At 51.8% G+C, this 71,575-nt stretch overlaps 2 protein-coding genes and 1 pseudogene across 3 annotated transcripts in view; 1 reads left to right on the top strand and 2 right to left on the bottom strand.

Annotated features, from left to right (window-relative positions):
* LOC119113062 (neurogenic locus notch homolog protein 1-like) overlaps positions 1-13,674 on the top strand; it is a 14,588-nt gene extending 914 nt beyond the window's left edge. Inside the window, 13 exon segments of the mRNA XM_037237385.1 lie at positions 1-17; positions 2,724-2,931; positions 6,297-6,481; positions 7,054-7,119; positions 7,780-7,851; positions 9,316-9,477; positions 9,956-10,053; positions 10,055-10,130; positions 10,605-10,771; positions 11,098-11,407; positions 11,795-11,940; positions 12,678-12,874; positions 13,215-13,674. The exon segment at positions 1-17 is cut by the window's left edge and continues 77 nt beyond it. Coding sequence (XP_037093280.1) covers positions 1-17; positions 2,724-2,931; positions 6,297-6,481; positions 7,054-7,119; positions 7,780-7,851; positions 9,316-9,477; positions 9,956-10,053; positions 10,055-10,130; positions 10,605-10,771; positions 11,098-11,407; positions 11,795-11,940; positions 12,678-12,874; positions 13,215-13,290 — 1,780 coding nt within the window. The 3' untranslated portion in view covers positions 13,291-13,674.
* Polr3I (RNA polymerase III subunit I) lies at positions 13,635-17,316 on the bottom strand. 2 transcript variants are annotated; one of them, XM_037236891.1, is made up of 5 exons: positions 17,292-17,316; positions 16,557-16,629; positions 16,164-16,290; positions 15,044-15,196; positions 13,635-14,281 (listed from the first exon to the last, which is right to left on the bottom strand). In XM_037236891.1, exons 2-5 carry the CDS (start codon positions 16,562-16,564, stop codon positions 14,177-14,179), a joined length of 393 nt encoding a protein of 130 aa, XP_037092786.1. In that variant the 5' UTR covers positions 16,565-16,629; positions 17,292-17,316; the 3' UTR covers positions 13,635-14,176. The 2 variants fall into 2 exon arrangements, with proteins under 2 accessions (XP_037092786.1, XP_037092787.1); XM_037236892.1 differs by lacking the exon at positions 17,292-17,316 and adding an exon at positions 17,246-17,279.
* An 8,259-nt stretch (positions 17,317-25,575) lies between these two features.
* Positions 25,576-59,279, bottom strand: LOC119112652 (uncharacterized; annotated as a pseudogene).
* Positions 59,280-71,575: the final 12,296 nt, after the last annotated feature.

The raw sequence follows: 71,575 nt of genomic DNA, 5'->3' as shown, positions 1-71,575 counted from the left end.
CATCAACTACTCCGGTGGTGAGCGGACTCGCAGCGCTGATTGGCGTCAGGCGCCGCACGCCGCTGACCTGGGGTTTCACTGCATGCATGGTGGAGGGGACTTAGCACGTGACGAAATCGGGGATGTTCTGAGCAGCATGCACAGCAGAAGGTGGCGGGGTATGGGTGATCTGGATGCCCTCCGACTTCAATAATGTAAAAAGTTGAACGTTAGCATGTTGATAGACATGCAACGCAGTGGTCAAAGCTCAAAACGCAACGGTCAAACGGTCGAAGCTCAACGTAAGCTCAAAACAAAGATGTCCGATGGTGGGATGCCCGTATTTGTGTCATCTTCGTCTTATCACCCTCAGTTTAAGGATTGTCAAGAATGCTTGCAACGAATAACATGTTTCAAACAAAATGCAGACTTAATTGGAACGGGACACGCTGATACTGGCGTGACTCCGGACGTGAAAAACGCTGGGTTAAACGACGTTTTTCAAAAGTGTTCGATGTGCTGTGGTCACACTGAACATTGACAGTTAAATGCGACTTCATGGAATTTGGCAACGGGGCATATTAAATAAGCGTCGTGCCATAAGACGTGTGGTCGGTAGCGCTTACCATACAATGGTGTGTAAGGATGTGACTTTCTTAAATCGGTTAAGGTGATAGTGGGGTGGAAGCTGCGCCGATAAGGTTGACCTAACCTGCCCTAAAATCTTTTTTTTTCTCCCTGGACTTTGTCCACTTTACCTTCGGTCCCCGATGCCAAATATTAAAAAATGTGAATGCTTTGGCCTGATGTAAAAAGTGTTTGGAATGAGTTGCGCAGGAATGAGTTGCTGTTTCAAGCCGATGCAAAACAAAGTCGAGTCAAAAGGTTTCGACGACCAGCAGAAAGCATGTTTTCATTGATCGTGTCGAATCGTTTTATTAACGTGTTTTTCTGTGACTTACACTCCGTTCTAGCAATTTCAAAAACTTTCTAAGTCACATCGGCTTGAGAGAGTAAGTTATCCAGGCTTCGGAAGCTTTTTAAAATGGTTACAATTGGGTGTAATTCACAGAAAAAAACATCTTAGTAAAACAATCCTACCTCACCAAGGCAAAGCGTGCGTTTTAGTGGTCGTCGAAACTTTTCTGCTAGGCTTTTTTGGGCAGCTCATGGCACGGCATCGTGCAATGGGTGGTAAGACCTTAGAGCCCGAATGATTGAAATACTCGTGATGTTCGCGCAATGTTCTTGAAAGGTGTAGTTATCTGAGCTTACACTGAGTACTTCATAAGAGTCAGTATCCATCAAAAACTTAAAATCAAGCTTCTACTTTAAGAAGCTGTCTCATATTGCGGTCTGTTTTATATCCGCTCCGCGCATTATTTCATAAAGCATGCCAATATTTGCAGGCTGCTGTAACGTTAGAAGGAGTTGAATCGCCCGAACATAATAGCCCTTTTCTTTTTGCGCTAGTGGTATCTCACGGGAAACTGCCCGGGATCTAATTTGATGCCAACTATGAAAGTGCGGGAAGTAGAATGAACAGGAGCGATACGCATGAAAGGCTGACTGGCCTAGAAAATAGACCACAATTTTACTACCAACGCATTTTTGTAGCATCATCATTTGTTCATATTAGATACTTCCTTTTTGTGGTGATCTATGGCTTGGTCCCATGGGACCAAATCCGTAGCGGCAAAATAGGGAATACGTACATGATGACCAAAAAACCGCTTTCCTGGCATCACACTAGTCGAGTGTTTTAGGCTTAGCGCCATACGCAGACGAACACAAAAAGGGAGACATCAAAGCTGTTGTTTCTCCCAACGCCGGTAGATCCACAGGTATCTTCACTATTTGGGCTTAATGCCGAGGTATACGACACGGTTCACACCAGAACTGGACCCGTCTTTTGGACCTGGACCTCATGGGACGAGGCCTTACAGCGACACTTATTCGGGCTTACGCTCTGTTACAATTCTATGTCACTGTGCACAAACAACAGTAAAGCCCATCAGCAACACTCACGCCAGCTGCAGACAAGCTAAGCCAACATAGCCTAGCCATGCATGGCTTAACGAGCCGCTAGGAAAAGCTGAGTCCTAATCTGACTTGTGTGTGCAACGGACATATGCACATGCACAATTAGCCCGCGAGCTTTTAAACGAGGTGCCGGGCTGTATGCCTAACTAGTGCCATGAGAACCGCACGTCGTGAACTTGTGTCAAAGAGTGCTTGAATGGTTGTCTCTACCGCAAAACGGAACTACCTAAATAAGCGGATTGCGTAGCGTTCGGCAGACGTATAAATAACTACACCCTGTTCATTGCCTCACTGCCTGCACATAGTAAGAGACTGCATTGCATTCTTCAGTCTTCGCATGACGCATAATAGCGGCAGCCCGTTTCGTGACGCAAAATCGAGAGTGCTGGTTGTAAGACTTCCGACGATGAAAACCTCATGGTAGAATTATACGTACATTAGATGGAAACTGCATGCAAAAATGCTCGTGAAATAAATTAGCCCGGCAGTCTATGGTAAAAGAACTAGGTTGTGCCAAATCTGCACACAACCAGTTCGAAAGTCAACGCCATAACGCCTGCCGGCCGCATTTTTATCGGTCGAATTTTGCCTCCCGAAACTGGCTGCCGCGCCGTGCCGTGCCGTGCCGTGCCGTGCCGTGCCGCGCCGTGCGCCCGCAGCCCGCTGAATAACCGGCGTGCGTGACCGCGCTGTCCGCACAGTGCCAAGTCAGCTGGGCCTGTTGCTTCAAGGCGGACACTCCCTGAGCCAGCGGGCGGCGTTCGGCACATCGGACCCGTGCAACCCGACGCCGTGCGGCCCGAACACACGCTGCAGCATCAACAGCCGCGGCGTTGGCGTCTGTCGCTGCCTGGACGGCTTCTTCCCCAAGCCGAACACCCTCGTCGGCTGCGGGCCGCAGTGTGTCAGGTGAGCCGACACCGAACACGGTCAGCCAGGCGTCCTGTGTCAGCCGAGCTCCGGGCGTCGTGTGTGTCAGTTGGGCTGACACATAACGTGAGTCCGTCCGGAATGTTGGATATCACGCGAGTCAGGTAGGCCGCCACGGACACGGGCCTGGTCGATTGTGCTGGACGTCCCATGTGTCAGGTAAGTTCGGTGTGTCGTTCGTACGTGTCAGGTGAGCTGCCATTACGTCGATTCGGCCTTTTGTGTCGGACGTCACATCGCCAAGTGAGCTGCCCCAATCGGGGCCAGCTCGGTGTGTCAGGTGAGTTCAGAGTCCCGTGTGTCAAATGCAGTGAACCGGTCCGGTTAGCTGTGTCAGTGACCTTGGGTCAGATGCGTCGGGACTACAGCCAGATGAGCCGACATGTCCAACGCAACGCATTAAAAATCTCAAGACAGGAAAGCATTCACTCGCACATTCAGGGCGCCTCCAAGGAAACTCGTGACATTTGCACCTGCCACTGCATCGCTGTCGGGACAATAGGCGAAACATAAATAAAAAAGCACAAACGATGCAAACAAAGGATGCAGCGAGGCAACAAATGAAAAGACCACTAGGCGGGTGTAATTGTAAATGGTAAAACTAATAGCTCATGTAATGTAATAGGATCGTTTATTTATGCAAAAAATTCGGCCCTGCATCCGCATCCCAGTCTTCCCAGCCACAACAGCCCGTCTATTTACATCGAACAAGATCACATTAATAATGCAGAATGATGTGTTTATCATCTATTTATTTCTACATTAAGTGCCGCTGTCGTGCTGTCCGCCCACGTTACTGATAACTTCCTCTAACGACCACTGTCTGGCTGAAATTGCTTCTATTTTAGGCCTGTGCGTGCCAACACCAAATGGTGATTTAACAGCCGGGCGTTTTTTGTGTTTGGTACAACAGCCCAGGGTTCACTGCCCACGCTGGCACGCAATTCCCGAGCCTGACTGACGCAGCGGCCAGGGGTCGTGATTACCACCGCCCATGGCCCCTCCCGCCGAAGGTCAGAGCACCGCCTCCGCCGGCGCCGTCGCCCCCGCCGTCCGACGCCGCGGCGGCCGCTCTGCACCGCCCGGCAGGAAAGGGAAGGGGAGGGGCCGCGCCCGATACCTGGGTGCCAGCAGTTTGGCCGGGCTGTGCGTCGTCAGCGCGTCGCGCGCCGCGCCGCCCCACAGCTGCGGTGCGGCCCCCGCGGAAGGCTGGGGGCGGCGGCGCGGGGCGAGGCCAGCCGCCGCCGTCACCGCCATCACTTGTCCTCCGCCGGGGCGGAGCCGCCACCGCCGCCACCAACACGCCGGCGCGCCGACCTTCGGGCTGTTGACGATCGGCCGGCCGGCGCGGGGGCCCAGCCCAGCCTCCGCCGACGAGGGCTGCCGTACCGACCGCCTGGTGCGCCGGGCGGCCGCGGGAGTGGCGGTGGTGCGGCGTGACCGACCCAGCTCTCCGTACGCTGCGGGCCGGCGCCATGCACGGGCGGCCAAGGCACTCAGAGACGAAGGCGTGCGCAGGTGGTCCCGTCTAGGAAGCGTTTTCAACTCGGCAGCCCGTGGGCGCGTCCTTGAAGTGGAGCGTCCAAGATCAGGACGATAATGTATTCGTTCGATGCAAATTACGTTCTGTCTTAAACAGAGAGGCTATGGCTAGCCGTAACATACATTACGCAGCATGTGGCAGCATATAGCTCGGGGAAACCTTGCGAAATGCGACAGCGGGCGCTCACCCACGCCCAGTCGCGAGCTAAGCGTCGTGAAGACCCGTCCAGATGCCGATAACTTGTTACCTGCTTTCGCGCACGTCATACTCAGCGAACCGGAACTCTGCCAGGCTGCTCCCGTGTACACATGCAAGTAGAGCTTGCGCGAGCAAGAGTAAGAGAGCAAGAGTAGTCGAGCATGCGCGAGCCATGACGAACATCCCTCCGCAGCATGAATCTCACCAGTCACGTGCACCACCGCAGCACAGCGCCAATTGTTTACCTTTGGTCCGATGACGTCACAATCCGTGACACGGTTGGTGACTGGCTCACGGCATGGCTCGCTAATAGTGGACAAACCGGACACCGGCCGTGTGTCAGTCGTTTTGAATCTTGGTGGTTCCGCTGAATGGCGACATTTCAAAGAATGCGCAGCGGCATACGTCATTGTTAAAGGTTAAAGGGATCAACCACATAATGCAGTGGTGCTTGGCTGAGTTTTGCGTGACGGCACGCTTCTCATGGTGAATCATGCTGGAAGCGTGAGCAGTTTTGTAGGCCACGTGCGCTCGAGTATGCCGAAGATTAAGACGGGTGTAATCTAAACGTCATTTCCGGGACCAGTGTCATGGTAGGGTATACCACATATTTCCTTTTTAAGATGTTTCCTTTCCTGGGGCTTTGCGTGCGGTGGTCTATCTTGGCAATATTTCTCCGTTTGAAGGTACCGCTGGAAAACTTCCTTCAAACTGAATCAACCGTCGCCGCACGGAAGCTGTTCCAGTCGAGTAGTTGGCCGGAGCAGCAGTGAGCACTCTTGTCGCCACGCGATGCCAGATTGAGCTACAGCAAAGCAAGAGTGCCCGATATCGCGGTATCTGAGGAGCCCAATGAGGCCCGTTGTAGTCACTACGGCGTGATCTCCCAAGTCAGACTAATCTTAATGCATGGTAACAAAATGTTGAAGCAAATTAAGGTCTCTCCGGAGGACAGAACGACATTCGTTTTTACTGTCAGCACGAAATGTAGTGAGTGTGAAAAATGAGATGAGTCGAGCCCAGGGCGAAAAGTGCAAACTAATCAAACGAAGCCCAAACAGGGTCACGATTGGTTAATGACAGCTTTTGGTCTTGAACGGAAAATGACGCATGAAGTGCGATCCGTGTGCTTCCAAACGACCAAGGTCAATGGAAGCGCATGGATTTCACGATTTGATGTCGATCTAGTTTCCATTTCATGCACAAAATTACAGCATATTGCCAACGAATTGGAAAACGGCAATTACGTACAGCTGACAAGCAAGCCATCATGGCCCCAGGACCTCAGAGACCTGACGTTACTGCGCATCACTCTCTTTTGATGTGTATGCGCAATGGATGTACTGCCGGGTGTGCCAAATGTAACAAAGCTGCCATTTGCCGTTTCTCGGTGATCTCAGCAATGCCCTTTGTTGCGTGACGCCCTCGGTCGGCGGGGTCAAGCCGTCCTCTGCTCACATCGGCGATCGCGTGTGCCATCGCCACCTGGTTCGCAAACGCCATTCGGTCTCGGGCCGAACATCCGATCATCCGCGCCGTCACATGGCGGCGCTCGCCGCGGCTTGACCGGGGCCCGCGTCTGACCCATATCTGCCCACCCCAGCGACGGCGAGTGCGGCGGCCATCGCTTCGTCTGCCGCAACCAGAAGTGCGTCGACCCGTGCGTGGAGGCCAACCCGTGCGGCATCAATGCCAACTGCGAGGTGCGCAACTACCAGACCCGCTGCACGTGCCCGCCCGGCTACGAGGGCAGCCCGTACAGCCGCTGCTCGCCCGCTTCCGTGACAGGTCAGTCGCAGCGGTCACCAGGGGATTCAGGGTCAGGAGACGGGTCAGTGGGCGGGGCGGTCGCACAGGTCACGGGCGCAGGCACGGGCCAGGGAGCGAGGCCACAGGTACATCATACAGGCCAGTGTCACGCAGGTGCAAGAGCGGGTCATGAGTCACGCAAATAATTGGGCGAGGTCGCGTATGGCACGGACCGGGACGCGGAACCTTCCGCTGCCCCGTGGGGCTACTTGTCGCCGCACTCACCCGCATGCTTCGGCTGATTTGGTGCCTGCGGCTCGCTTTAAAAATGGAGAGTATGTGCAACACGATGTGCTACACTGACGACGGGAGTGTACTGCCTAGCCGAACAAAGCTTGCGTCACGGCTGCTTTGACCTGAGGTGACTTGATAGATAGTGCTGTAACAAAACATGATCGGACCGCTTTGCTGTGCTTTTTGTTAACATGAAGCCGCTTTGTTTGCTGTACTCACTGACCTTAGCATTTAACTTGAACTTAGAAAGAAATTAACAAGGCTTACCCATTCAATGCCGAATGAGGGGATTGCCCTAAACACCAGCGTGCCTGCAGGGCGTTTTGGCGGTGTCGGGTACAGAAGTGCAGTGAGGGCGGCAGTCATTGGAGCCTACTCGAACAGTGAGTTTCACGGCCAGGCATTTCATGCTGCAGAATATGCTACTCTGATGTTATGGCGTTTGCACTTGCTAGATCTTTCAGAGATGTGATTTTACGCAGTTAAAACAGTAGTTCAGTTGCGAGCTGCTTATAACATTTGAAAATGCAGTGCAACATTTCAACGGTTTGTTACGTGCGGCCGACAGAATATGGACAGACTAAAAATTCTGTTCTTGGAAGTCTAAAATTCCTGTAGCAATTGGACGTAGCTTGGTGGATGGTAACGCTTTTAGCAAACCAACAAAAAGTGGTGCATGCACGAGTTCCTAGAAGTGTGACAGTAAGCATCCCTTCATCATAGTACATGGATGATATTTTCCTTCAAGGTGCTTTCGGTACCTTGCTCAACATAAGGCCCACAACGCGCAAAGAATCCTTCAAAGTGTGAAAATCGCGAAAGGTGTTTTTGCTTTGCAAAATCCGTCCTTCGTCTCCGTGTGAATAACACGCAGCGGCGCCGCTGCGGTCGACCGGGCTGACGTGTACCGTTCGCACGCGGGTGTGAGTCTGCCCCGAGCCAGTGGGGCTCGAGGGGAGGCCGAGCTGACCGGGGCCGTTGGCCTGCGTCAGCGGCCGGCCGAAAAGACCCCGGCCCAGCACGTGACCTCCGCCCGCTTCCAGGACGTGCCATCGGGCCCGTGTACCGCGGCTCGGCCAGCAACGTCTACCGCACCAGGAACGCCATCGGCTCAGGTGAGAGGTGCTGCCGGCGCGGCCGGCGCCCGGTGTTCGGCATTGGTATGCAGAAAAACGCGTACTTGACACAGGCCGCCGGCAGACGCGCCGCGCTGCACGCGGCACGCGTACGCTGTCGCAATGCACGCTGCGCTCGCAGCTATGGCCTTGGGCCTACGTGTCTTACCGCCTCGATGAAGCGCACATTGTAGATGGACTTGGGGAATTGAGTTTAGATTTTTAGACGACTGGAAGCCGGGTTCTCAGTCAGATCCGTCAGTTTAGCTTAATAATAAATGTGTTACAAAACCATTTACAGACCCCTGTCTCCGCTCGTGACTATGCCCGAGGGTTACCTTAGATGCACAGGTGTGTAGCCGGTGTTGCGCGGAAATGTTGCATTTTGTCCGAGCGTCGCTTGTGGAATGTTCTAAATGCGACCACCTGGAGGGGTTACTTCCGGCTTATCTCCAGTCCCCCCTCCAAAGAAAAAATACGAAGGGCAATCAATAGCTTTATGTATTTGCCTTCAGTTAGCTGATCGGCTGGCCGGCTGGCCTCTTCGTGCGGCTGATGGCATCCCACACCGTGAAAGCTCTCACCAAAATAATACGAATCTTACGGCGGCTTTGGAATACTGCAGCATCAATACAAATGATCGAGTAACTTTTAGCCTTCTCCCAAGGAAGCGGGTTTTCCGCTTAGGAAACAGATATTTCACGCTACGCTCAAGCAAGCGCGCTTCTTCCGCTTTAGAAACAAATATTGGTTCTAAAAATGAAAGTGAGGTCTTATGTAAGAGCAAGATAAAGCTATGTCAGGACAAAAAAATCTGCACATATTTTGTACTTTGCCGCGTCACGTGACCTATCTTGATCTATCATGAACTGGTGAGCAGTTTGGAAAATATTTTGAGGTTTACTTACCGACTGATCACAAAGCAGCTGCACAGCTTGTTTGGGTTCAACCTTTTGGAGCTTTTGATATCCTATGAACTATGAGTTATGTGAGCTATAGCTATATATGAGCTAATGCTACCTGTGTAGGCCCACCTTAAGTAACGAAAAATCGTGCGGTTGATCCGGGCTGGTAAAAGTCCCAATCAGTTAATGTCTTACACCAAAGCAATCCGAAACCCAAGAACACTTCCAATTTTTCCCACTAGAAGCAGAGATTAATGCGAGAGTCTATGACCTGACCTGAATGCCTGCAAGCTCCCGTGTCGTGACTTAGCGTAAAACACCTGTGTTTTGAAAAAGGTGGTCGTATTAACACAAGGTAGCTGTTGATCATGCTGTGTATCTACCTAAAACGGTCCGTGGATAATACACGAAACAGGAGGGCTTGCTTTTGATCCCCGGCGTTTGCGCGACGTTTTGAATCGACTTCCATACATGACCACATAGGGATCGTACCGAGCCTTGGAAGTCGTGCACGGCATCGCGTTTGCGCCTGTGTCGACGCCCGTCTCGTCTCTGGCAGTGACCTCGAGGGGACCGCCCGCTCCCCCGAGCGACCCATGCGCCGGCAGCGTGTGCGGCACGAACGCCGACTGCGCCAACGTCAACGGCCGCGCCGTGTGCTCCTGCCCGGCCGGCTACCAGGGCGACCCGCTGGCAGGCTGCCGGCGCGGAGAGTGCACCCGTGAGTGACCCCCTGCGTATGTCACCGCAGCTGTTTGTCGGCTGCGCTGGCGGCGGATATGCGTGACGCAGGCACCAGGTCAAGCCGAGGCCACTCCCGAATCTGGCCATATGTGGGCATGCCTGCAATCCTGATGTAAAGAACGAATCAAGAGAGTCCTGATCGGATGTTTGCGTCCGTGGCATGCCTGTTATGCGGTGTGAGGCAAATAGCTCGTTGTAACTTAGCTATCAATCCTACGGCAAGCATCACTCTCCGCATTTCTCAGCTCTGATGTTTACACACGACCGGCATGACTGGTCCAACGCTGTTTTATAGCCATTTCCCCAAGGGCAGCGGAACTTGTTGCAGCTGAGTTGTGCTCACGTTGATCCCTCGTGCTTTCTTGTCCGAGCCAACCTCCCCGTCTCTGATATCGCGCTCCGTCTCTGACCGTGCTGCTGACTAGCTCTGACCCTGCGGTCCCGCTTACTCCCAGAGGACAACGAGTGTCCCCGGCACAAGGCGTGTATTGACGTCACCTGCCAGGACCCGTGCTCGCGCGGCGTGTGCGGCTCCGGTGCCGACTGCAACGTAGGAGAACCACCGCGCCATCTGCAGCTGCCCCGTCAACCACATCGGTGACCCATTCGTCAGCTGCCGCTACGACCCAGGTCAGAGACAGACCGCAGAAAGATGCACAGACGCTTATGCATGGAACCTTTTTAATTGTCGTTTCGGAGGACGCGCGAAGACCATTTATCAGCACGACACATTCCCAGTCATTCATTGCGCCCCTCAGCATCATATGCCAGTTTGGGGCAGACTGGATAACTGCACTCTGGCACCCTGAGTCTTCCCCTCCAGGCTGGATTGCACGCATTTCCGACATATGTTCAGGGCGCCTGACGTCGACTGGGAGACGGAAGACATCATCCAACGCCATGGGCTGGTCATTACGTTGAAGTGGTCACTTAACTGTTGCCGAGTAGGTTTGCTAGTTCCTCTCGTGAAGCGTGTTCCATACCAGCCGATTCATGCCTTACAACCTGGCAGTAATGTGGGGATATGAGCTCGCAGCACGAAGGCGGAGGCCTGCATGCCGCACACCGCCCCTGTGACTCACTGACGCCTGCCGGCGGTCACAGCGGCGGCCTGCACGCCCTCGCCCTGCGGCGAGAACACCAACTGTAACGTGCAGAACGGCCGGGCGGTCTGCAGCTGCATCCAAAACTACATCGGCAGTCCGCTGACAGGCTGTCGGCCCGAGTGCATCTCCGACGGCGAGTGCTCCAGCCACCAGGCCTGCGTCCAGGTACGGACGGCGAGTGCTCCGAACACTAGGCCTGCGTCCAGATACGGACGTCCCGCTCCCCGCTAATGTCAGGCGCGTCTCGACGATGACGGCGCCAGTCGTGGGGACATTTTTCGCCCGCGCAGGACCTGGCGGCAGTATCTGGTACAACATGAAAGAAATTCGTGCAGTGTATTCTCTGCGACTTCAGCGAATATTCTGGTCGAGCTGAGACTCACTGGCTTCTGCGACTCACTCCAACAGCACACACGCACGCGTGTCACTCCCACTGCGCGTCGCTTCACAACCCCGCCACCCACCTGACGCTACCTCCGACGCGCCGACAGAACCGGTGCCGGAACGCGTGCACGGGCGCGTGCGGCCAGGCGGCCCGCTGCGAGGCGGTCAACCACCGGGCCGTCTGCAGCTGCCCGCAGTACTACCGCGGCAACGGCCTGACCGGCTGCTACCCGGAGTGCACCAGCCACGCCGAGTGTCCGTCGCACCAGGCGTGCTACCAGCTGCGCTGCGCCGACCCGTGCGACGGCGCGTGCGGCGTCGGCGCCGACTGCACCGTCACTAACCACAAGGCCATCTGCAAGTGCCCACGCGGCTACGAGGGCCACCCGTTCGACAGGTGCAGCCCGGCGCAGCCCAGTGAGTGATCCCGTCCGCTGCGTTCCTCGTTCCGAATGTCACGGCCCCAGCTTCCCACGGTCACAGCTTCCCACACGTGGGAAAGGCTGCGCACAGAGGGATGAGGCTAATGATGATGCTCGGGGTCCAACGCCAGATACAAAACTTCCGGTCATTTAGCGTTAAGATATCTCACCTGCATTGATACGGGGAAGGTCAATAGGACATCAGGATAACTATTGTGCCTGGTGAAATGTGCATTGTGCAGGGCGGTCTCAGGCAGGCGCCATGCCATGTGTGCCGATTCGGCGAATAATTAACGTTTACAGTAATCACGCTTTTTTGGCTGTCCCGAGTGCGCAAGTCCGCGCTCGTCCGCTGGCTGACTCGGCAGCTCGTGCCCCGCAGAGGACATGTGCTCACCGAACCCGTGCGGAGTCAACGCCGAGTGTAACCCGGGCACGGACAACGCGGGCAGCCCGCGGCCCGTCTGCACCTGCCCGCGAGGCTACTTCGGCGACGCGCTCAGCTCCTGCACCCGCGGCGAGTGCGAGGTAATGGCTATATAGATCCCGTACCGACAGGAGAGTGCGAGGTAACGGAGCACAGATCCTGCAGACGTGAAGGTGCGTTGTTATAGGAACACAGATCCTGTGCACGCAGGCGAGCGTAGGGTTAAGGTACAGACTACAGATCCTTTAACCACAGAAAGTGCTGGGTTATGGCGGTACAAACCCTGCAGCCAAAGGAAGCGCGTAAGTCATTGGCTGCCGTAGCTTCAAGGGAGCGGGATGGCAATCCTGTCCAGGTACAGGGGAGTCAATGCCACGCAGCCCAGTCGCGACACTACCCTGGTGCAGGGTAGTCTCAAGGGAGCCTCCACCTCACCCAGTCCTATCGCCTGGGCACAATCCACCTGACCTACCAGTCACGTTACGATCTGGTTGCGGTAGAACAAGAGGCCGTTAGCGGTGGAGTGTGTCTGACAGTTAGCGCCGGAGCCGTCTGATCGTTAGCGGTGAAGCGCATCTGACCGTTACCGGTGGAGCGCGTCTGACCACTACCGGTGGAGTGCGTCTGGCCGCTACCGGTGGAGTGCGTCTGACCGTTAGCGGCGAAGCCGTCTGATCGTTACCGATGGAGCGCGTCTGACCGTTAGCGCCGGAGCCGTCTGACCGTTACCGGTGGAGCGCGTCTGACCGTTAGCGGCGGAGCCGTCTGATCGTTACCGGTGGAGTGCGTCTGACCATAAGCGCCGGAGCCGTCTGACCGATCACCGCCGCGCCGGCAGGTGAGCACCGACTGTCCGGCCAGCCAGGCGTGCTACAGCTACAGCTGCACCAACCCCTGCTTGAGCGCCGCCGGTGGCAACGTGTGCGGCACAAACGCGCTCTGCAACGCCAAGAACCACAAGGCGGTCTGCTACTGCCCGCAGGAGTACACGGGCGACCCGCTCACCGAGTGCCGACTCAAGCCACTCGCCCGGAGGTGAGCCCAGCGACGTTCAGTGGCCACTCCCGCGGGCCACGCGGGTGTCCCTCACGCTCCATCCAGCGGCCACTCCCGCGGACCACGCGGGTGTCCCTCACGCTCCATCCAGCGGCCACTCCCGCGGACCACGCGGGTGTCCCTCACGCTCCATCCTCTCTCTTGCACAGTCCTGTGGTGAAGATTGTATCGCAGCTGTCTGCTCACGTCGGCAGGTCTCCCCCCCCCCCCCCCACCCAGCACGCCCCGTGGGTGGGCAAAAGCGTGCGCACGTGCCGGTGCGCGAGGAAGGTGTTGGCGCGTTGGCTGTAGCTCGCTCACGACATGTTCTCGTCCACAGCAGCACCCGCCGTTTCAAGCGGTTCCTGGACGGGCTGCTGAAGTTCGCCAAGGATCAGGAGGTGGAGGAGGAGTAAGAGACGGAGAGCAAGTCTCCGGTGGCGCCGGAGACGACACGAGGAGAGAAGCGAGGCGATGGGGGAAGAGCTAGGGTGCGGATGGATGCCAACTGATCGCCAGTGTGCGTGCCAACAACTCACTGCATTATCACTCGTAACTCATTTCATATTAAGCATGTCATAGATCTTTGCCGATGTAGCTGAATGTCCATAGCCTGGTTTTGTGTAGGCGAACACGACTTGTAAATAGTTCCGATGGGTGGTCGTCTTACCCCCAAGACAGCGGAGGACGGCGTGAAAGCAACTATCAGGTAGATAATAAGGTCACAATTTTCACAAATGTGCTTCTAACATTCCAGATGTTGAAGTTGTGCGGATATAATACATACAATGTTGAGAATACACGTACAGTGTAACCTGTCTTTGAAAAGCAAATCTCACCCCACCAATATTGCACTCAACCATCCGTTCAGCTAACAATTTACTGGCACAAAGATTCTGCAATCTTCTGTCCAACCCATGGTTTAGTCTTGATCAGTATTACAAACAAAACAGTCGCATCGGAGCTTGGTGGGTTGGCATCTACAATGGCATGAGATATTACTCCCGCACACTTAACTGTATGTATGTGTGTGTACCACATACAATACAGCCGTGCCAATTGGATTATATAATCCAAAAGACATTTAAGAAACGTAAACAAAGCACACAACACAATCGCAGGACCCGAAAAAGAGTGTCTGCTTCCCTTCGGTCTCCGGTTTACACCGACTTCCGTCGCATGACAAGTACAAAATTTCGCAGCACACGCTGTCTACAGCACGCGCCCTGATAGTCGGCGCGCTAGGGGTGCCCCCGCCACCATCGGCGCCACCGCTGTCGTCGCCGCCGCCGCAGCGGCCGGTCACGTCTCGTCCGGCTCGGACGGGCCGGGCAACGTGGTACGGACCACCTCCAGGATCTGCTCCACCTCCTCGTCCTTCAGGCGCTCCTCCGACTCGTCGATAATCTGCGGCCAGAGGCGGTACACACGCTTCGGCGCCTGACAACTCTGCCGCCCCGGACGCGGCCGGGTAGGCGCCCGTCCCGGCTGAGCCAGAAGGGGGGGGGGGGCGCCTCCGCGCGTGTTTGTGTGTGTGTGGGGGGGGGGGGGCGTGGTAAGCGGTGGCGTGCTCTGTTCCCCACGCCGTCATCGCACAGGCGACTCATCCTCGAGACTACCCACCACATATTTGGAGTGTTTGCTGTCAAGGCAGCTTCTTTTACACGGTTAGTGGCTGCGATACTTCCAAACCAGTGTCCAGAGATCCAGAGAATGTCATGCACCCGGCAGTTACTTCCCACATGGTCGTGGGACGCGGGAGAGTACAGTAAGGCATCACATCTACGAAAATCGTGAATAACACATATAACTAATGAAAAAGTGTGACCGCATGCACTGTACCCAGCACCGCTAGCAAAAACCAAACAAGGGGTGCACATGACACTTTGGCGCAGCAATGGCGTGATGGAGATGTTAGATTTTAGGGGAGTCAACATCAAAGGTCATATTGCGCTCAAAATGGCGCAGGACATGTGCCGACTTGAATGAGGAGAAATTAAGTTTGTCTGCAGGACCCCAAATTCAACCTTTAAAAACTGTTGTGGTGGAGTATGTCTGTTCCACTGGCAATATCAGTGTAAACTCGGCAAAGTCCCTACCATGTTATCTATGATCCAGTACCTGCTACACAATAACAATGCTGCAATGAAGTTAAGAACAGGATCTTACCAGCTGTATTTCAACAGCAGAGGTTGGTCTGGTGTTCAAAAGCTGAAGTTTCTCTGATTTGGTGAGCTTGAATTTGGCTATGGCTTGCATGAACTCCTTAATGCAGCTTTCAGACTGATTTTTGCATGGAGTGCCATCCAAGAACTTCATTGTCTGAAAAAAATGAGTAACAAACTGAGGTTTGATATCACATGAAAAACTGAAAACTATTGTCACACATCTTCATAGGCCCATGGTAACAGTCAAAAAAGATTGAATCCAAACCTTTTCAATGGATGATTTCTGGGGTCAGAGCCCACACTAAGCAGTGATTGTTGAGTGAGCCCTGATCCCTACCATCCAACCATGCAAATCCAGGTCAACGGCAGAATTTGAGGGCAAAAGTTTAATGTAGGGCAACGATCAGCAGTCTGTCCCGCTCTATGGTGACACCTTAGTGGCCCACTGCCACCAGCCACCAGCCCAAACCATATCTGCCAAGGCTTAAAAGTAAACACCTAAATTGACTCAAACCCATTCTACCCAGGTGAGTGGATTAGAAGGCAGGTGGTTTAATCAGTTTAGCCATTAAGATGTCATCATTCTTTAAAGTGGACTGATAACATGTTTCATTTTTACTTACAACATTAAAATGATAGTGAAAAATAGCAGAATTCTTCAAAATAACAAACTGTTGGTATATACTCATCAAAAAAATTAATAAGACAGTGACAACTTTCATGTCACAGTATGGTTCCTTAGTCGACTTCACCACAACAAAGCCTTTCTATGATAAAGCATACCCTTTTTTGAATGAATGGATTTCTGGGATCAGAGCTCATTATATGTGGTGCTTGTTATGTAAGCCTTGAACCCTGCTATCTGGCCATGACATTCCAGCCCCACAGCATAATCTGATGGCATGAGTTTACATTGCTTAAAGTGATGCAATATTCTGCACAGTCCCTTCTACCCTTTGACTCCAGGTGAGCCCTACCACTGCCCCTGTCACCTGCTGCAGGCTATCTCAATCAAGGAAAACCAGTTTGTGCATAGTCACTCACACCCACTGACCCCCAGCTGAGTGGATCACAATGCAGGTACCCTAACCAGCTGAGCTCCAAGGAAAAACAAAACATACCTGATATGTAATGGTTGCTAGATTTTTCAGTTGATTTTTCTTTTTCTTGTTTGAGGACCCCTTCTTTATATCTTGCAAAAGCTCATACACTTCATAATTGCAAAGAATGGCACTGTTTGCATCTAATCTGTAACATATAAGTTCAGTCAGCACTGTGTAATCAGCATAATTTTTATCAATACCCACAAGACAGCAAGTAGCACAATGAGATACTCTATATGCAAATGTTGAGATAAAGAAGTTGTCTAGCACAACACAATTTTTAATTCACTACTTTGATGTCATAAGTTTTCAATGGCAGCCTATTGAATTGCATATTCCATAAAAATATATTGGAACCTACATAGCTATAGGTGCACATCACACATTTATACTATTGTGAATTGCACTCACACTTCCATCCTGAATTAGCTGTTCTTGGAACAACCACCAGCAGGTTACAAAAATGCTAACACCACCTCTGCATCTGGAACAACATCAACAGATGAGGTACTGAAACCGGCACACCGATGAGACAAAGTATTCCAGTCATATTTTTCTCAGATGACCATGTGACATATCAACAAGTTCACAGCAGAGGCAGGCATGCTGCCCTCAGGTTTAAATGGCCTTCACCCTGAGCAACACTGCATGTGGCTGTACCAAAAATCTCTGGACATCTTCACAATAATTGACAGCCTGGGTGGCATGTAGCTCTCTGCAGCAACTTCCAACAATGGAGCAGTGTTCAAGTCGACACCTGGCAATCAAACCCTGCCCATTTGAAATCAATCTTTAAAAATGATGGACTTGCCAGCTGCAGCAAACCATACATGAAAAAACCTCAGTAGGTTTCACCTCTACACCTCACTAACAAAACGGTGTTTTATCAAGACAAGCACTGTGCGACAAAGAGACAAAATGAACACAACCAATTCCTCTTTATGCACCATAACTTCGATCGAGTACCCCATAAATACCCATGGGGTATCCCCATTCTCCAAGTAGACAACCTTAAAAAATCAGACCCCACACAAATCGATTCTTATCCTGTCCTTTTCCTCTAAAAAAAACAGATAGTGGTTTAAGGGCGTTTTCTGTACACGTCATGCCCGAAACAACCCATGTCTTCACACATTCTCGACATACAGGCAACATTCACACGCACGCCATTACCGTGATCAACTGACGTAAATAAGTGATGTCGTTGAATGCGGCGCAGTTGATCCAGGTGCGCGGCGTGTCTAACCATGTCAGCTGATGATGACGCCATTTACAAGACTGCTGTCACAAGGAATGTTCCATATTTTAAGATGTTGAAGCAAGCGGTAGTGGAGACAAAGGAGTGGGGAGGGGGACAGAGGGGTGCGTGTCCGTATTAGGACTGCTAGGGGTCCGAAAAAAACACCCAGTACCTGCGATTAAGGCCAAGATTTGAAGGCCTGGGCCGGGGGTCGCATTCAGGGGCCCCAGCATGCAGGACCGGGCACTCCAATGGCAGCCAAAGTGTCTTGCGCGCTGATCAGGGGCCCCCTGAGGGCCGGTGATTTATATTCGCCGGGACCCCAGTGTCTGTCAGGCCCCACAACGCCTAACTGACGCCCTGTATTGGCAAAGAGCCCAAGTCAGCTAGAGGTAGCTTGCTCGAGGAGGCCCAAAGAGCGTGGACGATCTACCGGGTCCGACGATCAAGGGCCCGATTAAAGAGTCTGAAGGCACGTGGGGCTGGTTGGAGCCTTACTTACAGGCCCTGGCATGTGGAGACGGGTCCTGAAATGGCAGACAGGGGGCCATTTGCGCCCATCGGAGAACCTCTGAGTATATATGGGCCGCTATGTTGGTCAGCCACCATTAGTATCGCACAGTCGGCTCCGTGTCAGTATGGGCCTGAGGGCCACGTCTCAATCAGCTACAAAGACGGCCAGTGATTTACACGTGTATCTGGTATCTTACATCCCTGTGTCTGTCAGGGGCCACAGCGCCTAACAGAGGGTCGTGGGCTCGCAAGGGGCTCCGAACAGGCCGAAAGCGGTGTTCGATGAGACCTTAAGAGGGGACCGGGGAGCCCAACGGAATCGACTGTCAATGACCCGGTTGGAGGCAAAAGGGACCGAAGAAATGGTTGTAGGTCACATAGAGAATCGCGACCGTGGAGTCGTGAGTTGAAATATCAGTCAGGGGTACTCTCGCACCGTTTGCGACCCCTGAGAGCATAATGCAGGTGTCTAAGTCGGCCAGAGATCACCAACACCAAACAGTCGGCTCCCTATCACCCTGCGCTATAGGGGCCCATTTCCCTATCAGGGACTCGGCCGAGGGCCGGGCCCTAGAATCACATTGGTCGGGGCCTCTGTAATAATGCGGGGTTTCTATATCGCTCAGAGGCCCACGGTGTATTCTGTGCCACCAAGCGGCCTCGAGTCGGTCAGAGGAAGATTTGTTCAACAGGAAAGAGGATGGGGCCCTGAACGACAGACGCACCTGTGGCGATCAGGGATGTTGTTGCATTAATGAGTGCTCCTGCGTCGATAAGGGGTCAGTCGAGCGGTCCAGAAGGCCTCCAACGCTTGGGAGCGGACTAATGTGATACGATTTCTCCCGCTAAGGGCCTCCAGGTTGGCCAGGGGATTGATTCCGCACCGTGTCGCCAGAATGACAGCCGGAAGACACCCTGCAAGGGACGGAATAGCCCCTCAGCCCTTGACCGGGAACAATAATGTGTCTCCTAGAGTTCTAGTCAAGGGGGTTGCATCCCCGGAAATAAGGAGCCTCATAAGGGTTAGATAGAGTTGGTCAAAACGAGTTTAAAGACAAACAGGGCCATCCCATGCTTTATCTGAGAATGTTTATTATTTTGTAGAATCGACTGGTGCAACAAATTACATTAATATGTTTGAGCATGCGCGCCCGAGATCTCACGAGCAGTGATGAGCCAGATGGCCCAGATGGGCAAGAAGGATGATGAGCAAGAATGAGCGATGGTCTGGGTTGCAGTTTCCATAAAACCGAATGACGTTGGCCACTGTGAGTGACATCAGGCGGTGAGCGCTGTGCGCACTAGAGCGACCGTCCTGGCCTGCGGTTTTGAATGACTTTCAAAATTCACTCGCATCTTTCAAAGATTGGCCTGGGCGTATCATTCTTATAACTTTGAGGTTGTCCTTTGGACAAATAAACAGTTACAGCAACGCAAAAATGGAGATTCTTCCTCCGCTCATCCATTTCCACCACTAGATTCCAGCAACATTTCGCAGCGCCTTAAGGACCAATCTGTTCTTATCATTAATCTAAAATGGTACCGGTGAAATAAACGCCCGGTCCTACCTTCAAGTGTATGATTTGATATCCTTGAGCGTGATCATTTTCATCCACCCATTCGCCAGGGCTTAGTGTTTGCCACGGGGCCGATGCTACGCGGCCAATGGAAGCTACTACACATCCCATCATGTTTTTGTTACTAATATTTGCGAGGTACATATTTTGTATCATTGATCAATTCTGACTTAGTAATAAATATTCCAGACGAACATAGCTTGGCCATGTTAATACAAGCTAAAGAGGTATAGCTGTGAGCTACACTGAATTCTGTAATAGGGCCGTCCGTCTGAGTTTATCACGCCATACAAATGTGGAACACTCCCTTTAATCGAGACAGGAAAGCCGCCGTGGCGATTTGTGAAGATACTGCGTCAAAATTTAATCAAAGCTTGTAGTCATGCGCTGCGGGTGCGACCATGTGCACGCGATACTGTGGTGGGAGGACTATCAGTCGTCATTGTAAAGCGCTCATCCGCCAACATAACCTTTACTTGTTCAAACCGCCCATCTACGGCGCATGGGTACCTGCTGCGGGCTGGCCCGTAGCGTGATGACCACGGTGGCCAGGAAAAATAAATATAATACCGCGTTAGAGTACGGCTGTGTGCATTTACCCTGTATTTGGGCTATCAGCTATCAAAACAACACCCCTGTTCAACTCTCAGAGCTTTTTTATTGTTGGGACCCGACAGTGCCTCCTTCAACGTTGACGAAAAGGATCAATTCGCCAAGTTATGAGGTCCAATTTCAAATGCCTTTGGTCGTGCTCGGTGGGCGCCGCCATGTGCACACGGTGTCATTGTGGGAGCACTATCGGCCTCCAATGTGAATCGCTCATCGGCCCACATAAATTTTTTGCTCAAATCATGTCTTGACGACGCATTGGTAACTGGGGGCGACCTGCCTGTAGTGTAATGCGAACACACTGCTGCACGGGAATAAGTGATAACCGCGTTGCACATTATGAGCATATTACGGAACCAGGGCACCCGCTGATTAGTGGATCGCCGTGCAGTGTTCCTTTCAACCATCGCTTCTTAGAAGCCAGATATATTAGAGACACATTTGTGAGTCAAAATACTTGCAATGTATGCTCCAGAGGCTAACACAAATTTGGGCCGAACTGGACGACATGCAGGAGAGGTATCCTCAGAACCGCTGTTTAATAACACCGTGACATCGTGCCCTGCGGAGCGCACGCATTTTAGTGCTAGGTCCGCATAACGGCCCATTACAGAATGCCGCCGTCTGGCCAGCGCTTGCTTGCCGAACCTAATGATGCAACTAAAATGGAGCGGGAATGCGGATACCATTAAATGTCGCGTCAAGATGAAATCTATTCATGTGAAGTAGTGAAGCTACTCTTGTTTCGGAATTGAAATTACCTGTCACCACTTGCACTATTGGAAGTAAGAGTAAGAATGCATTCTGTTCTTCAAGAGCCATGCTGAACACCGATTCTCCTTATGCGAAGTCAAGCGTCGTCAAGCGAACGTCAACCGGCGGGTCAGCGCCATCAACGTCCGCTTCTGGTTGAGCCACGGATTTCTCCCGCCGCCCCTGAGCGGCAACACCGTCGGCCGCATCAGTTAAAGGTGGCGCTGGCGCTGACATCCGTTCTCGAGGGCTGGCCTGTTCTCCGGCGTCTACGATTGATTGGCGGACTTTGGTAAGCGAAACTGGAGAAAATGAATTCGAATATATTTATTTGATTTGATATAGTACATTTATACTTATGCCTTGAACATCTAGAAAAATGTTTTAACAGTATTTAGGGATGCTCGTAAGGATCTCTTCACAAGCTATGGGGCCAGCCGAGCTTCACTTCTGTTGATTGGGGAACGAGGGAAGCATGTGATCGAAAGCCCTCACTAAGAGGAGCATAGTTTTACATTTGCCTGGGGCAGTCCGTAGACTATTTTTTCGGTAAATTAGCAGTGTGAACGAAATTTTTGTGATTCGTAGGCTTGGAAATGTCTAATGGGCTTGCGAGCATCAACATACCTCCACCACGACCAGCAGCATGTGAATATTATCTTGACCAGCGTGGTTTCCTTGACCCGTAGACGTCTGGCCTGACCTAGAGTGCAGGACAGATGTCTACGCTGTGCAGCACCGTCGATGCCCGGCAGGGGTAGCATAAGTCAAACTTTCTATCGCCAGCGCAGCAAGGCAGAAAATGCTCGTTGATTCTTGTCACGTGCCGGCGATCAGACAGCTGCCGTGATTATTCCACCTTTTGGTACAGAGCATGCACAAACCAAGCCCCGCACTACTGCATTCTGGAAAACGATGTTGTGACGTCATCAGTGGGACAGGTCATATGGCACCAACGCTACGGTGGCGTGAAATCGCCTTTCTTTACGGGTTGGTTTAAGCACAGTATTTCCATAAGCCAAATTTTCGTTCAACCTGGCACATTCAATGAAACATTTTCAGCTGGGAAATGGCGTCGGTTTGCACCAGAGCCCCAACATTACTGCTAAAATGCGCTTCCAGGCCTGCCCCGACAGACAGATGGGGCTACCCATTCACCAGTGATTTGTCCCGAAGAACTGTAGCCGGAAGTGCTTAGAAACAGTCCGTGTAAAAGAGTACAACATGCAACAATACCAAAAGCAACAAGGAATGGAAGTGAGATACGGCGGGCCAGACGGGCTCGCTGCACCCTGGGACGCGCATTGAGAAGTTGGAACGCACATCCTGTAGCCTTAGATGGAGCGTTGTCAGGGTGGATGCAGGGTTGGCCTGCCCTCATGGAGATAGTAAGTGGTGAACCCTGGGGGCCTTAAACACAGCGTGCTCCATTTCAGCTCAAGATAGCGAAAATGTTCCTGTGAAATGGACCGATTTCTGGCAATTTCTGCCACCACCTTCGACCGAGATACTTCTTCTAAGCACAAAGGAACCGGCGTCCATTTCAGGTCAGTAAACTTATTTGACAATCAGAAGACCACAGTGGCCAAAAATAAAAAAGCTAAGAGAGGATGTGAGTTTTAATTCACATAAACGTCAATGGTCATGCGAACTGCCATGTTTCCAGGAAGCTTGGTCGGTCGTCATTTAAGGCCAGTGGCCTCCTCTGACCTCTTAAATTAAACTAAAATGTCTGTTGACGTCCCTGCTCCAATGCAAGTCGCTATCGGGGTCAAACCTGTCCTAGAAAACAAGTTCCCCAGCAAAAAACAAGTCCGGTTTTGATCTCTGTCTGACCCTCACACGTGGATCAAAGTAGATGGAATGAGTTGTAATCCCAAATACAATTCTCGAATCTTTTCAGAACTAATTTAAGAGAGTATGACGTGAACACTCGGTTAGCTTGTCGTCGCATCAGATCAACATTTTCCTAAGCGTTGCCTTCGCTAACTCCTACGGCCTGACTGACCTGCGGTAAGGTCAGCGAGTTGCATCGCAATAGCCTCTTAAACACCGCGGGATAGAATGTGAGGACTATTTAATGAAATCCATCCTTGTAACCAGTTCCATAAAGACGTAGAAAGAAGTTGCAGCAAGATAAACCGTATAATTTTGGCGTAGGGAGCTACTTTGCAATATTTGACTTCGAATCCGGTTGCATAAGGTAAGGAGAGATCATTTACTCCTACGCCCGTAAAAGTTTACAGCTAGATTTACAGACAATTTGCAGTGAGGAGCTGCTCCGTGTTTCAGTAAGTATCCATCAGGTTTCATAAGCTCAGCTGATTTGACCATTTGATCACTCTCTTAGAAACTTACGCTAAATAAAAACACAGTATGCCCCGTCGTAAAATCAGCAGTGGTGATCACAGAGCAGCCGACGCACGGCCAACAGCGGATGAGCAGTACATCCAGACTGAGCATCAAGTTGCAGTGGGAAATTGCTGAGCTATGAAGCGATGTCGGCATAGCAGTGGCGGTCTTTGCACATATGGAAAACGTCGCATGTATATGTGAGAAGAGCAATACAATTGCAGTGCGCATAACTGTACAAGCATCATAAGCATGTGTGTGGACACAGCTCACAAGCCGATATGAGAACATACTTTTCTCTTGCGCGATAAGGAGAGACATGATGTAAGCTCACAAAATGCACAACTTAGGCAGGGTAGGGATAAAATCGTTTATTCTTTACTTATTCAGCCAGTTATTTTGATGAACGTTTCTCGTTTAGGCGTCTGTTGTTCACATGCGTAATGCAAGGAGCCCAGGGTATGAATGCACGAACCAAACAGGTTCGTTTGCGTGTGTGACTTGTTAAACGATGTCAAGATTTTTATAATGTCTGCATTTCAGAAAAAAATAGGGTCTCAATGTTAGAAAGAAAGGCGTTCAACCCATGAACCTTAGGCGTTGTGAGTTCATGAGTATGTTGAGTTCTTGAGTTCTTATACTGCGGTCATCCTTGAAGTCCCTTGAGGATAAGCACATGTCGAAACTCTGTTCTAGGGCCTAGAGTCGAAACATCGAGTAGCATCAATGCAAATGTTATTTAGCACTACAACGTCGTTCAACCAGCACTTTCTTGTATGCTGATGGTGGCTGATTAAACATAAGAACCTCGGAATTCCAAAATAAAAGTAATCGCCACGACCATATGAACTGATTACTCACACATATCATCTAATTTTTACTAAAGGTAGTTCAATGATAACTTTGTTCTGCCAATTAGCAATATTTTTGAATGATTACAGTCATCCAAAAGATCCCGGTCCAAAATGGCGGCATCGTTGTCATTACTGCAATCGCATGTATCGCCATTAAAATTGCCTCAGTCTTGGCATTTTACGATTGATTTCGGTAGAGGACTGTCTGGCTTATGAGGCTGGCGCTGGAAGCAGGTAGTTAAGCCAAAATATCTTCGCCCGCACAGAGGCAGAAATGAATCACCTTTCTAAAGTAAGTTGTTAAAGAGTTTATCTGAAAACAGGGGTAGTTTCCCAAAATCAGCTTATGGGAATCTGAGCAGGTAGAAATGGCTAACCTTCGAAGGCGCGATCTCTACTCGATAGATTAAAGTTGATGAGTTAACAACGAGAAGACGAGTCGGAAACAGCTCCCTGTTTCTCGGACAATTTAGTTTATTTGTGCCCAATGCAGTAAGGCTCTCTTCACCCATACCCTTCGCAATTGTGTGGACATCGGGGGTAAGCAAACAGACTAAACCGAAATGAAGACCGGATTGGACATTGGGCATGAGGGTGCGGCAGTAGGTAACAGGCTAACAGATCACGTTGAAAAACAACCGACATCAAAACTATTCCACTTCAGGGAAACAAGAACAACTCAACAACGTAACCGTGGAAGTTTCAACACATCGCACACATGAATGCAGTTCCTCGCCAGTCGTATCTTCTGAATAACCGTGACAGCCTAAATCGTTATTTCCTTATTTGTCTAGCATCACTACACTGAAGAAATCCCAAAGCTGAGTGAATTCAGGAAACATGGCACCCTTTAGCGCAAGACAAAATGGCCTGGTTCCCGCCGGTGACGGAACGCTTCAAACCCCGTTCACACATGCCGCCCTGCCATACCGCTTCACACGCTACAATCACCAGGCTGACTCTTAGCGATTGAAGCACGCCAATGCAGGCCAATGGCGGCTTACAGCACACACGCCCTTCTGGACGGCTGGACTGACTGCCCGGCGGAAAGTAACTTTGGTCCGTTTAAAAGTGTGGATCAGCCCTGGCAATATTCACACAAAGCATGGGCCTTCCGTTTCGGAGACGTCTTAGACGCTCATGCAAGCTGGACACACGAAACGCTCCGAAGAGGCGAGATTGACCAAATCCGTCACCCACAACACAGAGCCTTTGCTTTATTTTCATGTGGCACGGCGTGTTGCCAGGACCCCTGGCCAGGGCGCCGATGCCACGCGCTGGAGCCGTCACTGCTGCATCCCAGTAACACGTTTCATTCACGATGTCATGGATTACTGATGCACGCCTTTGGTCCCGGTGACCATACACCGCCCACCGCACGCGCGTTCGGTGGAAGGTGGACGGCCCTTTAGAACGGGCTGACTCGTGGTGAATACCACCAGCGATCACCGGACTGGCTTACTGATGCGCACACACTTGCCTCCACGACACACGTAACACAATGAGCTGGTTTGCTAATGCCTGCGCCTCGCCCGCTCCCCTCATGTGCCACGCCGCACACCCTGACCGCTCCGACTCGCGAAGAGGGCGAGAGGCCGACCAGGGACACCGCAGCGTACACCTGACCGCGCCAGTCACGCTGCTCGCCGGCAGCGCCTACACGGCTGAGGTGAGGATCTCGACCGTCTTCTCGGCGTATTGTTCGGCCTGTGGCTGAGTGATGGCCGCTACCAGGTAGTCGAGGTTGTACATGAGCCGGCCGCGCAGCGTGTGGAACATGTGCGCGAACACCATGCCCAGGTCGTGGCCGATGTTGGTGGTGCGCACCAGCTGTGTCACCTCCACGTGCTTGCCGGTAGCGTTGAACAGCCGGTCTAGGTTGCCCATGTTGGAGGTGCCGAAGTAGTGCGACACGTGCGGCATCTCCTTGGTGTGCTGCCGATGCACCCAGCGCTCCGTGTTGATGAACGTCTGCAGCAGCTTGCAGTAGGTGACGGGCTGCATCTCGGCGTCCAGCCGGTGTTTCATGGACGCCGCCGTGTGGCGTGCCAGCTCCCAGAAGCGCTGGCGGCCGTCCGGCCCGGCCGCCACGCGCGCCTCGAAGAAAGCCCATGTAGCAACCGTAGGCGTCGCTCTGCTCGGGCATCAGGTAGCGCCGGAAGTTGACCACGTGGCCGCTGCGCACCTTGAGCGGGCGCAGCTCCGGCTGTCGCTCGCGGATCAGCTCGTACAGGCCCAGCGAGGCGGCCACCGTGAAGGCCGCGTGCACCGTCACACCCTCGCGCTTGCAGCGCGCCAGTATGCGCTGTGTGTCCTCAGCGCTCAGCACCATCGAGTGCGTGCGCATGCGGATCTCCTTGCAGTCGCGCGGCGGCGGGAAGGCGGCCAGGTAGAGGTTACGTGGCGCGAACACCAGCTCCCAGACAGAGGCGGCCAAACTGCTCATGTCGGCGGTGCTGTAAACCTTCTGTTTACTTAGAGGCAGGCACTCCAGCGGCGCGCGTAGCTTGATGTCTGGCGCATCCGGCACCGGCGCGCCGTCGATCACCTTGTTCAGCACGTCCAGGAACTGGTGGCAGAAGGTGGCGTTGGACGAGCCGTCGCTGATGGCGTGACAGAAGGTGAGCACCAGCATGCCGACGAAGGGGTAAGGCGCCCGCGGCTCTTGGTCCGGCCGGTTGGCGTCGTGCGTCTCGCTGTTGGCGTTGTTGACGCCGGGCATGGTGAGCAGCGCGGCTGACCAGAGCGGCCCGTGCGCCGTGTCGAACACGGCCTGCAGCTGCGTCTCGTACTCCTGCATCCAGTCGTCGGCCTCGTGCACCGACAGCAGCACGCGCGGCTCGGCCATCTCGGCAAAGTAGCGCCGCCCGAACGCTTCGCGGATGCACAGCCGCAGGTTCTGGATCCGGCTGCCGAAAGCGGACACGGCTGTCAGAGACATGCTGTGGGAGACAAGAGAGACAGCCGCAGGTTCCGGATCCGGCTGCCGACAGCGGACACGGCTATCAGAGACATGCTGTGGGAGACAAGAGAGACAGCCGCAGGTTCCGGATCCGGCTGCCGACAGCGGACGCGGCTGTCAGAGACATACTGTGAGAGACAAGAGAGACAGCCGCAGGTTCCGGATCCGGCTGCCGACAGCGGACACGGCTGTCAGAGACATGCTGTGAGAGACAAGGGCGCGCGGGCCGGGCCGGATGCAGGGGGGGGGGGGGGCGGAGGGTTACGTGGCAACTCGTACGCTGACAGACAGTTCCGAATTCGGCAGGAAACGGCAGACGAGAGCGAGCGGTTGCGGTCACGCCGTTCTGGGTCTGACTGGAGCGGATGCAATGTGTGTGTCAAACACCCGACCGACGCGGAGAGCTGGCACATGAGGGCACAACGCTAAGAAGAACAGGAGGTTCTTTTCCGGCGTTGGCCGGTGTGTTAGATTTCGATATTACTCGAAATAGCCGCCTTCGCACAGCCAGTTTACAGGCAAGCTCCCTAAGCCGAAGAGGTTCCACGCGCACACACAATGGCTGTTCAAATGCTCCATGATATATCTTGCTCCACATGCAGAATGCTCCAGACCAAACTGATGAGATGGGCGGCCAAAGTCATTCAAAATTATTGTTTGCAACATGTGTTGAGAAATCAAATGCATACCCAGCAACTTTTCCGTTTAGTACGCATTCAGGCTATGGTTCCTCGTTGGTATGAATTGCGTATGTGGTGTTATAACCCAGCAGTAGACTAGGTTTTGGGGCATAAGTTTAGAGAGATACCATTCTCTTCCAAAAAGTCGCATCAAGGAGCACCGCCATATTGATGCTTGATGCGGAGCTATGAAATGCCTGGATGTCACACTGGTTCAGCAATTGATAAATTTTATACATGCACTGGTTACACTATGTCATTATCACGATTTCAAACCACCATCTGATGCGGCTAGGGTGTTGAGCTGCTCTTTTCGAGCAATTATGCTGACGAAGTAAAAGCGTCGCTTATCTGAACACGCGATCATCCCTCAACAAATATTTGGTATATTGCGCCAATGCCTGGACGCCGAGGCCACGTCCAAAGGGAGTCGCAACTGGTCGGCAGTAGAGTATGTTCGGTTTTCGATTCTGTTGTATGCTTATGCATGCTTCTTTTGGACTGCAGCTTTCTGTGAGTCCTGATATGTTTGTGAGTTAATGATTATCTAATCAAAATGTCCCGTCATCTTATGTTGCCGTAACTTATGTTACAAATGGATACCTGACACTAAGCCAGGTGTCCCGATTAATGCTCTTGTTTCCCTATCATTCTCGCATGCTTACGATTCAGTTTGTGTCACAAGCTCAGCCTGGCCGTACTTGTTCACGTTGATGTAACGTCGCTCAATCAAACGTAAACAGTTTCTAGCTTTAGAGCGTATTTCGGGTGCACATGCATCATAGTTTGACATCGTGTCTTGCCGTTGAGCTATGGCATGTGTCATGAGCCCAATCCATTCAATTCTAGTAATTAGTGAGTGATCCGACGTCGCACTTTGTGTTCGGGTCATCCTACGGGGCGCTGATGCGCCACAAGCCGCGGTGACTCCGCGGTGTAGCACTGAAATACGTTTTATGGCGGCAGAACAGTAATGACAATGCAGCAATGCCAGCAATGACAGCGCAGCAATGACACCGAGCCGCTGTGAGCCTATGCGATGCGGTGCCGTGGCAACTGGTGATATTCAGCCGACAGGGTTTAGTACGGCCGGTAGATCCAGACTCCAGGTGAACGCGTGAAGTGCGAACGGACGGTACTGCCGACTTGGATAATAAGGACTTAACGAGGGAGTGAATGAACGACGAAGTTCGTGAACAAATGGATAAGTGAGCTCGTACGTTAAGGAAACAACGATCCAATGTGTGATGTATGTAAGATACGAGAGGCGGGCGAATGGCCAGGCAGGAGACGCTTGGGAGTAAGGGCGGTCTCCCCAATAGCACAGCATCCCGGCGGGTGATGAGCAGAGTATGAGTCCGCTGCTCCTTAACGTGAGCGTCTAGGACCGGGCTCCCTCCGAATCTCTCGCGCCTACCGAAACACAACTCATAAAATCAAACTGTGTGTGCGGTCGGTGCACGAATAAATGTACGCGCTTTAAGCTCTAGCGATTCACGTTCCCCTTGCTTTGATGAGCAGCAGCACCCGTCTTACCGAGATTTGTCATGGCCTCTCCAATTTGAATTCCACCCGAAACGGGCGCCGGCCGTCATGTTGTAACATCGAGCCGCCATACCTTTGCGTTTCTGCGTTCAGGTGGTCGGCGCGTGTCCCGCCCCCGCCCTCAGACCGAGGGCCGCCGGAGCCGGCCGGACCACGCGCTGAGTTATCACGACATCCGGCCGCGGCGGCGCGGGGCCGGCAGCTAGCATGTCACGGCCGGGGGAGTGTCGCAACACGGCGCTGCGTCCCGACGCATGCCTGCATACGTCAGCCTCACAGCCCGGACGGCGGTGTGGCGGGCCGCGCGCCGGTCAGGTGATCCGCCTCATGGAAACCAGTTTGAATGATAGTACTTTGCAGCAGCGGTGTATGTTTTAAACGAATGGTTAGTCCGTGGAATTAAGCCATGGGGTAACGTTTTTACTGATTCAACACACTGATTTTAAGACATTTACAATTTTTTTGGTACGATGTTTTCATTTGCTCATTAGCGAAATGCTCGGCACAAAACATGAACATATAGAGCGATGAACGACGCATATAATTGCATATGACAAAAATGCTCCAGTGAAATGCAAGAGTGTGAGCATACGGTTTGTTGCAATGCCGGGTATAACTTCGAACATGCATTTTAGGGTGAATCTGGTCAAATGACGATCGTTCATTCCTTTTCTCTAAGGTTGTCAAACTTTTCCGTGGTCGACTGGATAAAAATTAGTTGTTTTGTTCAGATACATGTAAAACAGAAAAAATCGCACAGGAAGTGTTCCAGATTTCTTGCCATTCCGTTCTATCCGTCCCTGTCTCAAGAAACGCTTGCATTTTAAAGCACCTCTTGGTAGAAAAACAAGCGTGATTTTATTGCAAATATCTGCCTCCCAAAACACGCACCATGTTCTTGATATTTATGCCTCTGACCAAACTCACCTAAGCTTTCGAAACGAAATGGGTACAAACCAGTGGTGCGACTCGGCAAGGTGCATGCTATCGATCATTGCAAAACTCCATCAGTCCCCTGCCTTTTCCGTCAGCCTGATCTGTGCAGGAAAGCTGGACCCGGTCCCACTGCATTGGCGGAAGCGATGTACGCCGTTTATTCACTGGACCCGGTTAGGTGTCCGCATGGAAGCAGAGATGCCACTGTGCTCCAGTCAAACTACTTTTCCATCCGCGGCGCACCTGTCAGACAGCCTCCGAAACGTTGTCCAATACCTTGCGTGATCACTGGCTGCGTTATTAAACCGCTTGTGCTTCCTTTTACAGAGGCATAGCAAATTATTCACGAAGAATCTCATAAGTTGTTCAGTGCACTAGCGAGGGATATTATTCACATAGATAAGACAGTAGTATAGGCCTTATTCCTCGGAAAAAAAACAGGGAAACGAGTGTATAGTTGGGCCGATATTTCGGCAACATGTCTATCGAAACAGTAGCGGAAGTCAATTCAAAATTGCCTGCCGATGATCCTACTCGATCTTTCAGGTTTTTTGTTGTTGAAAGAGCAGGCCACGGTTTCACGGGACACCAGCATTCAGTGGATTAAACAAATAGCGATTGCCAGCTATTACCAAGGTACAGTGCCTAAAAATTAGAATGCCCGGACATACGTGTGCATGCAAACGAATTCGAGCAAACAGGCACCACGCATCACGCTTCATTCAAACACGCAAGCGACTTAAAGTAAAGAGGGATCAAACATCGCGCACCAATTATAGATGCAAACGATTTCAATTAAACATACATCGCACATCACGCGTCAGACATCACTTGCGAAAGATTTGAAGCTAGCACACATCACACATAGAGGCAACTATCACGTTCACATAATTAGCCATGGTGAGCCCTGTGTGCTAAGATTTGGTCGCCGACTTCTTGTAAGAATAAACTCACTTATTTTCTTGTCTGGGTGGTCCTGTGTTCTATAGATGAGTTTGAACTCTAAAAGGGGCATAGGGTCCATGCTTCCCTCGATTTCAGCCCGAGCGTGTTTTCCCAAAAAATAATCACCGAAACGGGTATTCTCTGTTTTTTGTTTAGCGTATCGCAGGTGTTCATTATATCTGGAACGAAAAGCGCGCATGGACTCCCCGACATAGACCATGTTCCCCTTATTTTTTTCACACAGTTTACACTTGATTTCGTAAACGACATTTTTTGCGTGCAAACCCCTTGAAACCCAGAACTGCATAAATAACACCTGTTGCCACCGAGGCACTTAGGCTTCGAGATGGAGGCTTTCACCAGATGCTTTTTAAGCTTACTGTCGCTTTTTTCAAGCTATACGTACGCGCAGTTTTGATTTTTTTAAACAATGTGTTCGATTTTCCAGAGCAAATACTCATATCTGTAAGGTAGCGTCAAGAATCCGCCCACCGATAGGACGTGTTCCCGCTCCCTACCAGCCATCCCCTCATGCGTTCTAGACTTTTTTACTTCTTCCAACATTCTACCTAAAAGTTGCGGAGAATATCCGTTGCCCAATAGCAAAGTCCATATTTTGTTTATGCTCTTCCCTTACTTTTCACTACTTGATGAGTTGTATAGAGCCCTATGGAGCATGCTACGAATTATGTTGTGCTTTGTGAGCACAGCATAACTAGTCTTGCAGGTGTTCATCATTTCTCAAGCAAATATCAACCCTTCCACTAAGCACAACATACTTCCTAGCATGTTCCATAGGGCTCTAAAGAACTCATCAGGTAGTGAGAAGGAAAGAAAGAACAGAAACAAAATATGGGCTTTGCTATTGGGCAACGGATATTCTCCGCAACTTTTAGGTAGAATGCCGGAAGAAGTAAAAAAAAGTATAGAGCGCTTGGAGGGATGGCTGGTAGGGAGCGGGAACACGTCCTATCGGTAGACGGATTCTTAATGCTACTTTACAGAGACGAGCATTTGCTTTGGAAAATCAAACACATTGTTTAAAAAATCAAAACTGCGCGTACGCATAGCTTGAAAAGCGACAGTAAGCTTAAAAATCATCTGGTGAAAGCCTCCATCCCGAAGCCTAAGTGACTCGGTGGTAACAGATGTTATTTATGCAGTTCTGGGTTTCAAGGGGTTTGCACACAAACAACGTGGTTTACGAAATCAAGCATAAACTATGTGAGAAAAATTAGAGGGACATAGTGTTTGTCGGGGAGTCCAGGCGCCCTATTCGTTTCAGATATAAGGAACAATTGCGAGACGCTAAAACAAAACAGGGAATACTAGTTTCGGTGACGAGTTTTTAGGAAAACACTCAGGATGAAATCGAGGAAAGTATGGACCCCATGCCCCTCTTAGAGCTCAAAGTCATTTATAGAGCACAAGACCACCCAGACAGAAAAATAGGTGAATTTATTCTTGCAGAAAGTCGGCGATCAAATATTAACAAACAGGGCTCATCATGGTCAATTATGCGAACGTGATATGTGTCCTCATGTGTGATATGTGCTAGCTTAAAACCTTTTGCAAGTGTAAGTGATGCCTGACGCGTAATGTGCGATGCCTGTTCAACTGGAATTGTTTGCATCTGTAATTGTTGCGCGATGTATGATACCTGTTTACTTCAAGTGGGTTGCATGTTTGAATGAAGCGTGACACCTGATGTCTATTTGCTTGAATTCGTTTGCATGTACACGAATGTCTGGTCATTCTAAGTCTTAGATAGGCACTGCATCTTAGTAATGGCTGGCGGTCGCTCTTTGTTTAATCCCCTGAATGTTTTGGTGTCCTGTGAAAAAAAAAACAAAAACTGTGGCGTGCTCTTTCAAAAGAAAAACCTGCAAAAATCGAGTAGGATCATCGGCAAACAATTTTAAATTAACTTCTATTGTTTCGATGAAGGCATTTTGCCGAAATATCAACCTGACTATATCTCCATTCCCCTTGTTTTTCCGAGGGATAAGGCTAATACTGCTGTCCTATCTATTCACGAACAATGATGTAAACCTGAGAATGTCATGACATGATGCAAGCGTGAAGGCGCTGGCGTGAGCATAAAGTGCTAAATGCATTCATCTGGAACCACCTCGCAGATGTAAAACGTAGCATCTATATCTCAGCGTGCCAGGAAGACATATACACCGAGCGCCCTTGCGAGCAGTGCTGATGACAATGATTACGCTGATTGATGTCGTTCTACGGTGTGTCGACTATCGATGCGGATGTTTGTCGCCTAGAAGGCCGGCTGACAACGGTCTGAAGTTGACTAAATGACCTCATCAACCCCTGAACAGTTACGCTCGGCAGCCGACAGCCAAGAGATGTCGCGTGCCGATCGGACTGGCCAACACCCAGCGGAAGGGAACCGCGCAGGGCCGACCTGCGCCGCCAAAGCCGAGGCTGCTAAAAGGCGACGAAGGTCGGCTTTGTTCACTCTAAATCTGTCTGCAGCTTTAAGATTTAATGTAAATGAGTTTTTGTTCAAAGACAAAATCGGTGTATTGATTGTTCTAATTTTCCTGGTTAAACTGTATGGAGCAGAGTGCTCTGGAAAAAGGAAGCTAGCTAACAATCGACCGTATTCGATCGGTGGAATGGCAAAGAGCAATGGGAGAAACAGATTTCTAGGCACCTTCCATCTAGTCGTGATGTGCTATGTGTTGCCATTGTCGATCTACTCCTTAGTGCTCTCGGATGTCCGGGCTGCATGATTCGTGCCAAGGACAATGCTAATCAACTCAAACCGAGGGCTCAGTGATTCTGCCCTTGCGCATGCATTACAAACCGGCAGTAGGCATTGGCTGATCCGACTGAGACAGACGTGCCCCACAGCGAGGCCGGCCCGTAAAGGGGCTGTCGTCTGTATTGCGAAGGTAAATCTGGAAGAAAGACTTGTGCCAAATTTGGGTGTGCCGCTGAATGGGGCGGATCGGAAGAGCCCCGTGTTCGGATCACGGATGATGTTTTGTGCTACATAATACAGCAAGTTGGGGAATGGTACGACTTACGACGATCCATTGCCGAGCAGCTCCATTGCCGAACATGTAAATGCAAGCAAACATGATGTCAGCAAGTAATGCAAGGTAAAGATGACGTATGAAGAAAGACATCCACTAGATAATAAAGTTGTGCTGACGACAACAGTTTTTAGCACCTCAAATAAGAACAATAGTTACAAGTGAGCTTTTGTCACCCTATATGATGCTCGCCTCAAAATCTTGAAACAAGGAACAATACCATTAACACTTGCCCTGATAGGGGGATGCGCATCCCCTCCCTTACGGTTCCCTGAATATATCACTCCGGTATGTCGTGCAACCGCGTCCAAACTTCTTATTAACTATTGGGCATCCTTGTACGTGTTTGAACATCCAAATCGTGTCCCTAGCATTTCTGATCTCGGAGCAGCGGTAGTTTTTGAAGAACACTGCGTGTTGATTTACGGTCTGAGCAGGTGGCGGGCGACAGCTGACGGTGCTGATGAACACACGCGGTGGGCCGACATTGTTACACCATATGGAGTCGTGCATCATATATACACACGCACATATATATATATATATATATATATATATATATATATATATATATATATATATGCATATATATATAGCCATAGTCATATATATATATGCATATATATATATATATATATATATATATATATATATATATGTGTAGTCAAAACGTGTAAGACTCTAGGCCATTGTACTCAGTATTGAATCAAGCACACGCCTGTTCAGATTTTGATGTCGCTTCAAGGTATGGTCTCGTACATACAACACGCTGGATTTTGGAGGAAATTTAACCTTTGAACTGATATAATGGGGTTACGTAATGATCCAGAAACTTAAAGCTTGTTAGAAATGGCGAGATCTTGAACGTAATATCCATTGGTGTTCTCTTCTGAGCTTTCTTTTTTAGTTTGGAAACGGCAGGGAAAGTCGCATCGACCCCTGTTTCAAACCATGCCATAAAAAGGTGAATCAGCGCAGGGGTACACGGACGCCGGTCCCTGGTTCCAGAGCCAGGAGGGACCCAGGGACCAGTTTGACACCTCATCGGAGGCCTAGCAATTACCAAGACCCAGAAATGAGTTGTGCCGAGAGAACTTGGTTCCAAGGCAAGAGGGCACCGTGGAACGTGACAGCAAGGCAAAGTATAGGGAAGAAGTAGCGCATTGTGGAAAGAAAAGACTGATACCTCCCTACGGGATGTAACAGAATCAACAACCTTTAGCTAGATGCCTTCTCTGAGAGCCTGTGTCCGCAGAGCATGTCATTCCCTCTTTCCTGCACGCGATCAGATCACGCATCCTCGCCAATTTCTGTCTCAAGAGTGCAGATACCGCGAAATATATCACATAATCAATCAATTCAAGTCGATCTCAGCAGAATAACCCAAACGTAGTTCCGACAAAAAGAGCCTCAGTGTTAGTCCTCGTCCGCCCTCCACACAATCCCATGCATGCTATAGCCCGCACGCGCGGCTGATGTGTGAAAAGCTAAATCGCGCAGTGCTGATCAAACGTTGCAGTGCGCGCCTTCTGCTGCAATGTTGGCCCACGGCGTGCACGGCCTCGTTGCGCCACTGCTGCTCCAGGCGTGTCCCTGGGCTGGCCTTGTGCCACGGTGGCAACGCACGGCACCTCAGCGCTGTTCCAGGCGCAAGGCACACCTGTCAGCTGTGAGGACGAGCAGCGCAGCTGTGCCCACGTCTATGGGGCGTGGAAAAAAGCAGAGCGAACTGTACCACTGTCCATGGGGTGTGAAAAGTGGCAACGCTTACTGTACTCGTGTCTATGGGATGCGGGAGAGAGGCAGCGCTAACTGTACTCGTGTCTATGGGATGCGGGGGAGAGGCAGCGCTAACTGTACTCGTGTCTATGGGATGCGGAGGAGAGGCAGCGCTAACTGTACTCGTGTCTATGGGATGCGGGAGAGAGATAGCGCTAACTGTACTCGTGTCTATGGGATGCGGGAGAGAGGTAGCGCTAACTGTACTCGTGTCTATGGGGTGCGGGAGAGAGACAGCGCTAACTGTACTCGTGTCTATGGGATGCGGGAGAGAGGCAGCGCTAACTGTACTCGTGTCTATAGGATACGGGAGGGAGGCAACGCTTACCATGTCTGTGTTTATGGGGTGTTGGAAGGAACAGCGTCAACTGCACCTGTGCCTATGGCATGTGTGTATGTAGGGGGGGGGGGAGGCAACACTTACCGTGTCTGTGTCTTTGGACCGTGGAAAGGGGGCAGCGTTAGCTGTGGCTGTGCCTATGGGATGTGGGAAGATCAGTGCCAACTGTGCCCGCGTCTGTGGGATATCGGAAGGAGCAGCACCAAGTGTGCCTCGGAAAGGGACAACACAGGATGTCCGCGCCGGGGCAAGTCTGGGACTTGTGCCCCCATTGGGGGGAGCTGTGCTTCTTGAACCACGCATAACTCGGGGCACAATTGTGAGTACAACGGGCTTCCACGGTTGTGACCAAACCAAGAAATAATATGCATGCATATAAATAACTAAATATCCAGACATCTAAAAAAAACCATGTGCCGAGGCAGGTGGAATCCTGGCAGTGGTCTGTCCGAGACGTGCGATGGGAAAATATGTGTATCTTTGAAGCAGCATGACAAGACGTGATGTTTTGACAGCAAGATCACCGTTGTCTGATGGATTTTGCGTCATGGCTGTGTCTAAATAACATTAATTATCTCAAATTATAAACCTAGTGGTGCGAATATATGTCCCCGTCGTGCAGACATGTACCATACGGTATTTTATGTTGTGTTGCATTTTGTTATATTTCTATTGTTTTCTTTGTGATATTGCTTAACATTTCGTATGTGGCGTACATCTCGGGCAGGGCTCGTGCCATATCTGATAATGTCAAGCAACAGTCTTATTGTCTTGGCAAATATCTTTGAGTGCAAAACGGCAACAAAATACATCTTTTGGCAAATGTAATAAAGTAGTATTTTTATCCAGGACAAAACCAAACCCATTTCCTGAACGCTGCGCAATTTGGGGTGCCAATGCGAGGACAACGAGTTTCGCGTTTGTCAACAACCTATCAAATGATCTTCTCGTAGCTAAATCATTCGCCTCCTAGAAATAACGAAAAACCGGTATTTGCAACCGGTACCACTAGCAGACGCCGCCTCCTGCAGACTGCACCCCGTTGTCCCCCAGCATCCTAGACCAAAGGCGAGGAGAGGAATTGACCGGGGCAGTGTTAGAGGCTAGTAGAGCAGTCCCAGTGATCGCCTTTTTGAAAAGTCCGAGGACATGGTGCGCCTGAACTGTGTACGACTGCACGAGAGCCGTGAGCCGCAAGCAGGGACTTGGTGGACCGGTCGGTGGGCAGGCCGGGGTGAGAGGAAACAACTTTTCGTAACAAGTGTCACGGGTGTAGATGTGTATTCTTTTGTGAGTGTCCTGCCCCCCCCCCCCCCATCTTGCATATTGCTTTAATCAAAATAAAGTGGGCTAAATCCGGTGTGAAAAAGTAGGGGCGGTGGGTTGTGTGGTGGGTGTTCGGTTCAGTCCCACAAACGACAAATAATTTAAGAAAGTTGATTCCTCTGAAAAGTCGCATGCCAATGCATGGAAGGACCTGGAAAATCCCTTAGCAAAATAACCCGCAATATCTGGACCCCAAATAGTGAATAGTCGACAAACTTGTAATAGTCGCAAAAATAATATAAAATTGACCCAAAAGGTGGCCTACCATAAGCCTTGTGGAGGACTCCACGTACAGCAAACAGGAACAAGCCGGGCAATTTTTCCAAGCGTCGATCTTCTTCGTTCTTTGTCCCGTGCACGTGCGCGTATCTCCTGTGTTCATGCCTCCCGTGCATGTCTCTGCGGATGCGTGTGTTATTCCAAATACTTGATTGTGTGTGGTCTCCGCTTGCTAGGTACGACACACACACACACACACACACACACACACACACCACACACCACACACACACACACACACACACACACACACACACACACACACACACACACACACACATATATATATATATATATATATATATATATATATATATATATATATATATATATATATATATATATATATATATATAATATACTACACGACATCGTAGAGAAAGAGAGGGAGAGAGAAACAGAGGGGGAGAAAGAGAGAGAGAGAGGAGAGAGAAGAGAGAGAGAGAGAGAGAGAGAGAGAGAGAGAGAGAGAGAGAGAGAGAGAGAGAGAGAGAGAGAGAGAGAGAGAGAGAGAGAGAGAGAGAGAGAGAGAGAGAGAGGAGAGAGAGAGAGAGAGAGAGAGAGAGAGAGAGAGAGAGAGAGAGAGAGAGAGAGAGAGAGAGAGAGAGGAGAGAGAGAGAGAGAGAGAGAGAGAGAGAGAGAGAGAGAGAGAGAGAGAGAGAGAGGAGAGAGAGAGAGAGAGAGAGAGAGAGAAGAGAGAGAGAGAGAGAGAGAGAGAGAGAGAGAGAGAGAGAGAGAGAGAGAGAGAGAGAGAGAGGAGAGAGAGAGAGAGAGAGAGAGAGAGAGAGAGAGAGAGAGAGAGAGAGAGAGAGAGAGAGAGAGAGAGAGAGAGAGAGAGAGAGAAGAGAAGAGAGAGAGAGGAGAGAGAGAGAGAGAGAGAGGAGAGATAGAGAGAGAGAGAGAGAGAGCGAGAGAGAGAGAGAGAGAGAGAGAGAGAGAGAGAGAGAGAGAGAGAGAGAGAAGAGAAGAGAGAGAGAGAGAGGAGAGAGAGAGAGAAGAGAGCAGGGAGGAGAGAGAGAGAGGAGAAGAGAGAGAGAGAGAGAGGAGAGAGAGGAGAAGAGAGAGAGAGCGAGAGAGATAGGAGAGAGAGAGAGACGAGAGAGAGAGAGAGAGAGAGAGAGAGAGAGAGAGAGAGAGAGAGAGAGAAGAGAGAGAAGAGATGGAGAGAGAGAGAGAGAGAGAGAGAGAGAGAGAGAGGAGAGAGAGAGAGAGAGAGAGAGAGAGAGAGAGAGAGAGAGGACTGTGGATATGGTGCTGCCTGGTGTAATGGCATGTGCTTGCTATGTGTTTTATCCCCTTTAGTTGTGTTCCCGCAGCCGCCCGCCCAGGACAGGCTCATATACCGCACTCGGTGCCCTTCTCCCAAAATGCCAACGGGTAGTGCCGGGTTTTCCCCGTCGGTGTCCGGTGCCGTCCTCCCCGGTCCTCCCAGGCCAACGGCAGCGGGCGGTCCCGAGCGTAAACATGTTTTGTGCGCAGCATCCGTCTCCCCGCGAGCGTAGGGTTGGCCATCCCGCCGTGCGCGGCGCCCGCGCGCGGGGCCGGCCCGGCGGGCAAGGCAGGGGCCATCCAGCCGTGCTCAGCACCCGCGCACGGGGCCGACCCGGCCCGGCGGGCAGGGCAGGGGCCATCCAGCCGTGCTCAGCGCCCGGCGACAGACCCGTCTTCGGCGCAGGGAAGAACGTGCTTATTATTTATGCCGCTCTGAGTGAGGATCGCGAGAATGCTTTTTTTGCGGCACTCCAGACAAGTGTTCTGCAGCCCGCTGCTCCCCCTCCCAAGTATGCAATATAAACATTATCTAACTTGATTTGATGCCTGCCCTGGCTGGTGACACTACACGTTGCAAGTACTTTATCTTAGTTTGGAAAGGCACTAGTTGCCTAGACATTGCTGCGTCATGCTGTTACGGCATGGTGATGCCATAACCCCACGTCAGCAGCGATCCGCAGCGCGCGATAGCAGGTCATGCGTGCGCGCCGATGCCTACGCGCAAACGAGTGGCGTGCCGTTCTTAGGCAACAGTCTACTCTATTACGTGAATGCCGAAACGAATGAAAGCCACGGAACGAAACCAGCGACCAGCATGATGCCCAGGAGGCCACGATACAGCACAGCCCACCGTTCACTTAAACAGCGACCTTCCAGGCTGCTGGCGGTCGCTTATGCGCTGGAAAACAAAGCAGGCATTTTCTAATTGCGGTTTTCTTCTGTCAAAACAAAAAAGATCTATGTTCAGCGAAAGACGTGAAGCTTCTTCTTTGTTGCATAGAGTTAAGGCAGGGGATCTAAACGCTAAAATGGGTTCAAAGGCAAAGGAAGTAAAAAGGATGTTGAAAGCAAGGAACCAGATTTAAGACAACCAAAAATGTTAAGATACACCCACAAAATGCGCTTCCCTGGCCAGAGTATAGATTGCGTGCCTAACGTGGCTTACTTCACGTACATCCATTGCAGCATTGCTCAATAAATTGAAGTGCGTAGAATCGACGTGCATTCGTTCAGTGCGCCAAACTTTTTCCGTCAGCCATGATTGAGACATAGCAGCTATTGATCACAATCGAAACTCTTCTATTGCAACGCCTGCGTTCCGTTTACAAATAGTCGCCTTCCAATGCAGTTACGACAGCTTCTGACAGCAGTGAGTTTCCTAAACGAGCCGTCAGACCCTTCAGCTGTTTGTAAGCCACGATTTCCCGTTTATGTTGTAGCCTTGACATTTGTGTTTTGACGTCATGGCGTTACAGGCCACCAAGCCTAACATGTTTGTGAAACAGCCAAACGTGCATGTCATCGCCACAGAACCGACGCTGACAACGCGTGCGGTTCATACATGGTATAAGCCAGATGTAGTTTCACATTTTTGATGCATTACAATATCATGCTCGCTGCTATTGTCCAATTTAATTCGAAATTGTTCTGGCTGGCGCAACAGAATCGGTACAAACGGCAAAGGCACGGAGTTCCTTACGTTTGAAATTTAGACCATGATAAGTGAACGACATTGTCCCATGTCTGAAATGTGACATGTACAAAAATTGGTTCTCACCACAGTCAATTAACGAGTAAGGGTAGGATTTCTATTCACTGATTGATGAATGCAACAAGCCAAGTGCGGACAGTGACAACCACATCTGAATGAACATGAGTGCAGGGTGCGGATAGTAATTCCCCGTTATAAATAATGACGATCGGAAACAGTGGCCACCTCTCAGCGACGACCATGGTTGTAGACGTTAGTTTTCACCACCAAACGGTGACGAGTGTAGAGCGCTTTGCGCCTCTGAAAGATGGCGGGTGTAGACCGTGGCTCGCTCATCTCTGAATGATGGCAGGTATAGACTGTGGCTCGTTCACATCTGAATGATGACAGGACTAGACGTTGGTTTACTCACCTCTTATTGATGACGGTGTAGACCGTGGTTCGCTCACCTCTGAATGATGACGGGTGTAGACCGTGGTTTGCTCACCTCTGAATGATGACGGGTGTAGACCGTGGTTCACTTACCCCTGAATGATGACAGGCGTAGGCGGTAATTTACTTACCTCTGAATGATGGTAAGAATAGATCGTGGTCCATTCGTCTCTGAATGATGGCAAGAATAGATCGTGGTCCATTCGTCTCTGAATGATGACAAGTATATGATGGCAGGCCGTGGTTTACTCATCTCTATATGACGACTTGTGTAGACCGTGGTTTGCTCTGTTCTGAACGATGGCTTGTGTACAGAGTGGTTCGCTCACCTCTGGATGATGACTTATGTAGACCGTGGTTTGCTCACCTCCGAACGATGACTTGTGTAGACTGTGGTTCGCTCACCTCTGAATGATGACAGATATCGACCGTGGTTTATCCACTTCTGAATGATGGCACAACCTTGGCTCACTCACCAATGATGAAGGGTGCTAACTGTGATTGGCTCACCTCTGGATGATGGCCAGGGCACGCTGCACGTCCGCGCCGCGGATCGGCCGGCGGCCGTGCATGCGCAGCGCGTACACGATGTTGGAGGAGCCGTACGTGTGTGCAGTGGCCACGCCGTTCTCCATGTAGCCCAGCGGACGGAGCAGCGTCGGTTCACCGGGCCTGGCAGGCAGAGCGGGACGGGTTCAGGTCAGTGTTGATGGTTACCAGCGATAAGAGGCACAGTGGGAGAGGTTCAGGTCAATGGTGATGGTTGCCAGCGATAAGAGGCACAGTGGGGGAGGTTCAGGTCAATGGTGATGGTTACCAGTAATAACAGCCACGGCGGGACAGGGCCAGGTCGATAGTGGTAGTTACCAGTGATAACAGACACAATGGGACAGGCTCAGATCAGTGGCGAGCTTGACCAGTAATAACAGCCAGAGTGGGACAGCGTCAGGTCAAAAGTGATAGTTACAAACAATGACAGGCACAGTGGGACTGGGTCAAGTCAATGGTGATGGTCACCAGTAATGACAGATGCAGTGGGACTGGGTCAAGTCAATGGCGATGGTCACCAGTAATGACAGATGCAGTGGGACAGGGCCAGGTCAATGGTGATGGTCACCAGTAATGACAGATGCAGTGGGACAGGGCCAGGTCAATGGTGATGGTCACCAGTAATGACAGATGCAGTGGGACAGGGCCAGGTCAATGGTCATGGTTACCAGTAATGACAGATGCAGTGGGACAGGGCCAGGTCAATGGTGATGGTCACCAGTAATGACAGATGCAGTGGGACAGGGCCAGGTCAATGGTGATGGTCACCAGTAATGACAGATGCAGTGGGACAGGGGCAGGCCAATGGTGATGGTTACCCGTTATGACGGACACGGCGGGAGGTTAATAGTAATGGTCACTAGCAACGACAGGCACAGCGTGACAGGGTCAGATCAATGGTGATGGTTGCCAGTCTTGACAGACACCGCGGGACAGGGTCAAGTCAATGGTGACGGTTACCAGGTCTGCCAGACACAACGAGCTAGGCTCAGGCCAATGATAGTGGTTATCGGTCGAAGCAGATAAGACGCGGCATGCTCAGGTCAATGATGGACGTCCGCGAGCCTGGCAGACAGCGGGCAGGCGCCGACCAACAGCACGGGCCACTAGTCCCGATGCGCACAACAAACAGGCGGCGACCGATGACAAACTCCACCGTCACTCGTGGCACGAAACACCTTGTTGCCGGATTAATTTTCTCCACCAACGTCGCTCCGTAGTCATGTCCGCATGCGTCAGGCTTCCGATTGTCGCGCGTCACCAGTAGCGGACGCTCGTAAATTTTGAGTCCTGGCGACCGGCGCCGAGCGCTGGAACCTTGCACGCAGTGACCATGAACGCCGTTGTCTGAAGCGGTCTGAACGCCCCGCTGAGCCGTCATCACGCATGCTAGAGCACCGGGCGCAACCAAGGAGCGAGAGCATCTGGAGCACCTCGTCACCGCGGTTAGACTGGAAGGCTCGCGCATTGCAACACAAGTCGCCCACTTGCGAAAGCCATTCAGGAAATTAACGGCGCCCATTTGTAAGCTCGGCTTCAATCATCCTACGCCAATTTTCAGTATCCTTGCAATATCCGGTAATCTGCGGGAATACGAGACACTGGTGGACAAGGTCAGCGCGCGCGCTGGCTTTCATTAATGCGCAACTCTTGTACAGGGAGTCGAAATGTCATGACGATAGCTTGGATTAAGGATAACAAAAATATGCATAACATTGGAAAAATGTGGTCATACTTTTGGCTTCTATTAAGGCATGTTGCGTTAAAAGCATGTCATGTCATGTCAAAGAACCAGCGCGCACGCATTTCCTGACCTTTTTCACGCTCTATGAAATCGGCAGCAGGGCATGTAAGCGCGTAGTGCAACTGGAGCCTTTAGCAACGCGGCCTTGGTCTCTTCCGCTCCATCGCTCTCAGAACCAACCCGTCAGGGCCCCGTACAGATCACGTGCTGGCCGCCCCGGACTTGGTCTGGTGCCAGCGAGTTACGGAGGCGGCGCCGTGGACGCCGCGATCGCCGTGGAGGCCGGTCGCAGCCGGCCGCCCCAGGGCGTGTCTCGTCTGTCGTGACGCCACCTGCCCCGCCGCCGACCTCGTGACGTCACAGGCCGTCCGTCACGGCCGGCTGGCGACGCCCATCACGGGTCAGGGCGGTCGCCGGCACCCCACGGGCTTGTCGGTACGTGGATGGAGACGAGTGGCAGGTCGAGCAGGGTCGGCTGACTCTAAGGGTCTGTTCCCCGGCAGGCGAACTGCTGCCCAGACCGAACCGGTCTTTTAGTGAGGGCGTGATTCTGGGGCCAATTCGCTGCAGTGCCTGCTTAGGTCGTGTTCCGGTGTTGATTACCATGGTTTCATGGTTATTCATTATTGTTTTGATCATCGATATTATTTTTGTTATATTGCCACGTCTTCCCTTCCCCCGCCGAGGACACACAGCACGTCGTATCGCAAGTACAACAGCTTTGATCATTTGCATGGCCACAAACTGCACACTGCTTAGCATACCGAACACACCCCTCCCTGCAATGGAAGGTCGCCATCCACACAGCCAGGGCGAGGCAGGGCTCCAATCGTGCACTGGAGGCACGTTGAAGGTTCACCACCACCCGGGCGCGCCATTCGCCGACAGCTCTGCGCATTTTGAGACCAGCCATGGAGCTGGCGCCTGCGTGACCCGCCGCTCCCCGGTCTCATCAAGGTTACCGATGCTCTTTGTCTCGACCGGCTGCCGCCGCGAGCTGTGAGCTGCTCCAGTCTCTCTCGCCAGCCGGCTGCCGCTGCTGTGGTGGACCGAGGTCAGATCGACCCGCGCCGACGGGCGACGCCACCAGCGGCGCGAAGCGCGGAGTTCAGGTCTGAGGCGTGGCCCCAGCTGTGACCAGCTTTGATCAGTCGTGACCAGCTGTGACCAGTCGTGACATACTGTGACCAGTCGTGACGAGTCGTGACCAGCTGCTAACAGGCGCGTCCCGCGTTTACCGGCCAGACAGACGCGTCACTTTTGTCGCCGCCGCCACCTCAGCACCGCTGGCAATCAGCTGTCCGGTTGCGCAGGGTGCCGACATTGACCGACGAAAACGAGGTCAGCGCACGAAATCACTTTCGTTTTCAGCCGTGGCCGGGGGGCCGTTGCAGATGGAACGCCGCGGTTAGGCGGGGCGGGGATAGGCGATGTGCGGGATGAGCAGGAGCCAGGGAGGTGGGTGAGAGAGAGAGAGGTCTGATCCTCAGCCCTCTGGGCATCCCGCGGGCTGACACGGTGTCTGTTGGGGCGTTGACAGGCGGGCGTCAGGGCCTCTCGTCAGACACCCTTTAGGAGGTAACTGGGGCGTGCATCACACAGCAGTTACTCCGCGGCCAGGGGCCGTGGTTCTTATCCATCCAGACCATTGGGATGGGCCTGTCCCATCTAGTAGATTGTAGAGGATGAACATGCCGCACTAATCCAGTGTGTCAGGCCAATCCCGTGAGCATTCCATCACAAACTGCGCTTTTGGTCCCCAACGTCCACAGGCGATTCGGCAATGTGGTACTCGCGGTCGCATTTTTTTGCGGGCGGCTTTCGGTATGCCTCTCCTCGTCCTGGCCGCTCCGGTCAGCCGTTCCTCTGTGGTGGGGCCTGCTAAACTCACAGTAGCTCGCCACGTGCGCAGCGCACGGCCGGGCTGACGCGCCATTGACACCCGCGACGCCGGCACCCCTGACAGCGGATCTGTCCGCCGCACCCGCTACCCGTCACGTGCGTTCTCACAGCCGTGTGACGAAACCCTGCGACTCGGCGATAAGGTGATTTGGCGAAATACAGCGGATTTGGGCCAAGGCGGGCCAGTGCAAGCGACTTTTCTCGTGCGTTTGCAGCTGGCACGATGGAAGGAGTTGGAGCCCTCCACGCGGGCCGTTAATGGAATGCTCCAAACACGCGGGGAGCCCCCGCACGGCGGACGTGCGTCCGTCTTGGGTCGTGCGTCGGCGCGTGGGACGGTGTCGCGTGGAGACAAGGTCAGCGACATTGCGACAGCCAGCTCCACGCGCCGCTCCGCCGACGTGCTCCGCGGCGACCTTTTTCGGACAGGCGACACGCGCCATACCAGGCCGTATCACAACCCATGACACGAGGGCGACAGACGGCTGCGTTGTGTCTGCATTCTGGTGTGTTCGCGCGCACTGATGGTGCTAAGCAATTCACGTCGCTAATTACCACGACTGGGTAAACTTGCACAGGTTTAATGGGATCTTTTAGTGTGTACCTTTGGACTTTGCATCTTTGGATTTTAATGGGATGCTTTAGTGCGTACCTTTGGAATGTTTGGACTAACAGTTGGAATAATCAAAGCATCAGTCAGTATGGCTTTTCGGTTTGATCACAGCTACACACCACTTCCTTCTCGTAAAGGTATGAGCTTTCACATTGACATGCGTCTGTTCTTAACTCTTCACAACTTGGTACAATATTATTTTACATTGTAACTAGAGATGCATGTTGAGCTCCGAACGGCCCCTCACGTTTGCAGGGCTTATAGCTTAAGATCTCACCTTCAAAGTCCACGAGTGACGACGATATAGAAAATAAAGCGCGATCATTAACACTGCCATCTGAAATATTTCTACAGATTGCGGCATACCAATCAAACACTCGCATTTTTCTCAAGGTATTGATAAACGTATGGGAGAAATGAATATGGAACATGACCATGACTTAGACTATGACACTAACGCGTGAGAAAGTGAAAATATACCTTCATACCATGCGCGGTAGGCACGCGCGACGGATTTCTTATGACATGTGTAACCTTGTCGGGTGACCACATCAATGTTCTTGTAATCACTACGTAAGAACCACTCCGTGGCCATGCCGTTACAATGGTTAACATTACCCGTTTTAACAACGAAATAACGCGCTGGCCACGCCGTTATTTTTACATCGATTTCGGGCGGCGCAAGGCAGACATTGAGGATTATTTAATTCAACTGCCCTTTCATTGTCGAATATGTTTGTGTTTGTAAGCTCTGTACGTACTGCATACCTGTGAGCGGGAACGCTTGCAGAAAAAAGGTCTGTTTCGTCGCGTCTGCGTCAGATATGTCAACAAATATTTTCAAAAAGTTCCGAAAAGTTTCGTTAGGAAGATATCTGGCATCGTAACTGCCCCCACAAACGTGGTGTTACTTATAACCAGCAAGGCGCGATCTTTTCAACGGAGACGTCTTTGCAAAAATTGCTTTTAGATTTCTGCAAAGCGTTTGTTGCAGAACATTATTTCCAAAAGTTATGTCATTATATTATATACTCTGAAAAATGCTTCAAACGTTTTGAAAAAGTTTGCGACGTAGTCCTTCGTGAAAACGGATAGTATTGCAAATGAACGGCGAAAACAGGTATTTGTTACAGATCAGACGCTATACACGAGCATTTTCACACATGGCCGGTAAATAGGTCATATATCTAGACCAAATTTCACGATGCAGCCGTTAGCCGTTCGTGATATTCGTGATATCAGGAGACCGCTTGCGGGATAGCCTTTTGGGCTCTCTTATGGGGGTGGACCATGTGCCCTACCCTGCCAAAATGCAGAGCGATCATCCACCACCACTCTCAACCGGAGAACGACATCGGCTCTAGCAAAGAGATGCGCGCAGAGTTACACTACGCAGTGCAGAGCAATCATCCATCACCGCTCTCAACCGGAGAACGAAATCGGCTCTAGGAAAGGGATATACGCAGAGTTATGACTACGCAGTGCAGAGCAATTATCCACCACAGCTCTCAACCGGAGAACGAAATCGGCTCTATCAAAGAGATGTACACAGAGTTGTAACTACACAGAGTTGTAACTATGCAGAGTTGTAACGTACGTCGATAAGGCACGGCGTGAAGGTATGATGCATGAAGCGGCGTGGTACAGCGATCTTGCAACTGTATTGTTGAGCCTCCACGATCGATTCGCATCGCGGGACGCTTTCCACAAAAATGAGCACAAATGGACAAAACTCGCGTGAAGATTGTTCGTAGTTGCTTGCACATCAGTTGCTTGGTCTAGCTCATGTAAGCTTCGTACCACATCCATTTTTTATGGCATATTCTAAATGCTACTGTATGACTGCAAGAGCCCTAATACCCAGAGCAAAATGCCAACTTGCTGCCTTTTTCCTCGACGTTTGCTCTAACTGTCTGTCGCACGCGTGGTTTAAACGGCGCGTGTCGTTCGTCTGGGCGCTGCGGTGCTGCGGTCGTACGCCTGGGTTGGGCGGCCATAAGCCGCGGCCAGGCACACCCCGGTCGCGGTCGCCGAGCCGCCTGGTCGGGCTGGCTCCGGGACGGACAGACGGGGCGAGAGAAGGTGCAGACACGGCCGGCCGTATCCGTCTAACTGGGACAAGGTCTTGCGCTCTGCCGTAAAAACCCGCCGTCGGCAACGCACCGCCGCCGCCGCCCGCCCGGTATGCCCGACGGCGCGTGGAGACGGCCCGGCCCCGCGCCTCGACGGCCGGCGGCCGGGCTGTGCGTGCAGGCAAAACCTGGCCGGCCGCCGCGGCACCAGGCGCGGCTGTTGAACGACTCAAGCCTCGTCGGGGCGAATGGTTTCACTTTCTGTCTCAGTTTGGGTTGATGGGGTGACTGCCGTAATGCGCCTGGGTCGCCGCGGGCGCACCATGCAGGCAGATATGGCGTGACGTACGGCGATTGTCAGCTGATAAGCAGCTAACCAGCAAAGAGGGTCCAGTGGGAGAAGAACTTAAGCATCGCAAAGGTAATCTACCATTTACAGGAATAATAATCTCCAGCATCAAAACGATACACAATCGGAGGTCGTTTACCTTTCTCCCTACAGTGTAACCCCCGCGTAACCCCTGTGTAACTCCCGGGGCTAGCGGATCCAATCAGAGGGCCTTCACCTCTCTGCGTACAGTGTAACCCCCGTGTAAATCCCGGGGCTAGCGGATCCAATCGATACTTTATGTGCACAGGTACTGGGTCCGAAGCTTTCATTAAGAGCACCAACTTTTTGGTTGAAATGTGACGATAGATATATTGTGCAGGTACAAGTGGATTGGACGACGCGTGCATTTCACTAACGGCTTAAAATATGACGATAGATATGTTATATACGTGGACTGGATTGGCCGACGCGTACACATTACTAATGACTATCACCGCGCCCACTGTACGGAGTAACTAAGAGTAGATCCATGGCAGATCCCATTCGTGAGAGTGGCTGGTAGATCCACGTTCGGTTAAACTGCGCCCCCCCCCCCCCCCCAGTTTTTCCGAATCCGTCGGCAACAGCTCATGTTTTTCATTTGCAACAACTGTGTGGAACTCCCATATAAGGCTTTTGTCATCGCTGCCGCAAAAACGTGATTTGTTTATCCCAATTTGATTCAATTTTATCAGCTCCGCTCAAAACATCCGTACATTGGACCTAATGATCAAACTGCTCTTTGAGTGCAGTCTATGATATGTAATAGCCGTTTGCGGCCAAAACGAGCTGTACAAAGCATTTAGTTTCGACGGATCAGGCGAAGGATGGCGCGGTCGATCGCTTATCCAGAATGTGATAGCATACGGCCCCCGTCGTGATGGGGGGTGATAATGTCAATGAATCCATTCTCTGCTTGTGGAGCTTTATCGCAGCACCATCATGATAATGCGGGGCACGCCAAGGTTTTCGTGTTTTCATCAATGAAAACGCACTCACGCACACGCATAACGACAAGCAAACGCCATCGCAGTAACTCGGCAGACCGTGAAGTACGGTATTGCAAAGGAAAGTGTGCCACCTTGTCTGACGCGGATCGTTCTGTGATGCAGCGATGATTAGATAGACTATACAGTGGAGCAGATCGTTCACCCCGTCCCCGGAGACAGCTGCTCAGGCCCCAATCTACCTGGGCCCCAACATACCCGGGCCCCAACCTGCCCGGGCCCGGCCAGGCCACGGGTTGGGGGTGAGGAGGTGCGGAGGAGTGTGGCACCTCACCTGCTCGGGCCCCAATCTGCCGGGGCCCGGCCATGCTATGGGATGGGGGTGAGGGGTGCGGAGGAGGAGTGTGGTGCCTCACCTGCCAGGGGCCGTCTCTGACGCCCCGCCGCCCAGCCACTGACTGATGCCCGCGCCCAGCAGAGTCAGCGGCAGCAGCAGCAGCACGGCCGGCACCAGACCGCCGAGACACCACTGCAGCAGGCCCAGCAGGCAGCTGGCTGCCGCCACTCGACCCAGTGGCACCAGCAACGGCTCATAGTTAGTGCACTGCACCAGGCTGATAACTTCGCGCAGACAACTCGCCTGCCGAAACTGCGCGCCTGCGTAGGCGCGCGTCTGGCTCGCCAGGGGCATGGTTCGACCCGCGCGGTGTCCGGCAGCAGCACCGTCTGGCCGGCTGGCCAGGGCGGCGGTCGGCCCGGGTCAGAGGGCGCCTGACGTCAGCGCACCCGTCAAATCAGTCCGATCTGCCACCGCCGGCCCGGTTCGGGGACGACTTTCCCCGCGGCGGCGCCGCCGGCCGGCCGCCGGGTCGCGGTGGCGGCGCGGCTTTGTCAGTCAGCTCGCGCTGCCTGAAGACCGGACTCGGCCGCGGAGTTGCAGCACGCCGCCTCTGACGAAAGCACGCCGCCGGTCCGTCGTCGGCCGCCGCAGGAGGGAGGCCGGTGTGCGGCGCGTCCGTTGCCACCCCAGCCGGCTGGCGGTGATGGGGGTTCTGGTTTCAGAGCCCGGGGCGATTCCCTGCACGCCGCGCCACGCCGTCTGTCGGTGGGTCGGGGCGTGTGCCTGGCTCCGGCCGACGCTTCCAGTCGCCACACTCGTCGCCACCGTCACACGACCGTCAATGGACTATGTGACGGCCACAGCCGGGCTGGCCGCCTATAAAGGGCGGCGCTGGTGCGTTTTTCGGCCTGGGAGGCCAGTGTTTTTGTCCTGGTTGCGCACTCTACTGGTCTACTGGTCTGTTGTGAAGTATGCTCACGCCTGCGTAGTTTTTGTCCCTGATGGCTGCATTCGGAATTCATTGCGCAACGTGCGCTAACAGTGCTTCACAAAGTTTTTTAAATTTTGAATCAAGGTGAATCCCGGGGAACCTTGGGTGGTAAAATGGCACTCGAATCAAATATGATGCAATTACATGCTTCTGCAGTATTTGCTAGTTATCCGTACATAAATGTTTCACGACATTTGTGGGAAATAGACGAACACCAGGAAGAGTAGGCAGTGGGTGGCTCGTGTGCTTAAGATGCTTAAAAATCTAACGAATGCTTTAAGTTGACGTTATCACCACAACTCAAGTTTTTTCCGTGCAGCTGCGCTAGTTTGTGGCGGCTCAGGCATTCCCTGGATGTTCGGTGGTACTGAGACATAATTTCAACCGAAACGATTTAGGTACAACGCTCTTGGGGCGTGACGCTTCACTCGGTTCAACAAACCTGTCCGTGATCTCGCGGTCTCCTGGGGCGTGACGCTTCACTCGGCTCAACAAACTTGTCCGTGATCTCGCGGTCGATTTAAAACCCAAGCGCTATGCTGGATTTTTCGCCCCATGACGACGACATAGAAGCGGCCGTGTCTCAAGCAGATTTGTTTTGGGACATCTGTGATAATGCACCCACTCCTTGTATGGTAGTCTTCTCACTCGACCCCGGGCCGTAGCTGACAACCTTGGGACCTCGCGTGGGGTCTGTAGTTCTTGGACGCAGGGAAGCACGAGGGTCTAAGCGCCTCAAGAGCAGATTATTGTCCGCCATACCTGTCGATTTGTTGCGAGCGGGAAGTAAGGGCTTGAGCCTAAACAACGTCGATATGTTTGGATGGCATATGCTAGGACATCCCGCCGCAGCTCCAGGGATTTGGGATTCACGAGCATTGATGGGATCACATCACGGTAAATAGCTCTTTGGCGTATAGGACGGAGAACGTATTTAACCAAAAACGAACTGGTTTTGATGTGGAGGCACCAAGCTTGCAGAAACAAAAGCTTAATACAAGAATACCTTAATCAGGTAACTTTTCAAGGTCGCATTGCAGATGATTGTCAGTACACAAGCATACCCTCTTGCTGAGGGTGATTCGTTGGCCTTCGCAACACAGTCTACCGGCTAAACACGGTCAACACATGTAAGGATGATGGCAGTCAAGTCGGCAATCACGGCATTTCGCGTCAGCTCGTTTTTTCTGTGTGCTGAAAGCGCCCTGAGCCATCTGCTCATAAGGCTCGCAGTAATCTGTGGGCAGTACAGATCGACACAGATCACAGATACAGGTGCAAATAGACAGGAGCATCCCAGTAGACAAGCGATATGTGTCTTGGAAGACATCGTTGTCCGTGCCCCCATCATTACGTCCGGCCGGAGAGCAAAATTGTTACATGGATGGTAAAGCTCGTCGTTGGAAGTCTGACCTGAGGTTATTCCAGTCCCTCTCAGAAGAGAGAGGTCCGTATCTTGCTTCCGCTGGTATGGGCTTGCTCCGAGCGAGGAAGCATTCAGAACGAGTCAAGGCACCAAAATTGTGTTCTTGCAGCGGCCCCCAAGCTCGATTTCGCCAGTCACGCCTTTGAAGCGCGTTATGTTGGGAGCCAATGATCACGCCACCGGCTGGTTTTCAGCAACACGTAGAACAGTAATCTAAAAGCTGTGCTAGAGCGCTTTCGATGCACTCAGATGCACAGTGTCTGATGAGGCGGTGTATTTCTGCAACGTTACACTATCACTTCCACTTCATCTACCTTTCGATAAGCATGTCAAAGCAAGGTTTTCAAATCGCGAAAGAGGTGCAGAGCACGGATCGTAAACAGGTCCAAATCTCGGTAACCACGCGTCGCAGCGTCATGTGGCTATACTGGCCGAAGAGAAAGCGAGCAATCATGCTGGAAAAAGTGTGAGCCGACGTTTAAAGGCTAACACGTTCTGTCGCATGCGAACCATGAACCCGTCCGCTCGAAGACGTGCTTTAAGATTCATGTCGAATCTCAGTAACCAGTCCGGATCAGATGGAGACGCCCAACGAGCCACACGTCATGGGCGACTGTAGCGGCTACAGCACACGAACGCGCATAAAAGATGTCCGACACGCAGGGAATGCTCCAACCACCGACAGGTAAACGGCCAATGTCGCCCTTTCCCACAATGATCTCACACGCGCAATGTTGTGGCCTGAACCTAGAGAGGGACTGACCATGCCAATTGTAAAGCCGGGTGCTCATGCTCCTTGTGACTCATATCCAACCGAGATGTTTTCGATTACGCAATACCGTGATGGCAATCGCAAGAGCTGCAAATATTGGCATATACAGCAGTTTAGTGGATGAGGAATGCCCGTGTTGGCCAGGCCCATAGCCAGCAAATTTTCCAGCCATGTTGCTGAAAAATTCGTGTGCAAAAACTAACCATCAGCATGCATCCTGATCAGTTAAGCTGCTGAAATCATGAAAGCAAGCGGCTTCAGTGTAGGTTCGAGTCGGATTTGCTTGGGTTCCTTAAGGCAACTGACTATTCGTTTAAGCTTTGATATCATCTACATGGTGATAGCAATCATGTCTTGAATCAGCTCGGTGGTCCCATGCTACGAAACTCGCTTTGCTGACCTTCTCAGCTGTATTTCCCCTGGCAGATTCAATCTGTATGGATGGTACGGACCGTGTCGTTTAGACAGTGCATTTTGTTGGAAATATATTTTATTCGGTCACGAAAATACCGCCACCCCGTGGTAGCGGAAGTCACACATCAATAAGAACACCCGGATGTTTCATGTTGGCTTATAACTTTGCAGTTTGGGTGGAATGGGGTGCAACTTCATCGCTTGAAGTAAAAACCCTGACTGCTCTTTGATATCGGCACCTGACAGTACAGGGGCTACTTATCTCCTTTACGCCCCGTTAGCACTAGTGTTCTGTTGATGTCCCTATGGACGCTTGAGCGACTTCTTCAGCTGAGGGATGGCATTGGGTGTGGGCTCTAGCAGGTAGATAGCTGTTTGTCGTCGCGTTCGTCATTGAGAGCACTTATACGCAGCTGGGGCTGCTCTAGCTGGAACATACAAGGCATAATACTGAAATTTTAATAGTTCACTCCATGAAATCTCTTTAATCTGATCAAGAGGTGTTTCCATCAGGGTCGTTGGTGCTTTAGAAGCTCGGATTCTTGCACCTCTAGGGATTCGGAGGGTGGATCCTTTACGCGTCTCAGTTCAGCTAAATCTGTGGCCCAGAGAAAGCGTTCTTTTCTGCTTGGTCGACCCGCATCGGCATGAATGATTCCACGGGCACGAGTTCAACCGACGCGAGGTGCACAACCGCTCGCTCTCGTGCGGCTCCAACTTCTCATCGGTTCTCGCCGTCGATCTTGCTGGTTAAGTCATTGCTTGGCTCGTGAGCGGAAATGGCGGGTTACAAGAAGTACATTTGGCTAAGTCTATACCCAAAATTGGACCAAACCTGTTTTTTCACGGTTTTGATCCTCCACGTCCAGAGTCCATGAACTGATTGCAAGGTTGGGAGTGGGTTAGGGAGATTTACAAATTTGGGCCGTGTTGGGAATTACTTTTCTACCTTCTGCTCAAGTAGCATGTGAGACAGCTGAATATCGCTCCCTCACACAATCTTGCTTTATGCCCACAAATGCAAAGTGTTTGGCACAACACGACATGGAGAAGTTGAGAAGCTACAAAATGAGCTTCTGTGCAGCGAAATTGTGCCAAATTGGCATCATTCACATCTAAGGCTCGGACGCAGATCATACGGACCAGTCAAACGCCTGCAGAGGTGCAGCTGTCAGGTGTATGGCTCGGCGTATGAGGTCACCTACGCCTTGTCTGGTTCAATTAATGCGTTCAGTTGTTTTCCATGGAGAACAATTGACCGTGCTTGTATACATCTGTCAGATTGGCTTTTGAAATGTGCAAGGCTAGTATGATTTCTGAGAGCTTGCCGATATTTACTCATGAACATTGAGCATTACTTCATTCGTCTTCCTTCCTGTATTCATCTTCCTTCTTAGCACTTGTCTGTATATCTCCAGCTGCCCTTTTTCCAATCACATTTCTCCCATCTTTGGAACATGTATGGTTAACATGCATGCATGCATGGCAGATCAAGTAGTTAGCTGTACAAATGCGAGTTCCTATGAAAACAGTGATGGGGCGTCCACCAGGAAACATAGTTGCCAAAACGACCCGTTCACAACCGCCAGCTCTGCCTGTTCAGCCGTTGCAAACCGCGTCCTTGAGACGACAGACAGGCAGTAAGGGTTCCTTGGGCGCCTCGCAGACGACTTCTGTTCGCTGCCTTTGGTTTACGACCGTCGCAATGGGAGCATTGAGGCTCGTGGGTGCGGCCGACCTCTCGCCCTCCCCACATCTCGGCGGGCGCAGAGGTGGTCTGGACATGCCCGCCACGATGGCGGAGCTTCCGAACCTTGTGCGGACTCAAAGGAGAGGGGAGTCCATCTGAGCGGCGCTCGGCTTTGAGTATGGCACATATGGCCCTGGGCAGGGCACGAATGAGCGAGGTGCGCAGGTGGGGTGGCCGGAGAGGGGCTCGCCAGACATCTGGCTGTGATCTTACCCCAACCTTGGGAGAGGGGAAGGGTGGGGAGGTGCAGGCGCCCGGTGTACATCCATTGTCATGCATGAAGGCTCCCTTTAATGTCCACAGACGGCTCCTACCAAGGCGTGCCAATCTCCGGCGGCGGCGGCGAGGGCGGGGGGGGGGGGGGGGGGCAAGAATGTTCCGTGCATGGCCCAGCATGGCTGCAGGATTGACAGACGACCCAGCTAGAAAAGCATAGCAATCATTAAGCACGATGATGACAATGAAAAGGATCAGTCGCAAACGCTCGCAGCTGATAGCTGCTCGCAAACCATCACAAAACTATTCAGTATCAACGCTAATTTATATGAGTTGAAAACTTAGTTGCTTTAGTTGTTTAGCTTGATGAAATAGCTGGATGAAATGCTGCATAACGCTGGCCAGGATCGGCCAGGATAAGATGCTCCCTCCATAAGTAACGATGCCAGCCTTATAGAGCGCTTCCCCGACTGGCACCATTATTTTCCCACTAACAAGGGCAGCGTCGTCCCTCACAGTGAGCCGGCGCTCACTTACGATACTCCTTGTCCGCCACATGCCGATGTTCTCATCCGCTGGGGACGCTGTCCTCCCACACCATGGAACCAGTATACCCCCTTTACCATTGTTCTCCCCAGACCATGATAGGGCGACATTGTTCTCCCTCTACCAACGTCAGTGTCCTTCATCAAATGGAACACCGGGTGCCTGCTGCACCAGGAACCTGCACTCTTCATTCGTATGATCGGCTGGCACAGTTCATAAGCATTGATTGAATTCCATGTCATGGCCCCCTGTACAATATTTGAAACCTGTCGGGTCCCGCGACTACTCGGACCTGGTCAGTGACGTGGCAAAGTCAACGCAGCATCGTCTCCATCATTCGTTGGCAAAAATATTCACAACGAGCCAACTGCGACATCGATCATCACCAACACATATCTGGGGTTCCTTTTATTTTAAACCCGTTTCCACCGCACTTCAACTGATCGACACGATTGTATCATTCGCCGACAGCATAAATAGACCCATCAAAACATATTCGCACTCGCCCTGGGCACACGGTTTGCTGTCTGCTCTTTGAGTGTAAGGGCGCGCCATGATCGCCCTTGACCGGCACGCCCGACGTCAGACGGGGGCCCAGCACCAGCATAGGGGCGCGCCATGCTCGCGCCTGACCGGCACGCCCGACGTCAGACGGGGGCCCAGCACCAGTGTAGGGGCGCGCCATGATCGCCCTTGACCGGCACGCCCGACGCCAGACGGGGGCCCGGCACCAGTGTAGGGGCGCGCCATGATCGCCCTTGACCGGCACGCCCGACGCCAGACGGGGGCCCAGCACCAGTCGGCGCCAGTTTTGCCGGCCTTTGTGCCTGTCCGCGGCACCCCCCGAGCAAACAGCCAAGGCAAACAAGTTGTTTGCTAGCCAGCCTGCTCACGGTCATGCACATGGGAAGACGTGGATCATGCTAAGTCAGTTTTTCTGAAGGCCGATGACGGTCGAGGTGAGGCGCAGCCAGCTCTGAGATGTCTGCGGCGAGCCACGTGGCCACTCACTCGAAGCCGCTGGCAGCTTGGTTACCCAACCGGGCGCCTGTTGATTAGCACGTGCCCGGGCGGGGGTCAATTTGAACCCTCCCCGAAGGTTTTGTAAAGAATAATTTCCTAGCGGCGAGGGTTGGCCGCGCCAAACTTTCCATAGCGTTAGGCAGTTGAATAGCGGTTCTTTTGGCATGAAAATCGGATATACAATGTAAGGTTGCTGACCTATAGCAGACTGAAGCCAGGCTGTGGCTGTCAGTGGACACGTTCAATCTGATGCAACAATGGAGTGTTAGACGAAGCCAAACATTTCTGAGATAATGATGTAGGCAATAATACAAATGAAGTTACGATCACAGCAAGTTGCATCCATCTAGGATCACGCATGAAGACCAGACCCGATGTCTAAGCCAGCTTGTTTTTTTACTCGAGAGCTTGCTGTACAGGGTAGTTTCTAGCGCTCATATAGAATTAATGACTACAGGGACCACACCAAACATGGTTAACTGACCTTTTAAAGATCGGAGTAAGCCAATGGCCTATGATGACTCAGGTAAACATTTTGTTTGTGGCATCGTATCTCATAGCGTAACCTGGACGCCGATTAAAATGCAAAAATCAGAACCATCACGTAGCATTTTGGTCATCATGATCTTAAGGTAAAACAGGATACTGACTTAAAGTGAACGCCAGTACTTTTTACCTAGAACAGGAATCTAGGTTCAATCCAGTTTCATGAGGAGGTCCGGAGGAAAAATGTTTACAGTCGTAAACACCAATCTGGACTTAAGGCTTGTTTGACTTTATTTGACGTAAGACCATAACCTAAAATTCTCTAATCTTGAGGCAGGTCAGTTCATATACAGGCCAACCCACCCTGTAAATTTGGCTTTTCTAGCTCTCTCAGTTTCTTAGATCTCAGGGGATCAAGTTGAGCCTCCATGCGCGCCACCAATTTTCAACAGGCCATCTGGGTGTACGTTAAAGAAGCTCATAACTCATAGAACAAGTGTTAGCGTGATGCCCTGTTCCCATAACGAATGAAGATGTGTGTGTAGTGAAAACTGAATTAATACAAGAGGAGCCTGAGCCGACGGATCATAGGTACGGTGCGCAAAAACAAATTGATGTGCATACGGTAACGAATGGGATGTTCTTGCTGGTCTTTAACATCCTAAACAAGTGCAGCACTCTAAGCACGCACATTGACATGCCTTCTGGCAAAACATAGTGGGAGTATTTCTAAGTAGTGGTTAACTCGTTTGCGTTAACCACTGCACGTCCAGGAAACCAGAGGCACGGGGTTCGATCCCCCGCGGCTTCGCCCTTCCAGCCAGGGTGAGAGGCAAGCGACCCCGTAAAGCCTCAGCAGCTGAGTGCGTTGTAAAACCCCAATGCCCCGCCCCCCCCCCCCCCCTCTTAATACTGGTTTACAGACTCCGTCTAGCTAAACAGGTACATCCGCTCTCTTACTCAAACTATTTATCCTTGTTTAATGCACCTCGTCTCGATTGCTTAGTGGATAGCGCGCTTGTTTTATTCCAGTACAGGTGGGAGACGCAGTAAGCTCGAGGAAAATAACCACAAGGAGTTGATCCGCTGCCCCAAAAGCATCCCGCGATAGGAGAGCATGGTGCAGCAGCAATCACCCAGATCTGTTTGACTGACTGCTGCAAGGCACCATCTCATGGTTCATACCTCTAATTGGATGACTGCATCGTCCAGACAACAACCCATGGTTTTAGGAGATTTTGATTTCGAAGTCACCAGAGCACATAATTCATGCGAACAAATTTACAGCAGAAATGCTGTCGGAGTTTTTTTTCCTTCGGGTCAGTTTACTGACTTAAATCAATGCAAAAAATTTGTAGATAAATTGAGTCAAATTTTTTCTTATCACCACGTTTTCCTGGGCAACAAATATCGATCTTCCTATCTTATGATCTTCCCATCCCATGATCTTTCCATCTCGCGATTTTCCTATCCTATGATATTTCTATCCCATGATCTTCCTATCCCATGTCCTATGCCTTCTTTCTGGAAGGTCGCAGGTCTCGAGCTGGCGACTCCAGAAAACATTCACTGTCGAGAACCGCCGACTCTCGCAAAGAATTCGACGCGTCAGGACGCGTAGCACTCACCTCTGCTGCTGCCGCAGTTGCTCGGCCCAGCGGTCCTCCTCGGCCAGGAAGTCCAGGCCGGGCGTGTGTGGGTCCCAGAACATCAGCGACTCCATGTCGGCGGCCTGTGGGGGTGCACTGTCCCGCAGGCGGCCGGCGCGCGCCCTCCGCTGCCCGTCTCTGGCCGCGATGCGCGCGCGTTCGCACCGAGGGGGGCTGTGCGCGGGCGCGGGCGCGGCCGCGGCGCCGCTCCGCCGGTCCTTGCCGCCTGACCCTGGCACCAGTCGATGGCCAGCCACTCACTCAGAGCCGGAGCCGGGCTCGCCCCAGCCAGGCCAACGCGCGCCGGCGCCGGCCTCCAGGTCACACACACACGCCGGTTGCACCAGAGCCGGCCACACAGGGCCGGTACGGGAGGAAGGTCACGTCTGTCACTTGCGACAGATCCGATGCGGGACCAGGTCGGCCGGCGAAGGTCAGGTCCGGGGCTGGTTCGGATTTGGTGCGGTACGTTGGAACGGGAGCCAACGGGCAACTGACCCCGAGGTCAGATCTCACGTGACCAAACCCCGCTCGATGGTGCCGGCTGGATGCGGTTCTTCTCGTCCCAAGTTCCGCCAGATCATGTCAAATCGAAAAATGATCTGATCTGGCCGGGTCAGAAAAGCATCGTAGCACGATCTCACCCCGCGCCACCGGCTGAGCTCGAGCACATGGCGCCCCGACCGCGTATGACGGATTCGCGGGATAAGCGCACTCCCGGCTTCGCCCGACCAGACCGTTCCGACGGCACAGACTTCTCGCCATCGAATCAGATCCAGTCAGGTCAGGTCTGGTGCTCCGTCGCTTCCGTGTGTGGGCCTCGTAGGTGACGCCACCGATGACGTCATCACAGAACGCACGGCTGGTCTCAGCGCACTTCAAGCACCGTCATTGCACACAAAATGCGGACGTCTTAAAGCAGGCATTCGCCCTCGCCCTCGCACTCGTAGGCGTAGGAACGGGTGGTCTCTGGGTGCATTGGCGCTCGCACTTTCCGAGGATGCTAAACATTAATCCTATTCCGACGAATGGAAAGAAACGGCATCACAAATGGCTTGGCGTCTCACTTCCTAGGAGGTTTCTTCACCTATGCTTGCGCTGGTCGGGTGAGTACCGCCGCCACTGCCACAGGGGAGAGGCGCGCGCGCTCGCCGCATCGCACGGCCGCAGCTCCGTTCTGCAACCTCGACCATAGGTGCCACGACTGCTATTTCAACAGCGGCCGACGCGAATGAGCAAGTCCGGTCGGGCATCCGACAGAGTCCGTCTCAAAGCCACTTTCTTTCCACTTTCCAGCAAGCGGCGACGACAGATCCGGTCGGTGCGGCCGCGTACCGGTTGGCCACTTTTGCCGGACGGCTCGAATGACTGGATGGGTCGCGACGTAGGTTGGCCAAGCGGCTCGACGTCAGGAGAATTGTCCTCTACGGCACCTTGTGTCGTTCGGACAGACTCTAGGCTGTTGCCCCACGCAGATTTCGACGATGGGTACATCCTCGGAAAGGATTTGAGACTGAAGCGAAAGTGGGCTTACAGAAGGACTTCACAGTGCAGTGAAAATGTCATAGGTCCGTATACGCTCATAGACTGGTGTCAAATAAAGGAGAGATCGCGCTGGATCCGCCACGTGCTCCATGTGAAAACCATACAAAATGAGACAGGCAGACAACTGTTAGCCTAGAAGGTTGCGACACGCATCCATAGCTTCCATGAAATCGTTCCCATTCAACGTCTGAGGCTCAAATTTTGAGGTTCCTAGGTTGGACCTTCGGGTCAAACAAGGTCAAACAATGTCAAACTCTAGGTTGGTCTCCAAATTGCCCTAGGACCTAGATACTTGTTCTTAGCAAAAGGTATCGTGCTCATTTTAGGTCAGTAGCCTTTTTTAGCTCTCGAAGGCCATGATGACCAAAAATCATACAAGACTGCTATAACTTTTGCATTTGAATAAGTAGCAAATGTTACGCAAGGCAGCATGTTCGTTAAAAGAGTGTTGATCTGGGTCATTTTAGGTCAGCGACCTATTCTGACATTTAAAAAGGTCCTGGAAGATGCATAATGCGGTTCGTGTTATCAATACATTTGAAATGAGCACCAGAAACTATCCTATACAGCAAGCTCTAGAGTAGTAAAGCGGGTCGGTTTTGACTTTGGTCTGATCTTTGTACCTGATCCTAGGTCAACGGAGTTTGTTTATTGAATTGTTATTTTGCCTAAGAAAGTATATCAGAAATGTGCGACTTCGTCTAACACTCCGTTGCTGCATCAAATTGAACGATTCCCTAGAAACTGACTTCGCTGAACCTAAGACCTGACTTTAACTTGCCTTAGGTCAGCGACCTTACAAGGCACATAAAAATTGTTGATACCAAACGATATGCTATTCAATTGTTTACATGTATGCAAAATTTGGTAACACTACGTCGCGCCGGTCGGAAACCATTCCAGGAAAATCTTTGGGAGTGTCAAATTGACCCCCGCATGAGCGCGTGCAAAACTGCGTGGTTACGAAACAACTTACAATGTTATTCGTAGAAAGACAATGTGTGCGCATGTGCATATAGACGAGCCATGATTGAAACGTACAAATTTGTACCTTTCCGTGTTTTGCCTCGAAGATCGTGTCATAAGCTGCGTCCGTAATTTACCAGCTCATTTGCCAGTAATGTAGTTACTGCAGCTGCGAAGCGTACCATTTGACGGCAGGATTTTATCCTGTTCTGGGCACTGCACATTTCCACACCCTGTCAGGCGTTTCACGAAGCCCCCGCCTTGATGTATGGACAGTCGTTACCCATGAAAGGCCGTGCAGTGCACATGTAAGGCCCAAATCTTCAGTATGGTGGCACACGTTGTGGAAGTTACATTCGTTTTATGTTGGGTCAGGCAGCAATAGTCACAGCACTGAACTTGTCTTGCGCTTCGTGGGAGCTTTACAGCATGGGCGGACTCTTTTCCTGGCGAGTGCATGCTGTGGCTGTCAAATGAGCTTAACTGTTATTGATGATGCAGACAATTTCTTTGACCAGGTCATTTTGAAACTTGCCGCGAGTGGAAGTTAATTAAGTCGCTACAGATAAAGAGGGTTTTCCCAATGGTACCCTTGGAATGCATCTTGTGCGATCAAATGATAATTTTCTGGAAAGTCAGTGGTCATTGGACAAGCATGCGTCATGTCTTTTGAGACAGCAATGAACCTGCTTCGTTTCTTATTCTCGAACCGTTGTTTTCAAGAGCCTCCTTCAACGGCTAGCCATTCATTCACGAGTGAGGTGCCGTTGTCAACCTGGCAAGTACACTGAACCTGTATTAACAAATGATCTGGATTCTTCTCTAGAAAGCGTTCTTATGTAAAAAAAGCTGTAAGAAGTACTGCATTCGAATGCTACCATTTGAATTGCTGTGCCCAGTTAAAACACGCAGACATGTGGCGGGGCTCATCCCACCTGTTGGGCATTTGCATCGGTAAAAAAAGAAAACTGTTGTCATATCAGCAGACATAGCCTTGTCCGGCCTTAGATCTTATTGTGTGTAATTGCTCCAAGGCGCACCTTGTAATCATGAACGCGAGGATCATGAACATGAATAAATCATGAATTACGAGATCATGATCTCGCGATCCGGGCTCCCACTGCCATGGCTGGGGTAGATCCTGTCGTTGATACAGAGCTTGTGTCCATATAGTTTGTGGCTCCGGCACACACATTTGTTGATGGCATTGCATCAATATTCGAAACGGTGAATGGCAATGTTTTTTCCAGAACGCAGTATGCGATTTATCCCCAATGTCCACCACACCCCTTAGATAGCAATTCTCTAGAAACTGCCAGTGGTTTCGCGCAAACTCCTGCCTGTTGCTTCGTGCTTGAGCTCAGACGGCTCTACACATGCATTCAGTTTGGTACGGAAATTCAACACATCTGCAACAACTTAACAGGTCAACAAATCCTGTTCGTGATGGTGGCAATCGGTTGGTAGCCCACTCTCCTTTGACCCTTGAAAATGACCTTTGCCCTCATATCTCAACTAACCTCATATCCACGTGATCTCTCAGTTTAAACCACATACCAATATGGGACAGTGTCCTTAAGATTAAAAGAGCGGTAAATCATAACAGGCAAAACTACACATTAATATTCCCCGAATCTAACATAAAACCACGCCTGTGTGGCGGTGGCGCCACGAATGTTAAGTTGATGGGAATACTTTTCTAGAGGGCCTCCAGCAAAAATGGGGTCTCCTCACAGGGGGAGGCTCGTAAGCAAGCAAGAGGCCTCGCTAGATTTTGTCGAGGTGCAAGCCACTGGCCTTTCCCACCAGGCATTATCATTCTTAGATTGAAAACGGCGGGGAATCGCATCAACCCCCCTTTCCCCTCGCTCGTTTGCGTTTTGGCAAACGGTAACCCAGGGCGAGGTTTGAGCACTTGGTGCAGTAAAAAACAAGGGCATAAGAGTGGAACCCGACGGAATGTTTATGAGGAAGACAACTATTTCTAGCTAATTTTTCAAAACTATAAAATGCGCCATACATAATGACCGATCAGTCACGAACGTGCCAGTAAACACCAATGAGGTGCTAGCTTCTTATGCTCGAACGCATGTCCAGAGAAACATCAACGCAAGACCTGGCTTATCTGTTACAACAAACACAGTCTCAGGTAAATGGGCTATGGCCCCGTAGCATTGTAGCCCTTTCACGGTGCTACTCCTTAACGCAATCCAAAGCAGCTGCTCTCGTCTCGGTCTGCCTCACATCTCCGGACTGTTATGATTGAACACCACTTCACAACCCAACAGTGTAGCCACGCTCCGTCGCCGCACCAACACGCGGGCGCCGCGAGAGTCCAGCCGCCGGCGCCGGCAAATTCCTCCCACCACGGCCCGGTCGCCGGCCCTTTGGCGCGTTCCGCACCGGCGCAGGAGGGGTGCGCACTGCGCGTGCGTCGTCCTCGTCAGGGTCAGGCGTTTGTGCGTGCGCTGCCGGTGACTGACCCCGCGCACAGCCGGGCTCATGGGCGGCCCAGCCCGCTGGCCCGGGCGGGGGGCAGCGGCCGCGGCCGGTGGCCTGGCGCGCCGGCTGTACGGTTTGCGTCACAGCGCGGGCGGGGTGGTGTAACCGCAGCGTGGCGGCGCGGCGATGACAGAGGCCAGGGTCGCAGACGTCACGGCGCCCAAATGAGACGCACGACGCGACAGCCACCTTTCATCGTTGGTAACCGGACCGCAGACCAAACGCTGTTGTGGAATTACGGGGCAGCCGGAGAGCGGGCAGGATCAGTTCACGGCAGACTGAAAGCTATTGCTCAAGACGTGGCAGCGAACCGGTAACTGGGGTGTCCTGGCGATTGTGGATTGAACCTAGACATATTGCCAGATTGTGAAATGTGCGCAACGTGTTTACAACAGCAACAACAAAAAACAGGCTAATCCAGAGATAGCAAAATAATAGCAGAAAAATGCGATAATCGGCCTTGAGCCATCAGTCACGCAGTCGTCTGGGCTGATGACATAGTATCTCCGCACGCCGCCTCTTCCAGACTCCACACGGACCATCGCCGTAAGGTTTACCTGGTAGTTAGATTTGACCCATTTGATATTAAGAAAATCCACGCCGACCCACACAAAATGATGCCCACCTGGCAGACAAGCTTTCCTTTGTCACTTTATATACTTTCATGAGGCTGAGTCTCTCTCCCTCCTCTCCCCATGTTGACTAGGGCCCCCTCAATGCTCTTCCGAGCCCCCCCCCCCCCCCCCCAGTGCATACGAGCAAAAGAGGGAATACCGGGGTAATGAAGGGCAACAAGTGTCTGAAGTGCTGGTACACTACGTACTTCTAACACATCGCTACTAACATTATCATCAGATATCATCACTATCACTATTACATCGGCTTCAAATGGTAAGCCATTTCTCAACGTCAGAACACATTTTAAAGCAAACAAATGGTTTTTAATTTGAATGTTGACATAAGGGACGAAAAACAAAGTGGCTGAAATCCATTGAGAAACCAGAAATAGAATCAGAAATCATATGAGGTTAAGTTTATTGGCTCAGCTCCCGAACCACCTTTAAGGTGACACCCTTGGTCACACGTGATAAATATGTATTCAAAATACACAAAGCTACATACCAATATGTTCAGAGTGAAAGAAGGGACGGGTATGCATAAGTTTATTTTGCTTCTTGGCATGATTTGGTAAAAACCTGAAAAGAATGCGATTTGAGAGAAAACATTTCCTTTTACGCGGCCTCGCTAGGAGTATCGAGCAGGTGAGGCGTGCCGGCCACCGTTTTGCCCCCCCCCCCCCCTTCGGCCGGGGCGGTGCGCAGGCTCGCTCGGGTTGCTCCCGCTCATACCCGGCCGCCGTGTGGGCGTCCGTAGGCCAACTCTGTCGCACTGTCATGCTCCTCAAACTCATGCAAAGTACCTGTACCTACTGACTTGCAGTCTTGTCACGTGACCGGCTGGTGCTGCTGATGACCGGAATGTTCCTCGACATGTTCGGCTGGTGTGCTTTTTCATTGGCATCGCGCGGCCTCACGCTTGCTGTAGCGATAATAGCTGACATTCGACAAATGACATAAGCCCACAGCCTCGCAGCTTATCTGTCAAACATGCTTCTCCTGAGCCACAACCCCACAGAGTCCCATTCCCCCTCCCCCCCCCCTCCCTGCCACTTGGAATGCCGCGCCAGCCACGTTGCACTCCCTCAACTTTGACGGGCTGGCTGTGGAATCGCGTCCTGCCGCGGATGGCACCGTGCAGGGGTGTCAGTCCACGCTGCGGTCTGGGGGTCGTGGAATGAGGAACGCGCGTAGGATGCTGGGACAGGATGACGGACCGTTGGTACAGGCCGGGCGTCAACCAACGCTCACCTGGGCGTGCTGGGCGTGGCGGGCGCGCGTGTGTGCCTGCATCGACCGGCTGCGTCCTGGCGCTGTAGTCCACCCCTCCATCTCTCAGTATGCGCCTTGAGGTCGGCCCGGCACACCCGCCTCCGACTGGCTGACCCGAACGCCATCTCCAGCCACGTGTCCCCCCCCCCCCTCAAGCGCTTGTACAGATAAAATACAGTTTGACCAGATTTAGTGCAGATTTAATGCGGCTCAATCCTCGGGTCGTGCGGTGCTAAGATCTAAGAGCTGCCCACCAACCGTGCAAAGCGAGGCCGCATGTGAGGAACTACTGAGTCTCCCAGCCGACGTTGCTGTAATCTGACAGCCGCTCGGAGCAAGCACATGCTCCTCCACTGGCAGGCGGCAGCCGCTGCTACTGCGATACCGCGTAACCCGAAGCAGTGATCCCGGGTGCCCCCCCCCCCCCCCACCCTCTTCCCTCACAGGAGACGGCTCCCGCGCCGACGGCGCATGAAAGGGTGTGCCCGCCGCCTGACGCACGGAATGCACCGCGCGCGCGGGCCGACCGTCAATCCGCCAGCGCCCGAGGCCTTCCTCGGCGGGCTCGGGCAGGCTGGGTGGTCTCTCCGCACCACGCCCAACACCGGCGTCTGCTGCCGGCCCAGATGGCTGCTGTGTGTGTGTGTGTGTGTGTGTGTGTGTGTGTGTGTGTGTTGTGTGTGTTGTGTGTGTGTGTGTGTGTGTGTGTGTGTGTGTGTGTGTGTGTGTGTGTGTGTGTGTGGGTGTGTGTGTGTGTGGTGTGTGTGTGTGGTGTGTGTGTGTGTGTGTGGTGTGTGTGTGTGTGTGTGTGTGTGTGTGTGTGTGTGTGTGTGTGTGTGTGTGTGGCCACCGCCGGCTGGCGAGGTTTCCTTTTGGTATCGTTTTTCAGTTACTTATATTTCATGTCCTGCACGCATCCATCAATATCAAAATGGAATGTTTTATTTAATTACAAGGGCAAGAACACCAGTGGCAAACCAATGCATCATGCTATACCCACATTCATAGACATGCCCCGAGTTTTCCATTTTACAGCAATCGTAACGCAGCATGAGATTCCGAAGGCACTGGCATGAATTTTGCTTGCGAATGCTCGCTACGCTGCATGCCGTATAGTATGGAGATTCCTGTGCCGATCGGAGGATCCCGGGTGGGCTGGTGATGCAGGGGACAGCACCTGGCCCCGCCGGCGCTGGCCTCTGGTGTTACAGCGCTTGCATGAAATTGCAGCTGTATAATTGTAACGACATAACGGAAGTATTACACGACACCAACTGATCTCTACGACCCGTACCAAGAAAGCTTAGAAGATACTTATCTGAGCATCCTAAGGCAAACCACGCAACGCTACAAAAATAACATATAATTCTAGGATGAAGACAGAGGCACTGACAATGTGAATGCTGGCGCGTTGAACGTCGGTTGCGCGATGATGACGGATTTGAAGGCAGTCCTGAAAGTGTGACAAGTCTGGTACCTGAAGGACGCCTGCGTAAACGGAAGTAATCTGAACGAGCTCAGACATGGAAAGTAGCAGAAATACAAAGTCACTGGGCACGAAAAACGGCGTGTGCAAGGCGAAGACCGATCGTTCATAACATCAACACGTCCATCAACAGAGAGGGACAGGTGGTGATGCAGCACAGTTGCAGCGAGTGTAGAATGACATAATTTGTGGTGTGCTTGCCATACTTGTATTGCTTTGTCAATAAGTAAGGAACTTCAGTGAGATTGCAACATGTCTGTGGCGTTTGGGGCGAAAGGATATGACCTGACCAGCGAAAATTACACGACTAAGGCCGGCATACACGCCAAGCGCGTTGCGCGGCTTTTGACAGCATGAAAGATAGCTGTTCATGGATTTTAATTGTGAATTTGGCAACATTCTCTGACATAGCGGTTTCCATTGACGCGAGGGGCTCATTTTACAAAGACACGTACCTGAAGCGCACGCACGGCCCCACGTGGGCTAGAGAATTGGTCAGAATGCTGCGCATGACGCAAGCGGGAGGCACACCTCGTGCGCCACGCCCATAGCCTCCTATCTGTGGAGGACAGCGCTTATTTCACGATTATGGTCATCAAAGATAGAGGTGAAAAACATCACTTGGAATATCACGAATTGCAACACACCAGGCTACAACTCCATCTTGCTAAAAATCATTGAGCGTTCTAGCAAAAAATATGGATGCCAAAACAAAGGTCATATCGAGGACAATTACTGACGATGCTCTTTCTCGTACGCGAAAAATTGAAATTTGCCCTCCCCCGTGAGAAAATCCTCGCCACGTACCAGCTGGCGAATGTGGCATCCCCTCCCCCGAGTAAAAGCCTGGCTACGGGCCTGGAGCGGAATCTCACGCAAGTGTAGGAGCATTGCATATGCAGCAGCGTCAGCCATTGTCTTGCGTCGCATCTCTGATGTCCACTGTCGCCGGGCAGGCGTGACCTTGGCCGCGACGTTCGTACGGGGCGCCGCCGCACAACGGGTCAGAGATAGCCCGCTGCAGCTCGGACCCCGCGCGGCGTCTGTAAGCAGGTACATACATATATCGCCGCAGATCGGGCTCGATGACCCATGAGCAAGATATGCACGCGGCGGGAGCTCAGGCCTAATGCGGTGCCAAGGTCCGCGGCGGCATCCAGCGCACTGTCGCGCAAGGCACACACGCGGCGGGAGCTCAGGCCTAATGCGGCGCCAAGGTCCGCGGCGGCATCCAGCGCACTGTCGCGCAAGTCTGGCGGGGGGGGGGGGGAGGGGGAGGGGAGGGTCCAGCGGCGGATCCGCAGCCGCTGGAATGCCACCGAACATAGTCCAAAAGTGCGCCATGTCATGAAATCCTAACGTGCCCGGCGGTGTTTTACGACTGGTGATCATAGCGAATATCCGTCACCAGCGCCGCCCTGGCGGCAATGTGAGGAAACAGATGAAAACGGGGGACAGCGTGCGGCCATTTGGGTCCCAGAGCATGGACATATATGTTTCGTATCGTGTGTCTTTGTTTCGCATTTGTGTTGCAAACAATGTTGTACGCTAAATGTGATATTGCACACCCTGTGTTATTTTTTCGCACGCAAATCTTGGTTTTGACAAGATTTGTAAGCGCTCAATTTAGCATTTGTAAATCTTCGCATCGCAAACGTTTGTGTGCATAATTCAGTAGCGTAGCTTCCTGCTCAGTTGGGAGCCCCAGTCTCCAAATTTGGATCCCCCTCCCAATTTTGAAAAGGAGGTTGGCCAAATTCGGTGATAAGTCTGTCTATTGAGATATTTGGGCGTAGGTTTCGCCATTGACTGCTGCTCGGTCCCCAACTAATTTGGGAAACAACACTCGTGACGCAAATGCAGATGTGGGAGGGCTGCAGGACTTCTTAGTCCAAGTGCAGATGTGGGAGGGCTGCAGGACTTCTTAGTCCAAATGCAGATGTGGGAGGGCTACAGGACTTCTTAGTCCAAATGCAGATGTGGGAGGGCTGCAGGACTTCTTAGTCCAAATGCAGATGTGGGAGGGTTGCAGGACTTCCTAATCCAAATGCAGATGTGGGAGGGCTGCAAGACTCCTTAGTCCAAATGCAGATGTGGGAGGGCTGCAGGACTTTTTATTCCAAATTTGTAAGTCATTTACTTGTATACCGAACGGCTCCCAAAGACGACACTGCATATCACCGACGCCTCAGCCTTTTGGTGTGCGCGTAAATCAAAGGAATCCAAGCTCATGCACAAACAAACGTACAAGACGACTACGATTTGCTTCACAACCTCGCCTGTACGACTGTGTTCATTTGCTGACACGCGCTGTGTCTGAATAATCACCGTGGGATATGTGCACGATCAGACATTTGCACGCTCACATCTCGTGGTCAGGACTGCTGCGATCTGTTCCATGCTGAGGCCATCTCATACGCATGACGCAAGTCTTGCGGCGATCAGCATTCCTCTTATATCAACGTCAGTTGCCCCAACTTGCATCCGCACTGCTCACTACGGGCCGGCAGTGGCGCACCGGAAGTTTGAATATCACCCAATGGGAGAGCACCAAGTGCTCGTCACCCAGCTGGTTTTGTCTATAGCTGCCGCGCTAGTGTCCTTTGAGTGCCTGGCTGCTGTCTGCGCGCGCGTGGCTGACAGCTCTCGGATGCGGCTGCCGTGCGGCATGCGCGGAGAGTCCCGACCAGCGCACGGAAAGGTGTTGGGCTGTACAACTTTATGGTGGAGTTGGAATCAGTTTGTTGCACTTCTCTAAACAGTCGTGCACGAAAACAACGAACGCTTCTTCTGAGGAAGCCTGTCTGGTGCAACTTTACAGAGAGCATATTTAAAGCTCCCAGCAACCTGAAATGAGAGAAGAAAAAAAACATTGCCCAGTGTGTGTGGTACCAATTTATGGGTTCAAAAATTGTGGTAAGAAAAATCTGACTTTAATTTTGAAGCTATTTTTCTCTTGACGCCGCTTTTCAGCATAGTTTTGCTTTCATCGGTGTCATTCTGAGGACGTGCCACTTAGCTTTATGGGCGTAAACCAATGCGTGGAGAGAATTATTACTAATTCTGCAACAAAAGTAGCAAGTTGATTCTAAGATGAGTTATTTCATGCCAAATTGTACAGCAAATCAAAATCACAAATGATCACCTTATTTCAAATCACAGTTCTGTGTTTTTCATAGGAATTTCGATAAACCTAACATTACCGATCAAATCATGCCGCTATGTGTGAAAAGAACCAACAATGTGGGGCACTTTCATGGAACGCTTATGGGACACTTTACGTGGGGCACTCATGGGACCCCTTTAAACGTAAACTTAGCCAAAGCTGAAGGATGCTTAAGGTACGGGATGCCATTTTATTCAATGCAGAATGATATGTGCACAAATTACGGGAAAGCGTATTGCCGCAATACTAAATATTGTTCCACATGAATTTCACTTGCTCCAATATTAAAACGATATGCTATTTACTCACGGTGCGTTTGTTTGCCTGTCCCATATTGCGTTGCGTTGTAACGAAGCCGAACGGCGGATTGCTGAATGATGAAACCTGGACATGCCGCGCGGGCGCACGGGGCGGTTTACCACGGGTAGCCCACGAGTCACTGCAGTCCAGGGTTCCAGCGTGCCAAATAGGGGAAGAGCCGTTTTATACCTGCTGATTGGTTTTGCACAGGCAGCCTGGATATGTGCCTAATGACAAAGCCCACGGGCAGCCGTTGGAAATCGTTATCGCATCTCGGTGATCGGGAGTCGACACGATAGGAAATTTGCACGTCTCGATAAACAATTCGATGCGAAATCGAGTGAAGCCAGATGTGCGGCGTCACGTGCACAGTAGCGGTTGACGAACGTCTGTTGTCGTCACTAATTGTATTGAATGTAATTAGGGTCGTGGCGAAATTTACATCATCGCATGCATCCATTGATTGTCTTACCACCCACTTTCAAATTAGTTTGTCCACTGCTTCGTTCATATATCAGCTTTTCCTACTGGGACGCAAAGCCGCATTTTTATGTCATCATAACGCCACCGTTTGGTCGCGCAGTGGCCGCTGGCGATTC

Source organism: Pollicipes pollicipes, unplaced genomic scaffold, assembly GCF_011947565.3.
Source record: "Pollicipes pollicipes isolate AB1234 unplaced genomic scaffold, Ppol_2.1 Scaffold_7261;HRSCAF=8764_pilon_pilon_pilon, whole genome shotgun sequence".
Taxonomy (NCBI): Eukaryota; Metazoa; Arthropoda; class Thecostraca; order Pollicipedomorpha; family Pollicipedidae; genus Pollicipes; species Pollicipes pollicipes.
Note: the sequence above shows the minus strand (reverse complement) of the source record. Positions and strands in the feature narration are given on the sequence as shown.

Bases quoted from the DNA above. Each gene is read 5' to 3' on its own strand.
- Polr3I (XM_037236891.1), bottom strand. The intron at 15,197-16,163 runs GTATGTTTTGTT...CATTTTTTTCAG, and splicing joins TAGCAACCATTACATATCAG to ACAATGAAGTTCTTGGATGG. The intron at 14,282-15,043 runs GTAAGATCCTGT...CTCTGGCCGCAG, and splicing joins CTGCTGTTGAAATACAGCTG to ATTATCGACGAGTCGGAGGA.